Below are 72089 nucleotides of genomic sequence, written 5' to 3'. Positions count from 1 at the left end.
TAATCAGACCACTCCACTGCTGTTAATTGTAAAAACCATTAGTAAACTTCCAGGTGCTGTTTACTATGTAACCATTGTAATTCTGCATACAGAAATCAGTATCTCAGCAACATCATTCCGCCTGCCCCGGGGATCGGAGATTGTGCTTTTTTTCAGTTTTCAAAGACGGTTGCGGTCTCCATTTACTGGTAATGAAAGAACTAGTTCTACACCTGCAGTGTCTGAGGCTCTAATTCCTGATATTACGTAGACCTCATAAGGAGAGGTCTTTTGCAAACCATTAATGCTGCCACACTTACGATCCATTTAGAAATAATTTAAACATCCTTTTATTCCATCTTAACTGTGCCTATGTTTGTGTTCCCCTTTCCCAGCAGTGCTAGAAAAAGCTTGATAAAAAAACCAATCCATGTGCACAGGAGCACACACACACACACACACACACAATCACCTTCTCTCTTGCTCTTCCGTTCTCCTTTCCTCTCCAATAAACCCACTTTATGTATAGACTGAATTAAATTATAACTCCAACCAATATCTTTTTTTTTTTTTACACAGAGGTGGGAAATGCTGGGTTCCCCTTCTCTATTAAAAACAATAAAAATAAATAATGTTTTTACATCTTTAAATAAGGGGAAGTTTCCCCTTTTTTTCCCAGAACAGAAAGTGAGGGAAAATTTCTACAAAAAGAACCAAAACAGAAATACAGAGGTGAAAAAAATGAAATCCTGTCCATCCACTCAATCTCAAACTAAAAATGCATTGACTGAAGTTCTAATTTGATAGTAATGTTCGGTGATGGCGCCCTTGATGTGCAATAGGTGTGAATAGCTGCCCATTTAAATAAGGTGTTAATCACCTTAAATGTCAAAACTGTAGTGAATAAAGATGTGGCGCTACACCAAATAATCAATGTATTAATCGTCAAGTGACCTGTATGGATTTATGTGTGCATAACTCTTGCATTGAACTAATCCATAAATTAATAAAACAAATAACAGATGATGCTAATTCATGATACATCTTTGCAAATATAAATCCAATGTGACTGCGCCCCACACCAAATGTACTGAGTGATTCTGTGAAGGGGATATCTTCTAGTTGCTTCACCACAGGTGCTCTGAGGGTAGATGACAACTCACCAAAGGTAAGGAAGTCAAAAAACACTGTATAGAGGACCGATTGGTTTTTGGGCTCATACCATGCCCCTCCAAAGACCCCTCAGGATGTAGCTAAAGAAGTAAGGATGTACTCCACCAAAGATACAGAAATGGCTTATAGTGTAGTCATTTTATTGATGTTTGTTTAAAAGCAATATAAAAGACATTTTTCGCTCACATGTAACTGTGCCTGCCTGGCACTAAGATTGCTACAGCATGTGCGGATGTGGGCTGCATGGCGCCGGCGTGCGATCCACGTCTCCCTCTCAGTACTAGGGTCAAACATCAATAAAATGACTACACTATAAGCCCTTTCTGTATCTTTGGTGGAGTACATCCTTACTTCTTTAGCTACACCCTTAAGGGGTCTTTGGAGCAGCATGGTGTGTGCGCAGGAGCCAATTGGTCCCCTATACAGCATTTTTTCACTCCCTGTAAAAAAAAGGGGTCAAACACCTTTGGTGAATTGCCATCTACCCTCAGAGCACCTGTGGTGAAGCAACTAGAAGATATCCCCTTCACAGAATCACTCTGTACACTTGGTTTTGGGCTTAGTCACATTGGATTTATATTTGCATTTATGTGTCATGAATTAGCATTATCTGTTATTTGTTTTATTTATTTATGGATTAGTTCAATGCAAGAGTAATGCACACGTAAATCCATATAGGTCACTTGAGGATTAATACATTACTATTTGGTGTAGCACCCCATCTTTATTCACTACAGTTTTGAAGTTCTAATTTAAATGTTGATTAACAAAGATTAGTGCAAAAAAAAAAAAAAGTGTCGCTTTCTATATGCACACTTAATTAACACTTTACTTTAAGTGTTGCACACAAATGCACTAATTTGTTGCATGATAGTAGTGTGCTGTCCATCAATACACATCCAGTTCCCCCACCTTCTTGTATTTATTGTTTCTCCTTGCTGTTTGTCTGTATTAACACCACTGTGGTCATGGAGTACATTTTAGAACAATTTTTAATGTACAAAGGGATAGGACATTAAAAAAAAAAAAAATGCTGTGTGTCCATTTTAACATTATTTGGTGTGGCATTGTTGATTTGGTGCATAGAAATTGTGTTGATATTTAGACATATAAATGGTGTATTTCTCTCCCTCTATGTTTATTGCAACCTTTAATTACCAAAAAGAGAAATATTTGTTATGTGACTACAAAAGACTTTAGCCACTAATCATGTGGAATGAACTTATGATTTTAGAAGAGAGCAAGCACTAAACAAAATCATGCATTTATTGTATACATGCAGGTGCATCTCAAAAAATGTGAATATCATCAAAAATTTAATTTATTTCAGTAATTTAATTCCAAAAGTGAAACTTATATATAATATAGATTTAATACACACAGAGTGATTTATTTCGAGCATTTATTTATTTTATTCTAATGATTATGGCTTACAGCTAGTAAAAAAACAAAATTCGGTATCTCAGAAAATTAGAACATTGTGAAAAAAATTCAAGATTGTAGACTCATGGTGTCAAACTCTAATCAGCTAATTAACTCAAAACACCTGTAAAGATTTCCTTTAAATGGTCTTCCAGCCTGGTTCAGTAGGTTACACAATCATGGGGAAGACTGCTGACTTGACAGTTGTCCAGAAGACAGTCATTGACACCCCCCACAAGGAGGGTTAGTCACAAAAGGTCATTGCTAAAGAAGCTGGCTGTTCAAAGAGTGCTATATTCAAACATAATAATGGAAAGTTAAGTGGAAGGAAAAAGTGTGGTAGAAAAAAGGTGTACAAGCAACAGCTATAACGGCAGCCTTGAGAGGATTGTGAAGCAAATGCCATTCAAGGATTTGGGGGAGATTTGAGAATCTGTGAGGTATTAGCAAGAGGAAGATGAGAGTCACTAGACCCAACAATGCAGATGAGCTGAAGGCTGCTATCAAAGCAACCTGTGCTTCCATAACACCTCAGCAGTGCTACAGGCTGATCACCCCCATGCCATGATGCATTGATGCAGTGATTCATGCAAAAAGAGCTCCGACCAAGTATTAAGTGCATAATATACTGTACATGGACAAACTTTTCAGTAAGCCAACATTTCTATATTAAAAATCCTTTTTTTATTTTTTCACAATAATCCAATTTTCTGAGATACTTAATTTTGGGTTTTCACTAGCTGTAAGCCATAATCATCAAAATGAAAATAAATAAATGCTTGAAATATATCATGAATCTATATAAATGAATCTATATAATTTATGAGTTTCACTTTTTGAATTTAACTACTGAAATAAATTAACTTTTTAAAAATATTCTAGTTTTTTTATATGCACCTGTACAGTATAACAAAACACATTTATAACATGTGCCTCTGTTCTATATACAGATTGTCTTCATTGCAACCATACTGTATACATTTCACTCCAATTTTGACAATCATGGCACATGCCTAGTTCGTTGATCTATATACAGTAGGTTATATACAGTATCACTTATGATGGGCCTATATGACTTATGGGTTCACTTCATAGCTCAGAGGATAAAGTCTGTTTTAGTCACACAAGGTGGTTTTCTCTTTTTTGGTAAGTGCTACCACCAACCGTATTTATCCACACTGTATGGGTCCATGATTCACAGCATATTTCTTTTTTATTGACAATTATTTCAGTTAATGAGCAAATTGAGTTGCAGATTCCTTGTGAATCAGATTAATTCACTGCCGGGATCTTCAGGAGGGTGGAATAAAATACACAGGACTCCCCCATTAAAATATCACCTCGATGCTGATAAACACAGGGCTTAATTATCATAGAACAACGCTCAAAGAAAAGCAATAGAAAGGGAAAATGCAAAAGGCTATGTCTGCAATTTTCATGTCTAGATATTTTCCTGTTTTTATTTATTTTTTTATTTAAAATGTTAGTGCATCATTTCTTTACAGTCAGTCAGTATAGCTAATGTTTTTTGTTTTACTTTTAAGAAAGATAAAATACATGTCATAAATATTCCACATATCTTGACTATAAAATTATCTTTTACATGTAAACTATGAATAGTATCTACCTCACAAATAACATGACAATTTATAAATATGAAAATAATCAAGTTAAATTATTTAAGAGAAAAAAATATATAAAAATATGAAATGTAGTATGTTTTACCTAGTGTAGCCTTCCCTGACCGTTCTACCCCAAAGTATTCCATAAAATATTTTTAAGATCTCAGAGAACCCCTTCAACCACTTCATCAGAGGTCAGTGGAAAATGCCATTTACATTGGTGTTCAGTGGGAAGGATGCAGCCCCTACAGTAATGGTCAAAATGCCACCCTTAGAGACAGCTAAAAAAGCAATTGGTGTAATGCCACTGATTCTGCCAAGTGGCATTGGTCCTGGAATTATGCAAGCATCATCAACTGCGAAGTCAATCAGACACAGCTGAAGAAACTCCTAGCAACCTCTGGAGGAATCCTAGATAACTTTGGCTGAGAATGGTTGCACAAATGTGTGTGTCTGTGTGTGTGTGTGTGTGCGTGTGTGTGTGTGTGTGTTTGTGTGTGTGTGTGTGCGTGCGTGCATCGAGTGGGGGCAGTTTAAAGCAGTAAAAAGGAGCTTAGGAAGGGAGTTTCTGCTCTAGGATTGTGAGGAGTATCAAATCCATGGTGCACAATTTTATTGAAAATCTTAGCTTGTTAGTTTGTCATTTTGCCATTATTCAGTAATTTTGGGAAACATTTTTGAAATGTTTGAAATGAGTTTAGTTCAATAATGCTTCAGATGGATGTTTTGGAGTTTATCAGATTATACATTTAAACTTAAAATCTATGAATTTTAAGACATGTTCATATATGGTGCATGTCTTCTATTTGTGCACAATTTTGAAACCAGAATAAAGACATAAAAGTAACCAGCTTCTCTAGTTGAAATGTGCCTAAGTACCATCTAATTATTACCTTGTGCTAAGGAGGTGTTTTTTTTTTTTTTTCGTTTCAATAAATTTTTATTTAAGTAAGAAAAGAAAAATACAAGCATGTATAAACACATAGCCATAGATCCATATACACAGGATAAGAACTTTACATAAAATAACAGAAACAGTCACAGTAGGTCGTTTACGGCATATCAGGGTTATACAGAACATCAACATTATGCAATAAGATTCTTTCAATAGCTTAAGAGCCAGCGATGGGTACTTTGTTACCGAATATAGACATCTAAACTGGCTATACAGTAAATGACTCAACTGTCGCGGGGCAGTTGAATGATAGTATAACATATAATCCAAAAAAAAAACCAAATATAGGAACTACCGCTCTTACCTATTTCCTCTGGGCGGGTCTACCTGAGTGCACTTAAATGCCCAAAGCCCTCACCCCTAACGGGTGCAAACTGTGAGGGATTGGACCAGACTTACACCACACAGTTGTATAAGTGTCGCCACTACCTATACAAGAGACCTCGGGCCGAGGAGTTATGACGTGGAGTTTAAGTAGGGTTTGGGGGAGGGGAAGATAAGGGGAAGTAGTGGAAGGGGGGGGGGGCACTTCCAATATGCTTAGGTAAAATTCACATTTACATGTATATTATCACATTTATCAGAGTAGCTATAATATGTTAGAGGAATGATTTAACCAAACCTGCCATTGTTTCAGAAAGGTGGCCGCTCTGCAGTTCTTAAACGCCAACAATTTTTCCATCTCACATTGAGTGGACACCCTGTTTTTAATTGCTGTCAAGTGGGGAGAGGATGCTTCTCGCCACTTAGCAGCAATTGTAATTCTTGTTGCAAATAGAATATGAGCCAGAACTTTTCTGGAGCTAGGAGGGAGGTCCTCTAGACCCAGGCTGAAAAGTGCGAGGGCCGGGGAAGGGGGGAGGTTGGTTCCCAACAATGAAGATGCCCAAATGAAGACCTCTTTCCATAATGGTTGAACCACTGGGCAGCTCCAGAAGACATGTAGCAGATTTCCTCTTTCCTGACATTCACGCCAGCAAAGGGGAGAGCACTTTGGGTCAATGGCATTAAGTCTAGTAGGTGTCATATAGTACCTATGTAGAAGTTTCTGTGAGTTGTCCCAGTGGTCCACACATGCCGAGGATGCATAATTGGTTTTAAAAGCCCTCAGCCATTGTGCAACCGAGAAAGATTGTTGTAAGGCATCCTCCCATCTCAGAATGGTAGGGGATTTACGGAAAGGGTGGTGGTAATTGTAAAAGCGATAGCAGACCGAGATCCCCTTCGCCTGGGAATTGCCTTTATTTAAGAGATAGTGCCATAGTATTTTCGGGAACAGGGTATTCAGGGATTTGTGGGAGCGATCAAAAGCAGCTATCTGATATTCGGTCAGCCGGTCACTAGCAGAGTCGGGGTGGGTAGGGTTGCCAGGAAATCGGAAGCCACGCTTCCTCCAGTTGAGGGTCGACACACCTGGAATCAGGAGATCATAGGCTGCTAGAGGGGTGGGAATATGCACACATACTTCTTCAGTAAAATCAGTTTTTATAATTCTTGTCCATGCCAGAATGGTGGCTTGAACCGTAGGGAAGGCAGGAATGTTCACATTGTGGCGTTTGGTGGCCGCACACAGCAAGGCGTATAGATCATGACCTGGGGTGAATTTACGTTCTATTTGGTTCCATAAATTATCCTCTTGTGCCGTTAACCAGTATCGCGTCTGCGATAGTAAAGTTGCATTGTAATAGGCTTGGGCGTTTGGAAGACCTACTCCACCAAATCTACGGGGTTTGTATAATGTAGACATGGCTATTCTAGGAGGTTTGCCGTTCCAAATGAACTTTCTTAATGACGAGGCTAGTTTATTAAAAAAGATTTGTGGCACAGGGATCGGAAGGGTCCTGAAATAGTACAAAAGCTTTGGGAGAACCTGCATTCTATATGCAGCGATCCTTCCTAACCAGGAGAGGTGTACTTTTCCAATGTGGGAGAACTCTTCTCCTATTTTAGACAAAAGGGGTAGGAAATTGCATTCATATAGTCTAGATACCGGAGATGTAAGTTGGATACCCAAATACGTGATGGAAGGTGCTTCCCAATTACATGGAAAAACTGATTTTAGCTTAGATACTTCGGAAGCCGGGATTGAGATCGGAAGAGCAAAACATTTGCTTGTGTTGACTTTATAGTAAGATACATTTCCAAACCATCGAATAAGGGATTGAAGCTCATTTAGAGATGCAAGGGGAGATGTCATAGTGATAATTATGTCATCTGCAAATAGTCCTAGTTTATGTTCCGTCTGACCTATTTTAATGCCTTGGAGGTTGGGGTTGCTCCTAATTGCTTCCGCCAGTGGTTCAATTACTAGGGAAAAAATTATCGGGGATAACGGGCAGCCTTGGCGAGTGCCGTTTGAAAGATCAAAAGAGTCAGATAGGATTCCATCCGTTAATACTTTCGCCGAAGGGGAATACAATGCTATGATTGCAGAGTGGATGAAGCCTCTGAATCCGAAAGTAGTCAAGGTTTTGTCAAGAAATCCCCAATGGACCCTGTCAAAGGCTTTCTCAGCGTCCAGGGCTAAGAAAACCGTTGGAGTTCCTGACCCTTCAGCAGCAGTCAGTAGATTTATCATACGTCGAGTACCGTCAGGGGCCTGCCGGCCCTTCACGAACCCGACTTGATCTAGACCCAAAAGATATGATGTGCAGTATAGGAGTCTATTTGCCAATATTTTTGCATAAATTTTTAGATCAACATTGAGTAAAGAAATAGGCCTAAAGTTTAGGGGGGAGTCTGTCGATTTCCCTGGTTTGGGTATAGTGACTACTGTCGCCTGTAACATTTCTTTTGGAAATTTGCCTATTTTGGGAGCGTCATTGAATAGTCGAACTAAGTGCGGGGTGAGGATGGGGGCCAGTAATTGGTAGTATTCCGAGGAGAATCCATCAGTGCCCGGAGATTTATGTAGAGGAAGAGATCTTATGACCTCTAGAACTTCTTCTGGGGAAATAGGGGCGTTCAGTGTTTGTAAAGAGTCTTCGTCGATGGAGGGAAGTTTCAGGGCATGTAGAAAGGAGTCAATGTCATTAGGTGTTGGCTTGTATGTGTCAGGGTCGTCTCTTAGATTGTATAAGGAGCTGTAGTAGTCTTTAAAGACGTTAGCCACTTCTTTCGGATTACAAAAGGTTGCGCCCGTCTTGTGATGTTTAATGAGTGAGATGTGTGATTTTACACGTTGCTTTTTAAGTTGAGAAGCTAAGAGTTTGCCTGCTCTATTGCTTTGTGAGTACCAAGACATTTTTAATCTCTTAAAGTAGGTGTCGTAATCACATAGAAGGGTATTTTTTAAGTCATTTCTAAGGTCTGTGAGTCGTTTCAGGATATCTGTTTGTGGAGATGCATCTTTTTTGTGTTGCTGTTCCAGCTGAGCTATTTGGGATTGTAGGTGGGTTATGTGAGCAGTTTTCCTCTTCCGATCTCTAGCCTTCTGTTGGATTAATAAACCCCTAGCCACCGCTTTATGCGCGCACCATGTGATTTCAGGAGACGTAGACCCATTATCATTAAGATTGAAATACTCCGCAACTTTCACTTTAAGTTCCTCACTATATTCCGGATGGGCCAGGACAAAGGTGTCGTTGCGCCACACCGGAGCACAGTTTCTGACCGGACCATCCACCACATCTATCGTGACCGGGGCATGATCCGACCACGTGATGGAGTGGATGTCCGCTCTAGGAATCTTTTGTAAAAGAAATTTGTCAGTCAAAAACATATCAATCCTGGAATAGCTATTATGTACTGTAGAATAAAAGGAGTAGTCCCTTTCAGAGGTGCGGAGAGAACGCCAGGGATCATATAGCCTCTCCTCAACACAGAGGGGGCCCATGTTAGGTCTACGCCTCCGTCCCGCTGAAGAGCAGTCCATGTCTACATTCATGACAGCGTTGAAGTCCCCACAAAATATCAAATTTCCCTTAGCCAGTTTCCTCGCCCATGTGATGGTTTTCCGCACAAATTTCAAGGGATGTTTGTTTGGAGCGTAGATATTTACTATAGTGTAGAGTTTACCATTCACCTCAGCAATCAATAGCAGGGTTCTACCTATAGAGTCTTCTTCCGAGGCAATCAGCTTAAAAGAAACAGTATCTCTAATTGCTATCAAAACCCCGTTTCTTTTAGCAGTATGATTCACAGAAAAAACATGCGGGAATTTCCGATGGGAGCAGTTCGGGGCTTTGCCCTTCGCAAAGTGGGTTTCCTGGACACAAATGATGTCGCATTTGTGTTCCAAAGCCGTTTTCCATAGAGATTTACGCTTGAAGGGGCTGTTGAGTCCTCTAACATTTAGTGACATTAGTCTAATGGACATGGCGGTGGAAGAAGATGCTGGCATAAATAACATTGGAAGTGCCGGGGAGGGTGAGGGAAGGGGAAGCCATCAAGGGGGTAAGGAGACCAAGACCAGGTCCAGTGTGAAAAACCGTATTCAAGGAAGTTGTTCTAGACCTGGGGGGTTCAGTGAAGAAAGACTGCAAGAGCCCAAAAAGGGGCCAAACCAAAAGAAAAATAAAAGGAAACAAAAAAGGAAAAGTTCCAACAAGTATGCGGGTCATCCCGCACCGGTTCCAAGGGAGGGAACAAAACCAGTGAACCGCACAGCGGGCGTGCAGTGGCCCTGCCAGAACATAGGTGTGGTCCAGTGGGCGACTCCGGAAGCAAGACGTAAAAGCCAGTAGAAGTCACCGGAGGGTGAATATGGGTGGTTATGTACCCCATATAAGGGGTTCTCATTTAGCCGCAGTATGGGAAGTGGTTGGTCTGCTTGAAGGGCTACGCTGAGGTAGAGGTGGCGGGTCGTCTTCGCGGGGAAGGTAGCCCCATTGTCGGAGGAGTTCCAACCCCTTAGGGAGGGAGGAGATGGTGTGCGATACATTATTGACAGTCACTGTGATCTTGGCTGGGAAGCCCCATTTATAAAGGACTTTATGATTTCTGAGAATTTTTGTGATAGGCACCAAGGTGTGTCTGGCCGCCAGGGTAGCTTGAGACAGATCCGTGAATAGGGAGATGCCAGCGAACGGGTCTGGGAGAGCTGGGTGTTGTCTTGAGAAACGCATAAGCTGGTCTTTTACGTGGTAAAAATGTATGCGAGCTATCACATCTCTAGGGACCACTTCTGGTATGTAGGACGGTTTGGGCAGTCTATGCGCTCTGTCAATGATGAGGTCCGATGGAGTCAGGGAGGGAAGTGCAGTTTGCATAAGGTGTTGCAAGTAAGAAGATAGCTCCGCAGGCTTAACAGATTCCGGGACCCCCCTGAATTTTACGTTGTTCCTGCGGGATCTGTACTCTATGTCCGCCACTTTCAATTTCAGTTGTTTAAGCTCCTCCTCTAACTCAAAGTGAGCGTCCACCAGATCGTTATGTGCTGCTGTAAAGTCTCCCATTTTGCGTTCTGTGTAATCCACTCTGTCCCCCAGCTTATCAATCTGTCTGTTAGTGCTTTTCATGAAGGCATTCATGTCCTGCTGAAGTGCCCCCCTGAGAGTTCTCATCATCTCCTTCATGGCTGTATCAGTGATAGCTTGGCCAGTTGTGGGGTATGAGTCTAGCTGCTGCCCATACGAGATGGTCTGCTCCATAGCCTCCCCCTCCTCAAGGAAGGAGTCCTCCTGACCTTGCTCTTCCCCATTCTCTGTCAGCTTTCTACGTTGTTTTAGAGGGCTTGTGAAAGGGGATGGACGTTCCTGCTGTGTCAGGATGTGATTATCTCCTACCTCCTCCGATGCCTGTGAGGTCCGATCGGCAGCTGTGTTCGCCGAGGTGCTGGCGCGGGACCAGGCGCCGGCGCCATCTTGGGAGGAACGGCCTGCGGCTGGAGAGAAGAATTCGGTCAGTTTCTTCGGCCGATCCTTTTGCTTTCTCTTGCCTGTTTGCGACATCTTGTCCTCCGGAGTCTCGGGAAGGGATGTGGCAGGTTGAAGGAGCTGAAAGTACGCTGTGTGCTGCTTAATTTAGCCCGCTGAGACAGAGCGATGGAATCACACGGCCATCCGCTCTGGCTGCCGGCTCCGCCCCCAGGAGGTGTTTTTAGATCTTTTTGAGGTCTGATATTCATATTTGCCACTCTTGCAATTCTGTGTTTTTCCCTTTTCCAAAATTCCAGGTTTATTATCACAAGACTATAAAAGTAAAATTGTCTAGATGTTTTAAAGAAAATTAAAGGGTGACCTCACTTTCATGGGAAAAAAAGCAATAAACAATAATAATAATAATAATATAACGTATACAATTGTGACACAAGTAATTTTGTAATTGAATTTTATAAAAAAGTACCTTTCCTTTTCAATCTGCAGCTCTGTAATTTTCTGTAAAGTGCAATGCAATATGGCTACCTGGAGGTGTTTTCTTCACAGAATGTGTACAGAATGCTCCAAGAAACATAATTTCCTGCTTGTGTGACTGGTTCACTGATTTTCCCAGAAGTCTACACTAAGATACAAGTCCGATTTTTGGCATCTCCTGCAGCAAGAATGTCATTTTTGGTAAGATACTTCCAATAGAAAATCACATCTAAAGAGATGCAGACCCTGCAACTTTCCTCATTAAAGTCCTGATTCTGCAGCAGCTGGTTGATACTTATAAAAACCACTCCCTTTAAATTCACTTAGCACAGGGGCACAGAGGAATAAACAGTGATTTTCACTCAGAATGACAAAAAGTAGGACTCTGCTACAAAGTTTGTTATAATCCTTGCAATGTACATCCCAGAGGAGAATATTTTTTCTCAACAAAAGTGGATTTCACAACCTTCTGTGGCCTGGCAATTAGCAACTGGCTCTACATAAAGATGGCATAGGCTATAACAAGATTGCCAAGACCCTGAAACTGAGCTGCAGCACAGTGGCCAAGACCATACAATGGTTTAACAGGACAGATTATACTCCGAACAGGCCTCGCCATGGTCGACCAAAGAAGTTGTGTGCACAGGCTCAGCGTCATATGCAGAGGTTGTCTTTGGGAAATAGACCTATGAGTGCTGCCAGCATTGCTGCAGAGGTTGAAGGGGTGGGGGGTCAGCCAGTTAGTGCTCAGACCATATGCCACCCACTGCATCAAATTGGTCTTAATGGCTGTCATTCCAGAAGGAAGCCTCTTCTAAAGATGATGTACAAGAAAGTCTGCAAACAGTTTGCTGAAGACAAGCAGACTAAGGACATTGATTACTGGAACCATGTCCTGTGGTCAGATGAGACCAAGATAAACTTATTTGGTTCAGATGATGTCAAGCGTGTGTGGATACAACCAGGTGAGGAGTACAAAGACAAGTGTGTCTTGTCTACAGTCAAGCATGGTGGTGGGAGTGTCATGGTCTGAGACTGTATGAGTGCTGCAGACACTGGGGAGCTACAATTCATTGAGGGAACCATGAATGCCAACGTGTACTGGGACATACTGAAGCAGAGCATGATCCCTTCCCTTCAGAGACTGGGCCGCAGGGCAGTATTCCAATATAACGACCCCAAAAACATCTCCAAGAGGACCACAGCCTTGCTAAAGAAGCTGAGGGTAAAGGTGATGGACTGGCCAAGCATGTCTCCAGACCTAAACCCTACTAAACATCTGGGGGACATTCTCAGATGGAAGGTGGAGGAGCGCAAGGTCTCTAACATCCATCAGCTCTGTGATGTCGTCATGGAGGAGTGGAAGAGGACTCTAGTGGCAACCTTGGAGATTAAATTAATTCCTTCTTAACATCCAAATGTTACCTTGGGCCCAAACATGTATATTCCATTTATGACATTTAGTAAGTCTGCTGACACATACAGTAGGTTGAGAACATTTTAAGAGCTACGAACTTGTCAAAAACATTATGGCTGATTTACTCTTACTTGCAGTATAAAGTGGAGTTCCACCCAAAAGTGGAACTTCCACTCATCTGCTTCCTCCCCCCTGAAAGGTGCTAAATGTGGACAGGTACCCTTCCCCACTTCCGGGAAACAGCGCAGCAGTGCCATCCCTCTGAAGTTAGGCCCCCCTCCTCCTTCCCACGACGCCGAGCCAATTGGAATGCACATCGTGCTTCCCACATGCACAGTAGGGAGCCAGCTGTGAAGCTGAAAGGCTTCATTGCTGGTTTCCCTTAGAACAAATGGCGGCGGCAGCACTCGGCAGCGAATCCAAAAATCGGCTGGGGTGTTGACATTGCGGGCTCCCTGGACAGGTAAGTGTCTATATAGTATTTGTAGCTGCTGACTTTTAATTTTATTTCTCTCCAGCTGGAACACTGCTTTAAACACTACTTTAACTCTATAAGTTCTTCATTGACATTAGATAGACCCACTGGGTTTGAAGCTGTGTGTGCTCAGGGTCCCTTCCAACTTTAATTTCTACTATATACAAATTATTACATGCTACCTCCCCAGTATCTATTGACACACACATCAATCCTTCAACATTTTATTTCTTTACCACAATGGAATAAATCTGGGAATCAGCAGCCAAATCTTCTCAATGTATGACATACAAGAAGAATAGATATACAATTGTAATGTTTTGGTAATGAACCCCTGAGGTGCTTCACTCTTTAAAACCAGAGATCTGTTGGAGATACGAGTCAGAAGAGGGCACACTATTTCACATTTTTGGGGCTGTACTATGATAGGCTCCTTCTGGTAGGCAGTATTAGAGTTACTTAAACAGTTTTTTGGGGTCCTGCTCCCTTTAGAACCCCTCCATTGCATGCTGGGGTTACCTCTTCCTGGCATTTTGAATTTCTTCAAATGACTAGTTATACATGTAATAATGGCAGCCAGGAGGCTTATCTCTCTTTAATGGGGTTCCTCCATGTCTCCATCTAAGGCCCTACTTCAGAACACTATTGCACTAATTGGGAGAATGGAGCGCCTTACAGCCAAACCAACCTAATTGTAATGCCATATGGAAACCATGAGATCTATTTATATTGAGTTTAGAGCCTTAGTAGATTACTACCACATGACTCATTACATACGCACCGCCCTGAATTCTGGAAAGTTTATCTCCACTATTTTCCTGGTATGAGTATTTTTATGACCATTGACATTTTTTTTAGTTATTTTTGATTCGCTTTGAACTTCATTGTCTTATGAGTGTTTTAAACTCTTAAGATATTGCACTCATTTACACTCCAACATTCCTCAAGGGTTAGATCTTTTTTGCTTTCACAACTATCTTTGTATTCTGGAAATGTTTTTTAATCTAAGTTAGATTGTAGACAACAGTAGCTGTATTTTTCTGGTTAACTAATCTTTTATACATACTCTCATATTGTACATCATTCTGGTCTTCCTAATTGTAACTGCTGACTTATGGAAATACAATGGCAATAGTATGGCACAAGAGCTCACAGTGTTTCTGTGTTGTCATTCTATGTCTTTTATTGTCAAAACTTTAATAAAAATACAGTTATTAAAAAAATGATCACAATTACAAACAAGTACTACTTTTCCCTTTTCACTCAAAGGACCTTGACGGGACTTATTGCAGGACTAAGTATTAAAAGGTATTCAGAGAAAGCATGTAAACACTTTTTAAATGCCTGCATAAATGTTTACTATAGAGAGTGGAATCTATTGCAAAGTGTTGGGGAAGAGAATGCCTGACCTCTGAAAATGATTTTTTTTCTTAGAACACAGGGCTCTAAGCTAGAAGTTTTCAGTACACTCTGTATGAATAAATATACACAGTGGGACAAGATACAGAAATACATTTCCTGCAATTTTGCCTTTCAATCCTTTCACTCAACAACATTCAATTATGTATAGGAAAGTTACTGAGGAAAAATCCCAGTTCTGTTGCAACTCTAACATTTTGTGGTGAATTATGCAATATAGGAGTTTGATTCTCTCTGGCCAAGGAGAATTATCAATCACATTCCTGCTCACCATACACCAGAAAATCCTTGTGTAGAGTGACAACACCATTGGCAAACTCGTGTTGTCAACCTGCAGAGTAAGTGTCTTGAACTAGCAATATCATCAATACTAATATAGGAATGAAAGATGACAATTACGTTTAATAGTAATGCAACTTTAAAACACTCAATTTTAAAGTATTCTTATAGCTGTACTTTAGCTGAGCTACTATGACCACCTAGGGCAGGGGTCTTCAAACGATGGCCCTCCAGTTGTTCAGGAACTACAATTCCCATCATGCCTAGTCTTTTCTGTGAATGTCAGAGTTTTACAATGCCTCATGGGATGTGTAGTTGCGCAACAGCTGGAGGGCTGCAGTTTGAGGATCCCTGATCTAGGGGAATGGAAGGTAAAGTAAATAGCAATTAAACCATTGCATACTGGATGACACTGGACAGGTAAGATAACACAATGTTTTGCAGATCCAAAAAACCTAAATGCAGCCAGCAAGTGATAATTTCAGACAACTTTAACTTTCCTGAGGGAACTTTCCAGTGTAAATAAAGGTAAGGGTTTCCTTAAATTTAGGAATCTTTACTTTGATAAAAGGTCTTCATGATCAATAAAATGGTGTTTTCCTTGTTCTCAGCTTCTGCGTTTCTGACAGCATCTTGAAAGCTTTGCGCTACAGCTAGGCTTAGCTTTATGTATTATATGTTAAGTATTTGTACCATTTTTATGCAACATAGTGTATATATTTGTGATTATTATTCATTTTGTTTGTTCAGGTTGATTCTTTGTATTTAATCACATTGTGAGTGGTTCTCAGGATCATTCATGCATTTAATACATAATCTGCATAACCTTTGTTTGCACAATTCTCTAGTTTCAGACTTTATCTACTGGTGTTCACAGTGCTCATTATTTAAACAACCTAAGCTATTGTTACATGTAAAATGTTTTGAGTGTTTTAAATAGATGTGTGCTGTATTTCTCTGAATCAAGAAGAAAATCTCTCTCTGAATGGCAGCCGCTGGTTTTCAGGAACAGACTTTGTGACCAGTTGGATACTGTGAATGGAAATCTTTCTCATATCTCAACAAGATGACAGGGCATGCCTAAATTCTTGCCCAGATTGGTAGATTTATACTCAGCTACTGCGCACAGGGTCAGTCAATGAAGTTTAATACATAGTTGACTTGATACATCTTTTCTTGTCACTTATACACCTATTTGGATGTCAATTGTCATTGTCAATAATACACCCTATTGTCATTACCTAATTTTCTTATTTTGGTGGGTTGTTATTGGAGATTCCCCATGTTTCCTGTCTGTTAAAGCCTAAACAGGAAGTGAGTGATAAATCTCCCAGATGGCAGTAAAAACCTCACAGTGAGACTTTCCTTAAACTTTTGTCCTGCCATATACTTTATAAACCTTTTCACTTTCCCTAGCCCTTTACATTTGCTTTTTTAGCTTCCTGTGCAATGGAAAGCTAGCAGTGGTATCTCTTACATGGAAGTATCCAGAAGTATGCATATTCAATGTAAATTTCTCAATAAATTGCCAAAAAACAACAAAGGCAGTGTTAGGAGCATGAAATAGGCTCCTACTGCCTCTCCCCACAGCCACCAGTAACCGAATTTTCTTTCCTCTGCCGAAGCATCAGTGGTTAGCAAGCAATGGGCTTAGAACTGATAGCAATGCCCCTGTGGTCTCACTGTGCGGAAGCAGGAGGCCTCCTCCTTGCTAGTCAGCTACTCCACATTGAGTTTCTCATTTTTCCCTCTGATTGGCTCCGATGCTGTAACACCTAATGTGATCATCTCAGACTCTTGACTCTGGGCTTGTAAAGACATTCCCTCCCTAGCTCCTGTTTCCTCACCTCCATCTCTGAATTCTTCTCTTGCTGACTGCTTCACTTGGATAATGAATTACACATTATGATTTCACCAGCCCTGATCTTTATTTGGATAACAGAGTTCTCTGGTAACCACTTGCCCTAACCCTGGCCTGGATAATAAGCTACTCTCTGATTGCCACCCACCTTGAAACTTTCTTGGATAATGGATTGCCATCCTATTGCCGCCTGCCCTAACCCTCACTTGAATAATGGATCCAACACTAACTGCTGCCTGCCCTCACCCTTGATTGAAAAATAGACTCTTCTACCTGCCAGCCAGTCCTGACCTGGCAGCAAGTTTGCAACTAAAACCTTTAAATAGTTCAAACTGATTAGTTACATGTAAACAACAAAAGGTCCTAGTCCTGAACTCTGTGGCGCCCACACTGTGTATTGTCACAAACCAATCCAGTGCAGCCATCAAAATCAGTACAATATGACCAGCCAACAGGCAACCAGGAGAGACAGTGGATGTTGGTACTATCTTGGTGGATGTTGGTACTCTCATGGCAGTTCATGAACAAGCCGGTGGATGCAATAAACAGTTTATCGACAACCAGGAAAGGTAGAAGTGGATAAATGTCAATTCAAATTGCTGATACAATATTAGGCTGGCCTAGTCTGATGAGGGATCAGTGGATGGCTGCTGGGTCCACTGGATGGAGCAGGGAGGGCCACTGATGGATGGTGTTGCTGCTCAGAAAAGCAGACAGACAGACAGACAGGAGCCAAGCCGGGACCGCTGGCGCTCCTGCGTAACGTCATCGCGACTCGGAACCAAGGGGCAGAAGTGTCATACCAAAAGCAGGAAGGGCCAGCCTGGAACGCATGGGGGGGAGTGTTGTCATGATGACGCGTTTCACGTTTATGTGCTTTATTAAGTCACGGGAGAGAAGGCAACAGTGTATTATAAAGGCCAGGAATGAGGTGGGCGTGGAGTGGGCAGAGCTAATGAGTGTCCTCAGCAGACATTAACCCATCACCACCTACTTGGCCAGATATAACAACAATAAAATAATCGTGTAGAATGTCATATACACTTGATACAAGTTAGTAATTAATTAAGTAAATAGCAACTTCATTTATTAACATATTAGATTAAGACATGTGTGTCTGATTAGTTATACTTTTTTTTTTGCTCTTGAGATTAAAAGTGTGCTGGAGACCCAATAATTTACCAAACACACACACACACACACACACACACACACACACACACACACACACACACACACACAATGCGACAGGGCCCCATATAAGGCATGCAACCACCTGCATCTTTTTTTGCCTACAAAATGCCTGTTAATGCAATTTATAATGCATATCCAGGTTTGTTCTGCTGTCAAACTGTTCCGTGTATAGCCTGTCTTTGACAGCAATCACAGATGTCTGGTTGCTGCATATTTTCTCTCTTGTACTATGAGAATAATCCATATTATTTAAACATGATTTATTAATTCCTTCCTCACAATTCATGAGATAAAGTAAGCGTTGTTTATACAATTAGTAGATTAGCATAAAATATGAGCAATATTTACTAGTTGTTACGGTCTAGAATAGATCATTGTGAGAGTGATGTTGTTCAGAGAAACCTTTTGAATGGAATCCTATTCAGTTTCACACATTTACAGTAATCTTCATTAGCAGCTATGAAAATAAATAAGTCATTAAGAAACAATGAGCATGCTTATCCACTGCATGTGAAAAGGAGTCTGATTCTGGTAATATGCAGAAGCACAGTATAAGAATAAGTAATTGAGTGCAGTGTTAATCACAAGTCACTCTGTGGCCAGGGCTTAGGCCTACATCCAAGTACTCGTCAACTGTGTGTAGTAAAATATTGATCTTTATACTAGTCCCATTACCCCAAAAATGTTCAGTTCTAATAAGTTCCAGATATGTATGTTATTACTACTTATAAAAGCCACTAGAGTTAATAAGCAGTGCCAGAACGAAAGTGCAAAGTTCAATAACCCATATTAACTGATCAGAAATCAATTTGACAACCTAATACAGAACAAAAAAAAAAAAACAATACTGGTTACTATTGGTACTGTGCTTTGAACTAAAGCAGTCCATAGATTAGTCCTTTTTTTTTTTTCTCTCTTTTTGTCTTTGGGTATAGGATAGGATTTCTATTTGTGTGTGTGTGGTTTATTTTTTATTTTTTTCCAGCCAGATAAACTATATAACCAATGGGTTGAATGATAAAAACTGACCTAATCCCCCCACCCATACATTCTAAGTGGATGGGGGAATCTCGACTGTGTCTTTGTATTCTGACAGCATGGAGACTTCATCACTGTCAGAATACAGTGATCAGCACTGGACTCTATAGCCAGCAGTGCTGATCAAGAAATGTTCCAACAGGGTGGTTGAACAGAAGTTGATCAGTGGCCATACAAGGATTGAAATTCTGCTGTTCCCTGTTGAACGGGCCAAATTTTCATCCATGTATGCCCAGCTTTAATGTTTTTTTCCTTTCACTTGGTATTAAATGAACCTAATTATATTTTACATTTATATAATCTAATCTGAATCAACAGTTTTCCCAGAAAAATCAATTAACATGTTCTCTGCTATGGTTATTTACCACTGCACATGTCTAAGCCAATGTTCCCATTTTGCTTGTACAAGGAAAATGCTCATTACATACTAGAATGTTCATACAATGGAAAGTAAAGTGTTTTTTTCAGAGAGCAGATATTTTGAGTTATTTTTGCATTATTACCTTAACCACTTGCCTACAGTGCACTTTCACCCCCTTCCTGCCCAGACTGATTTTCAGCTTTCAGCGCTCTCACATTTTGAATGACAATTACTCAGTCATGCAACATTGTGCCCATAAAAAATTTGTGTCCTTTTTTTCACACAAATTGAGCTTTCTTTTGATGGTATTTAATCACTACTGGGTTTTTTTATTTTTTGTGCTATAAATAAAAAAAGACGGAAAATATTGTGAAAAAACGCATTTTTCTTTGTTTCTGTCATAAAATTTAGCAAATGAGTAATTTTTCTTCACAAATTTTGGCCAAAATTTATACTGCTACTTATCTTTGGTAAAAATAACCCAAATAAGTGTATATTATTTGGTGTTTGTGAAAGTTATAGAGTCCACAAGCTATGGTGCTATTCATTGAAAATTGATCACACTTGAGCACACCTGATGTACTGAAGGCCTATCTCATTTCTTGAGACACTAAAAAGTCAGGAAAGTACAAATACCCCCCAAATGACCCCTTTTTGGAAAGTAGACATTCCAAGGTATTTAATAAGGGGCATGGTGAGTTTTTTGAAGTTGTAATTTTTTCCCACAACTCTTTGCAAAATGAAGATTTTTTTTTTTTTTTTTTTTACAAATTGACGTATTAACAGGTTATTTCTCTCACACAGCATATGTATACTTGCAACTACACCCCAAAACACATTCTACTACTCCTCCTGAGTATGGCGATACCACATGTGTGAGACTTTTTCACAGCCTGGCCACATGCAGAGGCCTAACATCCAAGTAGCACCGTCCGGCATTCTAGGAGCACAAATTACACATATTATTTCCTGACAACCTATCGCACTTTTGAAGGCCCTGGAGCACCAGGACAATGGAAACCCCCATAAAATGACCCCATTTTGGAAAGCAAACAGCCCAACGTATAATTTTTGAGGCATAGTGAGTCTTTTGAACTTGTCAATTTTTTCAACAAGTTTTTGGAAACTGTAGAAAGAAAATGAAAACACATTTTTTTTTACACAAAGCTGTCAATTTATGCAATATTTCTAACACATAGCATGTACATAGCAAAAATTGCACCCCAAAATACATTCTGCTATTCCTCCTGAGTATGGCGATACCACATGTGTAACACTTTTACACAGCCTAGCCACATACAGACGCCTAATATCCAAGTAGCCCTTTTCACAAAGTTGTCCATTTATCCACTTTAAGACTGGGCCTATTTTTGACACTTGGTGTTTACAAGCTAAAATATTTTTTTTTGCTAGAAAACTACTTAGAACCCCCAAACATCATATATTTTTTTTAGCAGAGACCCTAGAGAATAAAATGGAGATCATTGCAATATTTTTTATCACACCATATTTGCGCAGCAGTCTTCCAAATGCAATTTTTTTGAAAAAAATTCACTTTTTTGAACTAAAAAATAAGAAATCAGTAAATTTAGCCCAATTTTTTTCCATAATGTGAAAGATAATGTTACGCCGAGTAATTAGATACCCAACATGTCATGCTTCAAAATTGCGCATGCTCACAGAATGGCGCCAAACATTGGTACTTAAAAATCCCCATAGGCAACATTTTAAAAATTTCTGCAGGTTACCAGCTTAGAGATACAGAGGAGGTCTAGGGCTCAAATTATTGCTCTCGCTCGCGGAGATACCTCACATGTATGGTTTGAACACCGTTTACATATGTGGGCGGGACTTGCGTATGCGTTTGCTTCTGCGTGCGAGCTAACGGGGACAGGGCGCTTACTTTTTTTTTTTTTCCTATTTATTTTATTTATTATTTTTTTATTTTTACACATTTAAAAAAAAAAATGTTTTGATCATTTTTATTCCTATTACAATAGGCATGACAGGTCCTCTTTATTGTGAGATCTGGGGTCAAAAAGACCTCACACCTCACAACTACACTAAAAAAGAAAAAAAAAAATTGTTGAAAAAGGAAAGAAAAAAAAAAAAAAAAAACGGCCCTTTAAACCGGTTGCTAGGCAACGACTTTTGACGTAGCTCCGGTCCTCCAAGACCATAGAGTCGAGTGAGGGCCATCTTGCCCTCACTCGACTTCCTATCTCTGAGGATCCGGGACCGGATAGTTTTCCCCGCTGCCGGCGGGTCCGGTAAGCTGGGAAAACGTCTGGGACGCGGCGGGAGGGGGGGGGCAGCTCTTCCCCTGCACCGTAAGGGTAATTCTGCGGCGAATCCACCACTGGGACCACCCTTATCTGAAAGCTGACCGCCCTCCGTTTAAAAAAATACCGGGGTTATGGCAGCTATCTGCTGCCATAACCCCAGTATTTAGCTTTTAATGGCCAACGCATATAGTCGTTAGGCGGTCGGTAAGTGGTTGCATGTATATGGCAAACAGGTAACGATGACTGATGGGGTGACAGGTGACTGATGGGGTGACAGGTGACGATGACTGATGGGGTAACAGGTGACGATGACTGGTGGGGTGACAGGTGACAATGACTGATGGGGTGACAAGTGACGATGATTGATGAGGTGACAGATGACGATGATTGATGAGGTGACAAGTGACGATGATTGATGGGGGGACAGATGACAATCACTGATGGGGTGACAAGTGACGATGATTGATGGGGTGACAAGTGACGATCACTGATGGGATGACAAGTGACGATGATTGATAGGGTGACAGATGACGATGACTGATGGGGTGACAGGTGACTATGACTGATGGGGTGACAGGTGACGTGATTGATGGGGTGACAGGTGACGGGTGATGGTCACCGATGGGTGACAGGTGACAGGCGATGGTGCACGGCGGTACTGATGGCAGTCTCTGGTGACCGGTGAACTTTAGGCTACGTTCACATGTGAGCGTAGTGATCGTGGGCAGAATCACTGCGATTCTGCCCGCGATCCAGAAATCATTGCAAATTGCGGGGCGCCTGTGCGTTGCCCCTGATTTTCAATAGCACCCCAAACGCTGTGCGATGTTGCTGCGATTTCCGCCTGCCGAATCGCGGTAACATCACGCAAACAATGCATGACGCCCCAAAGAAACTCTTGTACCTTTTTTGGGCATCATGCGATGTTTGCGCGATGTTACCGCGATTCGGCAGGCGGAAATGGCGGCAACATCGCACAGCGTTTGGGGTGCTATTGCAAATCACGGGCAACACACAGGCGTCCCGCGATTTGCAATGATTTCCGGATCGCGGGCAGAATCGCGGTGATTCTGCCTGCAATCGCTACGCTCACATGTGAACGTTATGGGTGTCAATTTCTGGGCACTGATGAGGTGACTGTTGGGTGAAAGGTGACATTGGGGGGGGGCTGAGGACTGTGTGGGGACATTTATTTTTGTGCTTTTACATTTTACAGGTGTACAGAGCAGTAACTCACTGTTTCTAGCTCTGCTCCTCACACTGGAAACTGTATGAGGGGAGAAGAGCTAGTAACAGTGAGTTACTGCTCTGTTTACATTTTCTGATCGGCTGTGAATGGATTCACAGCCGATCACATAGTAAACAGTCACTGTCAGTGACTGTTTACTAGTGCCGGTGACAGCTGTGTTCCTACGGAACACAATGCCACCGACATGACCGCGCTGCGCGCTCCCGATCGCGCATGTGCGGTCATCTTGTGGGCGCCTCCATTGTGATCGGCTGTGTCATTGAAACACAGCCAATCACGTGGGAAACAGCCACGCCCATTGGCTGTTTCCCCCCTGCCGGTGACGGGGGGTGTCCCGGGGACACCCCGACACCGGCAGTGCAGGGCGGCGCGCACGCGATCGCGCGCCTGCCCTGCTTGAAGTGCCGCCGTCATATGATGGCGGCCCAGGATAATGGTCGCACCGCTCCGCCGTAATATGACGGCAGGCGGGCGGCATCTGGTTAAAGGATTTTTTTAATGCGATATACAATATTTTAACAAACACTCATCTTTATGGATACTCAGTGTTGATTATTGACTTGGGAACATCAAGGAGGAATTCTGTGATGATCCAGCACAGTGGTTAGGACTTCTACTCGGCAGCACTAGGGTTGTCAGTTTAAATTTAAAACATGGCACTACCTGCCTGGAGTTTGTATGTTCTCCCTTTGCCTGCATGAGTTTCCTTCCCAACTCCAAAGACATGCTGGTAAGATAAAGTGATTGTAAAGTCCCCTTTTGTTTTTTTATTAAAATAACAAACATATTATACTTACCTCCTCTATGTAATGGTTTTGCAAAAGGCAGCCCAGATCCTCCTCTTCTCAAGTCCCTAGCTGGAGCTCCCGGCCCCTCCCTCCTGTTGAGTGCACCCGAGCTGAGCTGCAGCTCCATGTATCCCTTCAGACACAGAGCTGCCATTCGGCCCCACCCTCTCTCTCTCCCTCTCTTGATTGGCTAACTGAGTTTGATTGACAGCAGCAGGAGCCAATGGCACCACTGCTGTGTCTCAGCCAATCAGGAGAGAGAGTCAAGGGTGGCTGAGGCACCTGTGGACATTGCTGGATAGAGATGGGGCTCAGGTCAATATTAGGGGGTATTGGGGCAGCTGTTACACATAGAATGCATTAGGATAAAAACCTTCTGACTTTACAACCCCTTTAATTGGCCCTATTATGTGTGTGAATGTGAGTTAAGGAACTTAAGAGTGTCAGCTCTTTTGAGGGCAGGGACTGATATGAATGCACTTTATATACTGTATAAATTGTTGATGCAATATACAGTAAGTACCTAAAATAAATACATTTTGCAACTACTAGCATTTAGGTCATTATTTTTATTGTGCAGTCTAATTGAAGTCTAATTCAGTTGGTGGTGCATTTGTAACATGTTATATGTTACACCCTAAATATGGGCGTAACATGTAACACGTTACAAAAGGTGAACTTATCCTTTAATACTGTTTTAATGCTACTTTAACTCAACAGCTAACAGGAAGGGAAATAGAGGGATTGCAAATGGAGTGTTTTCTCCATATCATGGCTGATACACATTTATTCTAATACAATATTGAATACATGGAAAAGTAAGCCATTAAAATGTGAAAGTCACATAATATTATAGACTGAATTAGGCCCATATAACATGTATAACATGTAACATATAACATGTCACAAATGCACCAGCCCCTGCACCCCCCAAGTACCTGTTTTAACAATAAGCAGGGGGGATCATTCATTCACAGTATTCTGTCAATGGAAATGGGAAAACTACAAGTACCAACAGCCTTTGCGGCTGTCAGCTTGTAGTTCCTGATTAACTACCAGGGTGCTATTTATCACTCTTGGTAGTAGAGTCCAACTGCCCGCCCATATAGGATGTAGGGGTAGACAGCTACACAGACAGTCTGCAGGACTGTGGCATTATACCCATGATCTGCTAATCATGGATGCAATCGCTTTACAGGTCCCTAACAAAAAGAAAAATGCATATTTTGTACCTACAAAAAATATGTATTTTATTTTATTTTTTTTAAAAAGTGACCCTATTCTTTAAATCCAAAAGCAAACATTTAATATATTGCAGCTTACCAATTCTTAGATGTTATGGCTGCATTTGTTTTCTTTTTTAAGCTCCCTTTCTTCTATTTTCATCTGGTGATCCAGAATGTAAGTCTGTTTTTTTTTTTTTTTAAACAAGCTCTCTTCCAGATGTATCAATTTACAGGGATGAGATAAACCATTTCCCAGCTTTTATTGATTTATGTCAAACCTTTATCCCAAAAAGAGCAAAACTATTTGCTGTAAATGATTACAAAGCTGAAGTAGGGCTTCAACACGTTAGTGTCATCCAGAGTGGGGGCACTCTAATACAGGAGGTGTGTTACTAGCCAGACCATTATTATTAATATTATTATTATATAGAATTTATAGCACCCACAGTTTATTCTGCACTTTACAACATGAGATCATCAGGTGAAAACCGATGGAAAGAAATCTAAAATAGGAAAAGTAATGCAACCACTACATTTAATGACTGGTAAGGTGCAATCTATTAAAGTTCATGTTTTGGGTTAACGATCACTTTTAAATTCAAACTTAAAAATGATCCCTTTGCAGTGGGACGGCACCTGCACTGCAAGGGTTAATTGCTTGTTTTGTCTAGGTAGACTTACATAACCAATCCTCTGCTTCTCGCTGCTTCTGGACCGGTCCCTGCAGCATCTTCTCCCCTGCAGTGCAGAGCTCTAAGGTCCTGACATCATCAAGATAGAAGCAGGGTCCAATGCCCTACATTGGATGTGATGACGTTGAGGGAAAGTCCACAGCCGGAGCTGGGGGAGTGGAGGATCAGGTAAGTAATAGTGTGAAGTCTCACTGCAAGGCATTCTTTACAAGTTTTCCAGAGTTGGGCTTTAAACCTAAAAACAAGAAATTGACATATTGCAGCTTACCAATTCTTAATTGTAAAGGCTGCATTCATTTTTTTTTTTTTTTTTGTCCACTTGAAAACCCAATCATGTGGAAGAGAAGAAAAAAAACAGCATCTGGCACATGATCAATTGTCTGAAGTGAACACAGCTTTATTTACATTGCTTGATGAATAACAGTATCAATGCCTTTAGTAAATTACCCCCATAGGTTTTGCTTAAGGGCTCTTTCACACGGGCGTTCCTTTTTTTTTTTGCCCGATCAGGTCCTTTTTTTTTTTTTTGTAACGGACACGGATGACACTTGTGTCATCCGGTCCGTATGTCCGTTTTTCATCCCATCCATTTGCGGATGAAAAACTGACATAATGCATGTCTATGTAAATACTGATGTCTGCTGATGACACCACTGACATCCGTTTTTGCTTCCGTTCCGTTTTTTGAAAGGAAGAAAAAATAGGGTTCTCCTCCGTTCAAAAAAACTGAACTGAACTGAACTGACAAAAAACGGATGTCAGAGGATGATCATCCGATGACATCCGTATTTACATAGAGATACATTATGTCCGTTTTTCATCCGCAAACGGATGGGATGAAAAACGGACATACGGAACGCCCGTGTGAAAGAGCCCTAAGGCTGGCCATACACAGTGCAAGTTGATTTCCTGCAATCACAGGTTGCAGGAAATACATTTTCACGATTTCCCCATCAATGCAGGCAGTGCTAATAAGGGCAATCCCTCCTGCTGAGCAATTGTCTTCTACCAGCACGGGAGGGGGGGTTATGGGATAAGCACAGTGATTATAATCACAAGAGATTTCAGCAGGCTGGTTATACCCAATTTAACCACTTGCCGACCGCCCGTCGCATATCTACTGCAGCAGGCTGGCTCGGCTGCGTGAATCGCTGGACCTGTATGGTGAACAGCGGGAGCGCTCCTGGGGTTGAGAATGCGCTGCCGGCACTAAGCAGCGGGGATGCCGATCAACAGGACCGGGGGCACCGATTGCCACTGGGCACCCGCTGAGAGAGCACACTGGTCAGCTGTTGTAAACACAGCAGGCCGTTGTTCTCTCTGAAATGATCACAGAGTGCCTGTGATCCTTCTATATAGGATCCCAGGTCTCTATGGTCATTTCACAATCCCTAGGCTTACAATTAACCCTTTGATCACCCCTAGGTTAACCCCTTCCCTGCCAGTGTCATTATTACAGTAACAGTGCATATTTTAGCACTAATTACTGTAGTAATGTCACTGATCTCCCCAAAAGTGTCAAAAATGCCAGTTAGTGGTCTGATCTGTCCGCCGCAATGTCGCAGTCCTGCTAAAAAAAAATGCAGATCGTCGCCATTGCTAGTAAAAAATAAATAAAAAATAAAACTGACATAAATCTTTCCCCTAGTTTGAAGACCCGATAACTTTTGCGCAAACCAATCAAAATACGTTTATTGTGATTTGTTTTTTTTACCATAAATATGTAGCAGAATACAAATTGGCCTAAAAGGATGAAAAAAATTGATTTTTTATTTTTTTTAGGGAATGTTATATAGCAGAAAGTGAAAAATATATATATTTTTTTCAGAATTGTCACATTTTTTGTTTACAGTGCAAAAAGTAAAAATCGCAAAGGTGATCAAATGCCCCCAATAGAAAGCTCTATTGGTGGGGGAAAAAAGAAGATCAATTTTATTTTGGTACAGCGTCGCACGAGCTCGCAATTGTCCAGTAAAGTAACGCAGTGCTAAATCGCAAAAAATGGCCTGGTCATTAAGGGGGCAAATCCTTCTGGTCCAGAACTGGGTAATCGATTGATTAACTTGGTATATTCAACTTGCCTATTAATGGTAAGAATCTTGGCCGGTTCAGCTGAACCAGCAAAGATTCAAACCGTGTATGGCCAGCCTTAGGACTGAAGGCAAAGCGAATGTTCACTTAGCTTTATGTATAAAGTTAAGCTATGTTCACTTCTATCATTCAAACTTGTGCAGTATAAAAGTATCAGGGTGTGACCTCAATCTACACGTCACATTTTAGGACAAAGCATATCATGCATGTCAGGACTGGCAAAGTCTGTTAAATGGCTACTGAAAACAATAAGGCCTCTTCTGCACAGCAGGGGATCGATCCGCTGATCCCCGATGAGCAGGCGGATGACAGCTCCGTCTCCGATCTGTGTGCAGAGATGGAGCTGCCAGATCCCCACTGTCCTCTATGGGGAGATCGGATGAGAATGGACCGCCTGTCCGTTCTCATCCGATCCGATCCTCCAGACGGATGGAAAATAGAGTTTCCATCCGTCTGGATTTCATGGATAGGATCGGAATCGGATAGCAGTGGGTGTCATCAGAGATATCACCGCTGACATCCGCTGCCCCATAGGGATGCATGGAGCATCCGATCCGGTCCGCCTGAAAAACTGACAGGCGGATCTGATCGGATCGCCCGTGTGAAAGGGGTCTAAGATATCAGTATTTAGTGTGTAAATGATTTCATATCTCTTTATAACTGACAGTCTTGGCACTTTTCTAATACTGAAAAACACTTTCAACGACATGCTTACGTGCCTAATATACTTTCATTATAAAATAGAAATAAAAAATAATGTAATTTGCTTTCACATCTCAAGTGAGTTTTTCTGTTGGAGAATTCATGTATTTAAACGTTGTTTTCAAGTAACGATCAGTAAGCAAATGTTTTATTCATTCTTCTAATAAGAATTACATGCTTCTGATATCAATTATGTATAATTAATACACATGGGTGAAAAGTGTATGCTAATAGGATGTCAGTTAATTAAAAAAGAAATAGCAGGTAAACAAAGGTGATTATAGTGTACCTTGGGACTATCAACAAAAATATTCTGTTAAATAATCTGCAACAAGAAGGAAGAAATTACGAAGGAAATAGTTTAATTTACCTTTAGAGATAATATATTAAGCTATGCAATTGACTGAAACACACGGATGGGAATCTAAATTGTGACTGTGAATGATCTTACAAATTTTAGTGCACAAGTCTGCCTTTCTGCATACCTACATGTGCTAAAGTACATTAATAAAACTAAACTATGGACAGGACCCCCCCCCCACCACACACACACACTTCTTTCATACAGTCTGCTGCTATTCACCCTCCCTTTTTCTAAAGTCCTAACCTAAAAAGCACTTTTACTTACCTAATTTGCTGGTCACGTGATGCATAGGGGTTGATTTACTAAAACTTGAGAGTACAAAATCTGGTGCAGCTGTGCATGGTAGCTAATCAGCTTTTTATGCCTAGTTCACACGTTCAGATAATCGGACGACTTAGGGCTCTTTCACACGGTCGCTCAGTTTTTTATCTCCGCTGCGGCACTTTTTTTTTTCACGGACACGGATGACACTTGTGTCACCCGCACCGTATTTGTCCGCATATCATCCCATCCATAATGTTAGTCTATGGGAATTGCGGATGTCAGCGGATGACACCACTGACATCCGATTTTGCATCAGTTCCATTTTTTTAACGGAGGAAAAATAGGATTCTGTTCCATTCCAAAAAACGGAACAGAACTGAAAGGACGCAAATGATGGTCATCCGCTGACATCCGCAATCCCATTGACAAGCATTATGTCCATATATCACCCACAAATGGATGGGGTGATATAAGGACATACGGAACGTCCGTGTGAAAGAGCCCTTTTCGTTCGCATTTTGCTGCATGATACTAGTATCGAATTCAACAATGCATACTAAACGTATGATTTTTTTCCCTACGATTCTGGAAAAGCTTCCTGGTTGCGTAGCTACATATTGGATAGTGCAAAATAAAAACAATGGTAGCCAGGCTTTTTCTGGGTTATTTTCATGTTTCATTGTTTCATTTTCATGCGTGGTCTTTTTCTATCGATTTTTAGCGGACGCATACTGATTAAATGATTGTCGTTCGCTAGGCTATCGTAAGACAAAAGTTTTAGTGTTTGTCCCTTCGGACGTTGTTGGACAAAATGTGCTGACCGGCTGTCGAAAGCTGTGTACTAACGATCAGATTATCGTGCGATCAATTCGAAAGCAATTTTTTTCGTACGATTATCTGATTCTGTGTACGAGGCATTAGGCTGGCCATACATGTTCAATTTTCTGTTAGATTTACCAAAAACCATATAATGTCAGGGCCAGGAAAGAATACATTGGAAAAGTGGCCCCATGGGATTGTCACCCCTAACACCCATTTGTCTTAATAATAAATGTAACTTTCAATAGAGGGCTATGATGATTGTTAAGTGCATGTCTCTCTATGGCTGCTTTGCTGGTTCTTTCTGTTTTGTGTTTCAGGTGACAAGCTGGCTGCTGTTACTAGGAATATTTACCTCAGCTGCTAAGCACTGGATTGGTGACAAATCTTTTGGCGGGAAATATCTAGCCAATGAGTGTAACCTTTTACTTATATCCTCTCCTGTTACTGGCGGAGTCAGCATTTACCTCAGGTCTGTCAGCTGGACTCACCGCTGGGAATCTCCTCAGCCTTCCTTCTGGATCTTTTGACCTGCTCTCCCACCCCCCCTCCCCCTTTATTTCCCCTCATCGCGGTCCACCTTTATGTGGGTAATGTTGCCCACTTTGTGGGTGGACAGTGGTTGGTACGCGGTTATTGGTATAAGATATTGCTGCTTGAGTCTTAGTGACTAAGCATGTTGGTCTGTTATTGGTTAACAGCAGTTCTGTTTAATATTGAAGGTCTATCTTTTTGGGTAATGTCGCCCACTTTGTGGGTGGACAGTGGTTGGTAAGCTGTTATTTGTTTGGTATAAGATATTGCTGCTTGAGTCTTAGTGACTAAGCATGTTAATGGTTAACAGCGGTTCTGTTTGATATTAAAAGTTAAAGTTAATTTCATAATTAAAATTGTTTTAAACCCAATAAAGGGGCCGAGGCCTAAACTTTTCCACAATCCTTGTTGTGTGTTTATTTATATTTTAGGTATGTTCTTATGGTATGATGGGTGTTAATGGTGTGTACAATCCCATTGGAGGTCAAAACTAAACAAGACCTTCAATTGTATTCTATAAGGCAGGCCTTTGTACTACATAGTTGAAGGTAAATCTAAAGAAAATTGTACAGAAAATTGTAAGAAAATTGTCAACCCTATGGCCAGCCTAGCTTCAACTTGTTCAATTAAGCTTTGACAAAAAACCTGGTTTCTATGCAGAGCTGCACCAGATTTTGCACTTTTTGGTTTTAGTAAACAAACCCCATTGGGTCTTTTATTTTGTTCACTGAAGAGGAGGAGGGACCTTCTTCTGGTGTCCACGTCGCTGCCTGGGTGATGTGGGCACTTTCTCTCTCAAACACTAGCAGACCTAGCAGACCAACATGTCTCAATCTTACCTCAGGTAACAAAGAATATGTATCTCTGGTTCACAAATCCTTTTGAATTGTAACTGTATGCATATCCAAAACACAAATCCAGTCCTGAAGGACACTTTTACCAACCAAAAATGTGCCATGGCAATGATCTGAAGAAGAGGTTTATGTGCTTCAAACTAGCCTTTAAAATTTCATTGGATTTTTACAGATTGAGCAAATGCTGGTTTTCCAGTATGGCCATTCAACAGAAGCTGGTCAATAAATCAGCTTCCGTTGAACAGATAGCTGTACACATGGACTGAAAGTCATCCGGTTCCTGCTGAACTATTTGATTTTTGGCAATGTGTACAGGGCTTTAAAGTTATTTGAAAATCTAGATTACCAGTAACTTCATTCACCAAACAATCTATATTTAAATGGGCCTCATATCTTTCTCCAATAATTTTTCAGGCACTACATAGACCTTTAACCACTTCAGCTCCAGAAGGTTTTACCCCCCCCCCCCCCAATGACCAGGCCATTTTTTTTGCGATTATATGCAGCCGAGCCGCCCTGCCGCAGTAAATCTGCGTAAGGCAGTCGGCAAGAGGTTAAAGTATAACTAATGGCAAAACTTTTTTTTTTTTAGTTTTGGATAGAATGTAGAGGGATTCGAGCATCTGTCAGTTTTTATTGCTGTTTGCACTCCTGTTAAGGAGATTCATCCTCTTTACTTGTCCTGTTTACCATTATCATTGAAAGTGAAAGTAAAACAAAATCCACATTTTTGAGTTGTCTCCAGAAAAGTAATAGATGGGGAATCTTCCAATAGGGACACTAGTTCTGGTGACCTTGGGTTCCCCAAGGAATTATTTTAATCGGTTCCAGACCACCCACCGCAAATATACTGCGGCAGGCTGGCCCTCCTGCGCAAACTGGTCCCACTCGGCAGCGGTGACTCTGATGCACAGGGCAGGTGGCTCCGAATGCCGCCGACCTTCGCAATTGCTCCCCGCTGAGAGAGAAGGATGGTCTGCTGTTTTAACCACTTTACCACCGGAGGATTTTGCTGTCTTACGTCCAGGCCACTTTTTGTGATTCGGCGCTGTGCAACTTTAACTGACAATTGCGCAGTCGTGCGACGCCGTACCCAAACAAAATTTACGTCCTTTTTTTAACACAAATAGAGCTTTCTTTTGGTGGTATTTGATCACCTGTGCGATTTTTACTTTTTGCGCTATAAACAAAAAAAGAGCGTTTATTTTGAAAAAATAACAATATTTTTAACATTTCTTTTATATGAAATTCCTCCCAAAAAATATGTAAAAATCAATTTTTTTTTTTAATTTTTGGCCAATTTGTTTTCTGCTACATATGTTTGGTAAAAAAATCACAATAAGCATATTTTGATTGGTTTGCACAAAAGTTATTGCGTTTACTAACTAAGGGAAAGATTTCTGTCATTTTTGGTGTTTTTTTTTTTTAACGAGTAATGTCGGCGATCTGCGATTTTTTTGCGGGACTGCGACATTGCGGCGGACAGATCGGACCCTTGACTGACATTTTTGACACTTTTGGGGGTACCAATGAGATTACTGCAGTAATCAGTGCTATAAATATGCACTGTTACTGTAAAAATGACACTGGCAGGGAAGGGGTTAATTTTATTGGAGAGGGAGGGGTTAATGTATGCCTGGTGCTTACTAACGTGTGTGGGGGGAGGTGACTGAGTGAGCCAGGGACAGATCGGATGTTCAGCTATGCTGAACACTCCGATCTGTCACTCCCTGTCACTTAGGAGATCCGCCCGCTCTGTTTACACAGGCGGGCGGATCTCCAAACTAGATTCCCCAACGATCGGGGAGGAGCGGCGGCTATCGCCGCCGCTCCTCCCCTGGCCCGACTCCCACTGTGAATGAAAACAGCGGGAGCGCCGCCTACAGGGGGAGGAGTCCAGCGACGTAGGTCTACGTCGCTGGACGATAACGAGCCACTGTGCCGCAGTAGCAGCACAGTGGCCAAGTGGTTAAACACAGCTGGCCGTTCTTCTCTCTGGAATGATCACAGAGCGCCTGTAATACTTCTATATAGGATCACATGTCTCTGTGATCATTTCACAAGCCCTGCCCCCATACAGTTAGAATCACTCCCCTAGACTCACATTTTACCCCTTGATCACCCACAGTGTTATCCCCTTCCCTGTCAGGGTCATTATTACAGTAGCAGTGCATATTTTTAGCACTGTTTACTGCAGTAATGTCACTGGTCCCCCCAAAAGTGTCAAAAATGTCAGTTAGGGGTCCGATCTGTCCGCCGCAGTGTCGCAGTCCTGGTAAAAATCGCAGATCGCCGCCATTACTAATAAAAAACAAAACAATAAAAATTACATAAATCTTTCCCTTAGTTAGTAAACGCAATAACTTTTGGGCAAACCAATCAAAATACGCTTATTGCTGTTTTCTTTTACCAAAAATATGTAGCAGAAAACAAATTGGCCTTAAATGTTAAACATGTTTGATCTTTTAATTTTATCTTGGGGAATGTTATATAGCAGAATGTGAAAAATATTGTTTTTTTTTTTCAGAATTTTCCCTCTTTTTTTGTTTATAGCGCAAAAAATAAAAATTGCAGAGGTGATCAAGTACCACCAAAAGAAAGCTCTATTTGTGGGGGAATTCCCTCTCACTTCCTGTTTGGCTATGGGACAGGAAGTGAAGGGAAATCCCCATAATGGGACATAAATAGCTAAAAAAAAAAATCTGACAGGGATTATAATCCCTCCGTGCTCTATCCAAAAAGAAAAATAAACTTTTGCCTATAGTTCTACTTTAAACATGAAAATCTGTTTGTTTTTTTTACATTTTCTATACTTTCTTTTCATAAGTGTTGTGAACTCCAGAGTTCCATTTGTCACAGAGTGAACAGAAATAAAATGATATTGTACATGAACATGTTTTTCAACGCATATGTTATTTATGCTCAGTTCAGTTTGCTACTGAATAACCATATTGAACTCCATAGAGAACCTTCTGTAGCTGCTGAAAAAGTATGGAAGCAATGGGGTCTGCAACTTTAAATGGGATTCATTTGCTCACAGCAAAATACAATATCTCTCTCTACAATTCAACTCTAGCTATCTGCTTGCTCCTGAATTTTTTAACATTTAATTTACACCTTATTTTCAGTTCGTGTGTTTATTGGCAAGCTAAAGCTTCTGTGATATCTAGGCTTATATCTTTTTGGTCTAAAAAAATATTGCTATGATGATGTGATCTTTACTGTTCCCCACATTCTGCAGTGCATGCTTTCCCCATTTATTCTTGTTTCTTCCCGCTTTCTAATGCCTAATCAGCATAGGTTGTTCCAATAGACACAATCGCTATGTGAAAACAAAGGGGATGATTTACTAAAATTGGAGAATGCAAATCTGGGGCAGTTCTGCATTGAAGCCAATCAGCTTCCAGATTTTTTTTTTTCTTTTGCTTAACTGCTTAACTGAACAAGCTGAAGTTAGAAGCTGATGGACTACCATTCACAACTGCACCAGATGTACTCTCTCGTTTTAATAAAATCAGCTCCACTATCTTTTGGGTTCTCTTGGAGCTGTCTTGGCATTACAGTGCAGCTCAAATCCTTCCTAATCACTAATTATTATCTGTATGCTGTCAGCATTAGTAAATAGATAGGAAAGCATATCATATTTATTTCCTTTAAACAAATTTTTACATTTCTTCAGTTACTTCCTGGTTTGCAGGCTTAAACAAATGATGTCATATTTCCCAGGAGTCTTCAGTAGGGGTGCTTTCTCAGCTAAGCACACCCTCTCCTGCAAGCCTAAACTAAGGGCAGATGGATTCCTGGAAATAAATGTTACATAAATGGTCTGACAAATAAAATCGTGTAACTGCGCTAAATAACAAGGAAAAAGAGCAGCAGCTATAAGTGAGACTACACCAAAAACACAGATAACAAGGATAAAGCTGTGCTAATGTAAACTGGTATGTAATAGTGCAAACCTCCTTCGTTAAGTGAATAACAAAATGATGCCTATATGACAACAGATAGATGAAACAACAAATTCCATATAAACATAAAGGTATCACTACATCACATGCAAATTCTGAGCGGTAAAGAGTAGTGACATATAAAAAGTCCCAAAGTGAGATCCACAAGAAGGTGAAGTGGCGAAGATGTAAACAAATCTGTAGTCACCCCAGTGATCCTACGACAGTGGCACACTTATCTCCTTACCAGAACACTGGTACAAATCTGCCTGTATAGATGTCCTCACGCCACTCTTAACATGGCAAGCCTTCCTCCAGCAGGTAACCAAGAATGTGACCAGGAGAGAGTGATATACTGGTCCAGATATCACTCGAGATAAGCTGCAATGGTACCATACAAAAAAGAGGGGCCCAATAGTGTAATAACGTCACACACTTTATTGAATAAATAAAGAATAAAACTCACATGTATTCATATAAAATAAGCTCTGGATAAGCCGGCCTCTCGTGTAGCCTGTCCTCTGGGCAGCGCGGTGACGTCAGCACGCCGTACCCTATGCACTCGTCTCAACAGACTTCTGATGGGGCTATAAATGGTCTGCCCTTACTCAAGATGGCCATGTCAAGAAATGCCAGGGAGGTGTTTTTCAGCAATATAAAGCATGGAGACATGGATGGATGGGCGAGTTTGCTTTGAATATTAAAAATGAATTCAATAACATTTTTGGTTTGTGGTGCTCAGATGCAGTGTAGTTCTGCTTTAAGCATCAAAAATGGTATTGAGTAACATCCTTAAAGGGTAGCTCCACTTTAGTGGAAAAAAATAGATTGCAAATAAAAAAAAATATATATATATATATATAGCTTATACAATTGCAACACAAGTCATATTGTAATTGAATGTTATTAAAAATGACCTTTCCGAGGGCGTGGCTTCCGGCGCTGAAGATGGCCGCATAGATCTTCAGCTCCGCTCGGCCACCCGGGACATCGCTCACCTACAGCCTTCACAGCGGGTTTAAAAACCCCCACGAACGTGGCAGAACCTCCGGGCACCATGAGGAATAAAAAGAACACCTCGCAATCTCGCAAGCTGGACGGATTCCTTGTCTCCACCGCGGCGGGCAGCAGACAAGATGGCGCCGGCAGGTCCCCACAGCGCGCTTCTTCCCGGGACGGGAACCAACACCACAAGCCGTCACCGCTCAGGCAAGTAGCCAACCCGGACAGCGGGAACTCCTCCGGCGCTTCCACCCCTCCTTCTCCCTCCTCGAGAAGCCCGGCGAAGCAGCGCCCACGCTGGTGCTCTCCCCCCCCCGATCCATCCCAACGATGCGAGATGGAGCAGGCGGCATCCTCTCCACCAGAACCCGGGGGCATGAGCACACCTCCTGCAGACCCCTTCGCTGCCTTCCCAGTGGGGGACCACCCGATCTCGGGTACACTCATGAAAGGAATGCTTCACTCCCTATGGTCCTCTCTGCACTCAGATGTGATGCAGAGTCTCTCTCAAACAAGGAAAGATGTCCAGCAGCTCGAGGTGAGGGTGGACTCTGTTGAATCCTCTATGACAAAATGTACTTTGTCTCTCAACACTCTCATTACAGCCCATAATGGTCATACTGATGACATTGACTGGATCAAGGACAAGCTTGCAGACCTGGAGGACAGGTCCCGTAGAAATAACTTAAAATTAAGGGGGATCCCGGAAACTGTCCAGCCCCAACACCTGCGCAAAATGGCTACAGACCTATTCTCGGCATTGATCCCCTCCTTGTCTTCCTCTGAATTGGAGATAGACAGGATCCATAGGATCCCTAAGCCTCACTTCATAGCACAAGACCTGCCTCGTGATGTCCTTCTTCGGGTGCACTTTTTTCAGACTAAGGACAAAATCCTAATGGCCTCAAGGCAACTCCAAGTTCTTCCTGGCGACTTCCCGCAGGTGCAGATACTGCCGGACCTCTCCAGGCACACGCTCCAGAAGCGTAGGAACCTCGCCACCATAACAAAAGCCCTGAGGAACCACCAAATAGTGCACAAGTGGAAACACCCGGCTCAACTTTCCATCACCCATCAGGGCCGCACTGTCACAATTGCTTCTCTGGAGGAAGGTATGGCTCTGCTACACCGCTGGGGAATCATCCCGGAGCCTCCATCTGCCTCCTCGAGATCCTCCGGACCTCCTTCGCCACAGACCCTCTCGGATGAATGGCATGTGGTGTCCCGTAAACGTTCTAACTCTAGACACTCCTCACCCGGAGGTGAGCTCCAGCACCCGCACACACCTGCTCAACGTTAGTCCCTGGCCAAGGTTTTGGCGACCTACTGGCCCCTCTTTTTCGGTTGCAGGTAGTACCTGCCTCTAGACTCTTTTTTATTCTTTGTTTGGTTTCCCCAGCCTCCCTGCCTTCCCTTCCCTTCCTGTTTTGTTACTCCAGTCGGAATGATGGACTTGTGCTCTTTGACATGCCCGCACCCCCCTCGGCCCTCATGCAGATGACCCTATTTACGTCTCTGAAGATACCATGACCATCAAGTTCCTTTCTTTAAATGTTAATGGTCTGAATCACCCTGTCAAGCGGTTCTCCCTCTGGACTGAGCTTAGCAACAGTGGAGCTGACGTGGCATGCATCCAGGAGACTCACTTCAAGCTTAACCATCAGCCCAAGTTCTCACACAAGAACTTCCCTACTCTTTTTTTCGCCAGCGCCCCTGTGAAGAAAAGAGGCGTGATGATTGCTCTGAGAGACTCGATTTCCTTCTCACTCCGCAACCTGACCCAAGATCCTGACGGCAGATTTCTCATTCTTCAGGGTGACTTTAACGCGCTGCCTTTAACTTTAGTGGCGGTTTACGCCCCCAACACTCACCAGAAGCGTTTTCTATCCAGACTGCTAAAGGAAATCTCCAGTAATGTTTACGGTAATTTAGTGGTTTGTGGTGATATGAACTCTGTAGTCGACCCGGGGCTTGACACCTCGGTGCCTGCCCGGGGCCGACAACTTTCATTGGCCTCTCTGTTGGCCTCCGAGCAATTGTTTGATGTTTGGCGCTGCCAGCATGGTTCGGAAAGGGATTACTCGTTTTATTCCTGCAGACACAAATCGTACTCACGTATTGATATGTTCTGGACTGACCTCCCTTCGCTGGGAAAGGCCTCCTCCTCGGCCATCAGAAACATCACGTGGTCTGACCACGCGGCTGTGGAGATGGTTCTGGAGGAGTCCGGTCCTAGGGAACGGTCGTCGGTTTGGCGTTGTGATGTAAAGGTGCTTCAGGACCCAGCTGCTGGTAAGTTGATTCGGGACCAGCTCTCAGAATTCTTTGCTATCAATGTTTCCTCCGTGTCGGACCCCTGGGTGCTCTGGGGAGCGCACAAGGCGTTCGTCCGGGGAGTGTGCATCCAACAGTCAGCAAGACTCCGTAAGGCATACTGCCACAAGCTCACGGCTCTCTTAACCGAGATCCGTGACCTTGAGAAAGCGCACAAATCTTCTCCCACCCATGACTTAATCTCGCAACTCTCCCGTGCAAGAGACTCTCTAAAGGCCCATCTCATGGAACGCTTTGACCGTCATCTGAGGGTGCTCAAGCTCAAGTACTATGCGCACGCGAATAGAGCGGGCAAATCTCTAGCAGTCAGGATTAAACAACGCAGAGTGTCCATGCGTATCTCCCATCTCTCACATGGACGGACTGGAGCTAGACTGACTCATCCCAGGGACATCGCGAATGAATTCGCGGACTTCTATGGATCCCTGTACAACTTGAACCGAGACCCTGACACTCCTCAACCGACTCCGGCTCTTATACAACAATTCCTGGACAAGTTACATTTACCCTCCCTGACAGAAGACCAGAGGAAGTCCCTATCATCCCCGTTCACTTTATGTGAAGTTTCCAAAGCCATTAAATTACTCCCCAATGGAAAATCACCGGGTCCGGACGGTTTGTGCAATGAATACTACAGAATTCATTGTGACACCCTGGGTCCACACTTAGTGGACGTGTTCAATCAGGCCGCTCGCAAAGCTGCATTCCCGAGTGAAATGTTGGGTGCCTACATCTCCACTATCCCAAAACCCGGTAAGGACGCCAGCCTCCCAGCAAACTACCGACCCATTTCCCTTCTCAATAGTGACCTCAAGATCTACGCCAAGATCTTGGCGTCCCGACTCCAGCCACTCCTCCCTCTGCTTGTTAAGAATGACCAAATGGGATTTATGCCGGGTAGGCAAACATCGGATGCTACCCGGCGGATCATCAATTTGATCCACCTGGCTGAGGTCTCCAGAACGCCTTCTCTGCTCCTAACGCTGGACGCAGAGAAGGCGTTCGATAGGGTGAATTGGCTTTTTATGCGGCTCACACTGGAGAAATTTGGCTTCTCGGGTGCAATACTGTCTGCAATTCTTGCTCTGTACTCCTGCCCCTCAGCAAGGGTCCTCACTGCTGGTGTAACATCGACTCCATTTCAAATTACTAATGGCACCCGCCAGGGGTGCCCCCTGTCCCCTACGATTTTCAACCTGATGATCGAGCCCCTGGCGGAGGCCATTAGATCGGATGGCGAGGTACGGGGGTTCCGTGTGGGGTCAGTATCCCACACGGTTAGCCTCTTCGCGGACGATATCGTTATCGCCCTCACTGACCCTACTCGCTCACTTCCGGCTGTCCATAGACTGCTCTCAGAATTCAGCTCCGTCTCTTACCACAAGGTGAACACATCCAAGTCATTAGTATTGAACCTGGGAATTGATAAACGGGTCGCTGACCGTCTCCAGAAAGATTTCCCCTACCCCTGGACTGTAGACTCTATTCCCTATCTAGGTATACTTATAACTCCCACCGTTAAACGACTCCTCCCTGCTAATGTAGAGGTCTTACTGAAGAAGACATCAAAACAATTGGCAGCCATGTCCAAAGTGGAGCTCTCCTGGGGTGGCCGGATGGCCGCCTATAAGATGTCGATATTGCCCCAAATCCTATATCTTTTTCGTGCCCTCCCACTGGCCTTCCCTAGAAAGTACTTAGAGGCTCTTTCCAAGAATATGCGAGACTTTATCTGGGGAGGCGCAAGAGCCCGGGTGGCTGCCTCCACTCTGGCTCTACCCAAGTTCATGGGCGGGGCCAAGCTTCCTGATCTGTATCTGTACTTGTGGTCCACAAGACTGGTCCAGCTCCGTATGTGGTTCTTCAATTCTACCTCCCTCCCCTGGGTTCAACTAGAAAGCCACCTAGCCCCCACTGGGGACCTCCGTCTGCTTCTCCTCGGGGACTTATGGATCCCATGGACGTTATCTCGGCTGCCCCCCACGTCCCGGTCTTCGATCCTTGCATGGCGCAGACTGGCTCTAGCCGGCGTGAGGCAGACGGAAGGACACTCCTTAGACTCCCGGTCGCTCCCGGTTTCCATCCTGTCCGCTCACATTCCCTCCCTCCAACTGACACACATGGCCAGGTTGGGTCTGACTTCTATCTCGCATTTCTACGACTGCGATTCTTTGCGCTCCACTGCCTCACTGATGGAGGACTATAGGCTCCCTTCCACGCTGCTTTTCTCGGTCCACCGCATACACAGCTTCTTGGCTGGGCACCCTCCGACGACTGGTCATTTACCTGCTAAGCCCTGGGCGTTCTACCAAACTGATTCACGCACAACCAAAGGCATCTCTATTTTTTATGACAGTCTCCTTGACGTAACAGATATCCCAAAATCTGTGCCCATGATTAGGTGGGAGAAGGATTTAGCGCTCACTTTCACCACGACACAATGGTCTAGAGCTTTAACGTCTACCTATCGTTATTCACACTGCACCTCCCACTGGGAACTCATGTTAAAAATTGTAAATCGGTGGTATTATACGCCTTACAGGCTCTCAAAACTGTTCCCCGCCACCCCAGCACACTGTTGGCGTGAATGCGGTGGCATTGGAACCCTGATTCACGTGCTTTGGGAGTGCCCCTCACTCACAAGCTACTGGAAAAAAACCTTCAGTTGCATAGCGGACTGTACGGGGATTCTACGTCCTCCGAAGAAGGAACTGGCGCTGTTGAACTTGGGTATTGATGATTACCCAATTCAATTTCGACAGATGATATTACATATTCTGCTAGCGGCTAGAATACTTATTCTGCGCAGATGGAAGTCTCTGGAGATCCCGGCTTTCTCTGAGTTAATAACGGTAGTGAATGATAATTATCGCCTGGAAAAGGCACTAGCAACTAATGACATGATGCTTCATAGATTTACTGAAGCGTGGCAACACTGGAAATATCATAAGCACTGACCATGGTGCTGGGCGGGGCGGTGGGGTCGGTCTCCTCCCTGACGCTTATGTTCCCACTGGGATGTCGGGGAGGGGGCTGTCATCCTCTCCGTGCTTGCCTGGACCGGTGGTCTTTACTCCTATCTGCCGATGCTTTAGGCTTACTCGCCACTCAGCTGGGTCCTAGCACATAGGTTAACACGTATGGTAGCACATATGATAGCTTGACTTGCACATAATGATTACTGCATGTACCTTGACAGTATTGGTCTATGTTCTTACTGCTGATTTTATAGTTTTGGAACCTACACCTGGTCCTGTTTGGAGTAACCCCCCCTCCCCCCCTCCCCTCCCCCTCCTCCCTCCCTCCCTCCCCCCTTTTCTTGTACTCACGTTATGTACTACATGCCTTGTTTCAACTATTTTCATGAGAATGTTTGTACTTGTTGTTTCTCTTGTGAAATTTAATAAAAATTATTATTTTAAAAAAAAAAAATGACCTTTCCTTTTCAATCTGCAGCTGCTGTAATTTTCTGAAGATGCAATGCAATATGGCTACCTGGAGGTGTTCTGTACACAGAATGTGTACTGACCACACCCTAGAAACATAATTTCCTGCTTGTGTGATTGACCCACCAATTTTCCCAGAAGTCTGCCTAAGATACAAGTCAGATTTTAGGCATCGCCTGCAACAAAAATTTCATTTTTGGGATAGATAATCCCAATAGGAACATGTCTAAAGGGATACAGGCCCAGTGGATTTCCTCATTAGTGCTCTGCAGATGCACAGCTGATTGATAATCATGAAACCATTCCCACTAGACCTACTCAGCACAGAGGAAAAAACAGGGATTTCTTCATAAAAGCAAAAGGTATCTGCAACAAGGGTTGTTATAATTCTTGTAATGTACAGAGATCATGCAGGGGGGAATATTGTTTTCTCAACAAAAGTGGAGTTACGCTTTAATGTTTACAAGAGATAAAGGGAAGTCATCCATGTCTTTGTCTCAAACAGCTCAGTGCAACTTGCTCCCCACCTTCAGACCATTTATTCTATGTTTATATTAGAAATTAGTATTCTATTTAGTCCATGCTCGGAGAAGATAAGCTTTTACTCTTAACTTTGAGAATTAAGTTTTCTACAGTGCCTACAGCTACAGAGGTTGGGGCTTTGTTTTAAAACTAATTTAAAGCATGTTAAGAATATGTAAATGTTGAAATGTCCATAGCCTGACCACGGTTACACTCTAACTACCCAAACATTCAAGTCACTATAGAATGGTCTGGATATGATCAGTAATGTCCCACAGGTCTGCAGTAATTAACTTTCTTTGGTTTTCCTATTGGGTCTATGCAGATTTATTCCATTCATTATAATTTCTGCTCTGTAACAACTATAAGGCCCTGTTCACACCTGAGCAATTTTCAGCTTGTAAAACGCTCAGCTCTGAAGCTCCGAAACTCCCAAAAAGCAAAATTCCATTAATTTCAATGGCCCCTGTTCACATATGAGCGTTCTGTCATCTGAAGCAAACTGCCTCTGAAGCTCAAAAAAGTACTTGAGCTTCTTTTTGGGCATTTTTAGCCCCATAGACTTCGATAGAAATACCTCACTCGAGCAGAAATACCCTTTTAAAATGCTTGTAAAATGATCAATTAGCAGCTCTCCACCCCTAATTTCCTCTTCCTCTTCTCCCACTAGTGCTGTAAAACACTTATAATACACTTCTAAAACACTTTAAAAAATCTTGTAAAAAGCTGCAAAGACAGCTTAAAAAAAGTCCAAAAAAACTTCAGTAAATGGATACGGTCAGCTGTGAATGGAGCCTTATTACACTTGTTACAACGGACTTGACTTACCAAAAAGGCACTGACTGTACTTGATGGTATAGCCTGTTTACTTTGCAATATGAATACTTTGTAAATGAGGTGAAGGTATATTCACTTTGGATACCCAATAAAATAGTGAAATGATTTCAGTGGGGAAAAAAAAAATGCAAAATAAAAATACAATTTTTAAAATGATGTGAATCTTTCTTAGGGGGAATTCACACTAGAACAAACAACTACCAGAGTTCTTTACCCATCTGGCAGCTGTCTGTTCCGACTGCGGTAGGGAGCAGTGTGGTGCACTATTCAGCACAATACAAAGCTCCCTTTTTTTTCTTTTTTTATCTTTATTTGAAGTAACAAAAGTGTACAAATGTACACTTTATTCATGTCTCTCTGCAGCAACACGATATGCTGCTCTGTTGTACAGTGTCACGCAGTTCTGTACAGAACACTGTGATAAAATGCAGCATGCCTGTATTTTATTACAGCATGCTGCAGTGCATTGTGTGTGTAAATAGGACACACAGAAAATATTTGTTTTCTGTGTGTCCTGGCGGTAACAGTACAGTAAAACGCATGTTATCGCACCATGTGTGAATTCAGCCTTACAATTTTTGAGCAGACATTTGTAATTTGTAGTAAAATTTTACTTGACATGTGGATCAGCTGAGTGGGCGAGTGCCCCTGGACATGCACTGGATGAGAGCTGGAGTTTCAGGAACAGAAACAAGTTTGGAGCAGTATAACCACTATTGATTCAACAAAATGTATCTTTTAAATGTGCTTTATTTAATGATTGTCATATGTTTATGTATCCTATTTATTTTCACATTTGTTTAGTTAAATATTATGTTGTTTAAGGTTTTGTGTGTTTATGGGATCTAGAAAGAAATTTCATTTTACAGCCACTAACAGGCATATTTCCTTATTTTACACATGGCAGAAGCATTTTCTTTTTGTCTTTTTACATATTGTTGAATTCCACATAAATCTTTATTAGCAAAAACTGGCTGTCAAAGATAAAATAAAAACAAATATAAAACTCAACATAATCGCCTTCTTTATGTCATAGCAATTGATGTGATAAAACAGCCGATTTGTCTCAGTGCAGGAAACTTTGTTTTATGGCAACTATAAAGCTGATGGTGAAATGGTGATTTATACATTAACAGAAAAATATTATACACCATATGGCACCAAATAAATATATTTTTCATTCAGTTTCCACAAACATAGGTTGTGCATGCAGTGGATGTGTAAGTAAAAAATAAATAAATACAGGTGGTCCCCGGGTTACTAACAAGTTAGGGACAGTAGGTTTGTTCTTAAGTTGAATTTGTTTTTAAGTCGGAACAGGTATATTTTTTAAGTGTAGCCTCAGCCAAAATAATAATTTCTAGGTTTTTTAGATAGCATAGGGAAGGGTTAACATCCCTGCATTAATTGGTTTTGCTGTCTCTACCCATGTTAAGAAGATTTCACCTCACTTTCTGTCCCTATGACAACTGCATTTTTAAAATTTCGGGTTGTTGAGGAAACAAGGATTAGTGATAAAGCTTCAGTGGAGACACCTTTTTCCCATGAGAACTCTTACAGGAGTAAATTTCCCTTCCCAGGGGTAGATTTCTCCTCACTTCCTGTTGTCTCCCTCCGTTTATAAGTAGGAGTCATTTGTAAGTCGGATGTTTGTAACCCGAGGACTGCCTGTAATAGGATTTTGGGCATCCACACAGCAGCTCTCCCTTGCCCCCAAGACTTAAAATATGTCTGTGAGGTGTATATGGTAAGGAACTGCCAATCTGGTGCTCTAGGCACTTTCACCTTCCTTGTAAAATACCCTAGTGCCCTAATACCTTAGGATTTTTAGAAAGAAAAGTTAGGTCATGGCTTGTATGGTCTTTGTATAGGCAGGAGAGAGAATAAAAATTGCATCTAAGTGCAGACAGTTTACAGGTTTATAAATAAAATTTGAGGGGCAACTCACATGGAGATGGGATATGGCATGTCAGCACTGGATGTACGTGATGTGAACTGTCCGCTGCTGCTGCATGGAGGAGGCCAGGCAGAAGTCCTCAGGTGGAAAGCTGAGCAGAGGGGATGAAGCTGGACCGTGGTGTAAACAGCAGCATGTGCAGATAACATCACCAGAGGTGGGGAGGTCGCAACACGTTTCAAAGTCTGTGCGATGCCGGTCCTGGGCATGCACACTCCTTCGTCAGGCTCTCCTGTGAAGGAGTGTGCATTACTTCCTCCTGTCCTATGAACTTTATAATTATATGGACTTCTTATAAACTTCTTATGAACTATTTATACAGAAACACCCTCACACAGGGTCTGATTACCCGTTGGCGCCTTCTATCCTTGTCGTGTTTATGGTCTCTGTATAAGCCCATCTTTTTCCACCGCATGCACCTTCCTATACCAGTGGTGTGAGGTGTGGCCTTACTAGTCAATAGGAAGATGTAGGAGGCAACAAGGAGTTTGGCTGCACAGTGAGCACTAAACCTTTTGTAACAGAGCAACCCAAGATTCCCAGATTACTATGGTCCTTTGCACCTGCCCACAACTAGCACACAGCAAGGACATGGGTCAGCTTACCATCAGCATATCACCCCATGAGTTTTCTTTAAGAAGCCTAATCAAATGGTTTGTTGATCTTGATGAAGCTAGAATTTTTGTCCTCCAAAAATGCACTTTGTGGTGAGTTTCTAGCTAATGGATTGACTGGAAACAATAATGTTTCCCTGTGATTTTCTGCGGCTCTCAGTTGTGATATGTGGAAGATTATTCTATAACTTTCCTGGCACAAAAAAAGAAAGAAAAAACTATTTTAAAGAGTGTGTTTATTAGCAGCATGTCTTCATTTTTCCATGGATAACCACATCACTGCTGCATTGTTGTGTGAACGAGGTACATAGAAAACAAATGTTCTTGTGCAGAAAAACACAGGTCGTGTCTAAGGCAAATAAGACTTTGCACTATTTTCTCCTTAGTTTGTAAAAATCAAAATCCTACACAGATTAAGTTATACATTTTGCAGGCCATTCCTTACGTATTGTCTGCATTATTTCATATTTATGCTTTGTTTATATTTTTGTTCCACTTTACCATTACCTTTTTGTAAAAATGTTTTAACATGAATGTTTGCACACCTTCACACAAACCTTCAGTACTCTAATAATTTGTTTTCAAATGATTATAGTTAAAGCTGAATTCTAGGAATTCAGCTCCTTTGTAAAAAATAAAGGCACACTAAGAGTTAATGTGTGAATAGAAAATTAGTGCTGCGCTATGGTGAATATTATATAATAATATTTTATATTATATTAACTCAAAAGTGCTGCTGTGAAAAAATAAAAATGATTTTAAACGTGTTAATGGGAAGAACAGCGCAAAATTGGTTATAATCAACAATGTGGTAATAAACCACTAAAGTGCTGTGAATAAATAAATGAATGTGTAAAAGTGGTAAGAATATATTATATAAAAATATGAAAAAGCCCTATTAAACCACTTACATAAATAACAGTTAATATCACCCTGTGTGGTGATTAAATTAAATTCATAAAATATATATGACCACTTGCAATAATAATTATATCCCCATGCAAATGATAAAATCAAGTTCATAAGATCAAAAAGTCCATGTGAATAATAGATATCAATCAAAAAAAGTCCGACAAATATTTAAAAACAAAACAAAGTGCTTCAGCAGATAGCCAGTGAAAGGTATTCCACCAAGAAAAAAAGTGCTCAGGTGCTGGAAATTGTGCATTAGCATGCTGCCATAGTGTGGTGAATTGGGTGACTTTTCCTCTCCCCCAGGATATCAAACTTACCGGACAAAATGGACCCCTAGACCATATAGTGTAAGAGTCACACAGGCTGTGATAACGCCCTGGAGGAGGGTGAAATGCGTCAACGCAATTTCCGGTCCCACGCTCGCTGTGACGTCAGATCCGGTAACGGTGGAACGCAAGCCGGGACCACGAGATCCCGCAGCACACCGCGATTGTCTCAGACAACTTTACCTGTTTGACTGTACAAGGCTTGATTTTATACATGAAAATGTGAGTGTTCTAACCTTTTATTTCAAATAAACACGTTTATGTTAAGCAATATTATGCTATTGCGACCTTTTCTTTCCTACTGCATATGGTTCCATTATGCTGAGTCCCCTAAGGAGTTCCCCAGTGGTCCCAGACTAGCCATAAGGATAATTGCCGGATTCTCTGCCGGACTAAGCCTGTATGACCCTTACACTATATGGTCTAGGGGTCCATTTTGTCCGGTAAGTTTGATATCCTGGGGGAGAGGAAAAGTCACCCAATTCACCACACTATGGCAGCATGCTAATGCACAATTTCCAGCACCTGAGCACTTTTTTTCTTGGTGGAATACCTTTCACTGGCTACCTGCTGAAGCACTTTGTTTTGTTTTTAAATATTTGTCTGACTTTTTTTGATTGATATCTATTATTCACATGGACTTTTTGATTTTATTAACTTGATTTTATCATTTGCATGGGGATATAATTATTATTGCAAGTGGTCATATATATTTTATGAATTTCATTTAATCACCACACAGGGTGATATTAACTGTTATTTATGTAAGTGGTTTAATAGGGCTTTTTCATATTTTTATATAATATATTCTTACCACTTTTACACATTCATTTATTTATTCACAGCACTTTAGTGGTTTATTACCACATTGTTGATTATAACCAATTTTGCGCTGTTCTTCCCATTAACACACTATGAGTTAAGTCCAAGGAGACACATGACTCCTTCTGGACTCATCTCTATTATTTTCATCTGGCAAGTTCATGGCTCTGCTGAGGATACACTTGGGACTGTGAGAGGAGAAAAGCACACAGAGCAGTTATACAAGCCCCATTCCCTCTACAGCCTTTGTATTTCATAAATGTGTTCACATAGTGCAAAATAGTGCTTCTGTGATTGGGCAGGAAGAGGGAAGGTAGGGGCAAAGTAACTGCAGCAACTCTGCTGTTGATACTGAGACCAGAGGTTCCAGTGTCAGACTCCCACAACTACAGCAATAGCTATCTTCCAGAAGTTCCTCTAAATCTGTCAGATATAAATATTAGAGATAAGTCCAGGAGGTATCCTGCACCTCTTAAGACCTAACTAAGTGTGCCTTCACTTTTTCTTTCTCCAAAAAGTGTTTAAAATGCTTTATTGAATTCCCTCAAATAAATTCTCTCCAGAAATCCAGAGCCTGTATGACTAAAGTTTCAAGATAACTCATCTATTTCATGTAACTTTTCAACACACTGGTTATGCATTATTACTGGTAAACAGTCACATTGTCAGCCTGGTTATATCTATTGGATGAATGTCATTTATGTTTATGTACAGTATCTTGGCATTGATACTCTTACTGGGTTTGTATGGGAAATTAACCACTGTTATTGTGTAGCAAATACTATGCTAGAAACATTGATTTGTATTCTTTGTGTTATGAAATCCAATTAAATTTAAAATGTGAAAGGAAAGAATCTCTGGGGTGCTGCTGAAAGAAATATGAAAAGTTGGATTGGTATTCTACAAAATTTCCAGCTGGAATCAGATTTGTGGCTAGGAGCATGCTCTCTGTCTATCCTTTCCTCCATTTTTTTAAAATAATATCTAAATAATATCTTTATTAATTTCCAGTACATTAAATACAAAAACATTAAAAATATGAGCCTTAACTTTTTCATGATAATCCCATCCCATCCCTCCTCCTCCCACCTCCCCCTCCCCCTCCCCCTCCCCTCTCTCCTCTATCTTTTATATCTGCAGCCTTCCCCTCCTCCCTCTGCCTCTCCATTTTCAATATTCCAATTATTTCCGCATATTTCCCTGTTTTTTTAACTCTGTCCAACTTTCCCATATTTCAATAAATCCGTCAATCTTTTTCTCCTCACTACACCACATTTGTTCCATTTTGTATGTGTATTCCACATTTTTAATCCTGTCCCCTATCTTGGGGGTCTCTAGTTCTTGCCAATATCGTGGTATTAAAGGCTGAAGTCATTAAGTGTGGTACCACTATGTTCTTATACGGTTTTATTGGACTATTTATGTCTTGTAATAGACATACCCATGGGTCTTCTAGTACCTCAATGTTACTCTTTTAAGTAATTCCTTCCAAAATGTCTTTATTTTTGGGCACTCCCACCATATATGGGCCATAGCTGCGACTTCTTTACAACCTCTCCAACAGTATGGTGACTTCCCAGTTTGATATTTATGTGCTTTACCTGGTGTTATATACCATCTATCTTGTTAGACATTTAAAGTTCATTTCTATGATATTTATATCTACTCCAGAGCTATGTATCATTTTCATAATGTTCCCTAATTGTTGTTTGCTCACCCATGTTTCTATTTCATTTTCCCATTTTTCTATATATGGCGGCACTTTCGGTTCGGCAATTGCCCAGGTATCTTATAAATCAGGGAGATGCCATGTTCTGTGTTTGTTAATGTACACAGCTACTCAAATGGTTATAATAAGTCCTCTCTGGTTCTTATAGGTTGTGGTAATGTTGTGACAAAGTGCCCCAACTATTGTAGAAATATCTCCATTCATCTATCTCCAAAGTTTCTTTTTCATCATATCTTTCAATTGGGCATTTTAATCTTTTATCCATTCACCAAAAAGTGTCCCTTTCCCCAGTGGGAAATAATTTGTTTCCCTTAATGGTATTAATGGTGAATTATATTTCCATTAGGCTTTTTAATGAATTAAATCCCATATTCCTAAAATATTTAATGTCAAAAGATGTGTATTTGTGTCTAACATTCTATAGCGTGGTGGTATCCATATGATTTTACCTAAATGTTTATTACAATTTTCACCCATCATTTTTCACTCCCTTTTTTTGTCCATTCTATTATTTTTGCCAACTGCCAATAATACTGCGGTCAATTGTTTTGTTTTAAATCTGGTACTGCTAGCCCCCCTTGCGGCTTATTTTTACTTAATACCGAGAACTGTACTCTCTGTTTTTTTATTTTGCTATATATATTTTATTATCATTGCTTTTAGTGTTTGAAATATGTCTGTGGTAGAAAGATCGGTAACATTTGAAATTTATACATAATTTTTGGTATTATCACCATTTTTACCATATTTACCTGCCCTATCCAAGAAAGGGATCTGTTTGTTATTCTTTTTATTTCTGTTTATTTCAATTAGTAATGGTATATAATTTGTTTGGTAGATCTTCCCCAGGGATGGTGTTAATCTAGATATTTTAGTTTTATTTTCCTCCATGTAAAAGGGAATTCACCTTGTTAATCCTGTTCCTCCTGTTTACTCAGGTTTATTTTTAAAATCTCTGACTTTGATTGGTTAAATCTTAGGTTTGATAATTCTCCTTAGTTTTTTGATTTGTAGCTCGAGCAAAGGGTTGCATCTTTCCCTTCTTCGGGTATAACTGTTATAGATGCTAGTAGTGCTTCCCTTCTCATCTCGAAGATTATTCCTAGCCCATTCATGCGTTAAAATAATTATGATGTTAGTTGTTCTTTAAATCTTTTTAAATAGTGGATTGCAAACCGATCTGGGCCTGGGCTCTTCACTGTTGCTGTGTCTTTAAGAGCTACATTGATCTCCTCTTCTGTTATGGGTTCCTTTATGGCTGATAATTTTCCCTCTGATATCTTGGGTAACCTAGTTTTCTTTAAGTATTCTTTTATTCTTTCAGCTCTTTTTAATTCAGTTCCCTGTTTCCCATTTGTTTCACTGAATATAATGCGCTGTACTATTTTTTTAATATTCCAGTTATTTTTGAGGTACCATATCCCCTACTTTATTTTTTAATTTCTCTATAAAGTTTACTGATTTTTTTCTTCCTTAGGACTCTTGCTATGTGTTTTCCTGATTTATTTCCCCATTGATACCTTTCTTTGGCCAGTCTGTTATAAACCCGTCTAGTCTCTTGTTCCAATAGCTCATTTAATTCATGTTTTTTTATCACCAAGGTATGCTGCACTTCTAGATCTACTTTTTTAATTCAAGTTCATAGTTTTCTTTTATTAATGTTTCTCCTTTCTTAGTTCTTTCTTTTTTTTTGCGCTCCCATAGCTATCAGAATGCCCCTAATATAGGCCTTATGGGCCTCCCATATTGTGGCCTCTGATATATCGCTAGTGTCATTTAACTCAAAATATTGTTTTAGTTCTTCTTTTTTTTTTTTCTCTATCTATTTATCTTGTAACAATTCTTAATTTAATCTCCATGTGTTTGTCCTATTTTGAGTTCCCGGTAACCTCATCTTCATTTGCACTGGAGTATGGTCTGATAGTGAAATTTTTTCTATATTTGTTTTGACCACCAGGTCCAATAATCTATGTTCAACCATCATGTAATCAACCCTTGAGTATGCCCCATGCACTGGGGAGTGAAATGTATAATCTTGTGTTTTAGGGTGTTGAGCCCTCCATACGTCTATCATTTGATATTGATATAATTTCTTCTTTATTGTCCTAAGTTGCTGGTTCTTTATCCCCTGTGCATGGGACATACTATCTATTTTCGGATCCATGCAGAAGTTAAAATCTCCTGCCATGATCAAACTTCCCTCTTTAGAGTCCATCAACTTCCCCGTGACCTCTTTTAGATAACCTGTTGGGTTCCTGTTGGGGCAATAAACATTTGCCAGTGTACATTCTGAAGCATTATTTTTTTTATTTATTCTTTACCTATTTATCTTGTAACAATTCCTCATTTGATCTCCATGTGTCTGTCCTATTTTGATTTCCCAGTAACCTCATCTACATTATCACTGGGGCATGGTCTGATAGTGATATTATTTCTATATTTGTATTGACCACCAGGTCCAATAATCTATGTTCAACCATCATGTAATCAACCCTTAAGTAAGTCCCATGCACTGGGGAGTGAAATGTATAATCTTTTTTTTTAAGTTGTTGAGCCCTCCATACGTTTATCATTTGACATTGATATCATTTCTTCTTGCTTATCCTAAGTTGCTGGTTCTTTATCCCCTGTGCATGAGACGTACTATCTATTTTCAGATCCATGCAGAAGTTAAAATCTCCTGCTATGATCAAACTTCCCTCTTTGGAGTCCATCGACTTCCTCATGACCTCTTTCAGGACCTGTTGGGGCAATAAACATTTGCCTGTGTACATTCTGAAGCACATTCTGAAGCATGTAATCTTCCCTTTATGAACAGGAACCGACCTTCGGGATCCACCATCCTGTCTTTAAAAGTAAACTGTACCTTTTTGGCCAGCTCTATGGCCACCCCTTTGCTCTTTTTGTTGTAGAGTCCCTATAGTATCAGGTTGGGTAGTCCCTGGAATATCATTTAACATTTGTATCGTGGGAAATATGTGTCTCTTGGAGAAATGCTATCCCTGCCGAGTAATGTTTGATTTATTTTAATATTCTGTGTCTTTTCCCTGGTGTGTTTAGTCCTCAGACATTATAAGTTAGGACGTTTATTGTTGTCATCTCATGGCTCCATGTACTCCTCTCCTCCCCTCTTTCCATTGCTCTATCTTCCTTGCACATAAACTCAGTTGTATATAAGATATACGGAGAGAGAGGGGGCTTGTGGACAAAGAGTCCAAAGAGCCAGGATAGAAGGTTTAGAAAGATGGTTCCAGACTATATATTGAAAGTGCCTTTACTTTTCACAAATGAGCTGAATTCCTGGAGTTTAGCTTTAAAGTAGGTTCATAGAATATAATAGGTTTAATTCTCCAGCTAAGGGGATATCGCTAACTCTAAAATAGTCTAAAGCAGATTTGGGGGGTTAAGGACAATAAGGCTTAGGAGGAAATAGCTAGATGATGCTGGATGTCCTCCTGCCAGGAAATAAGGGTGGGCTCTATCTAATTTGTTGCTGCTTGTAATATATGCTTTGAGGAGTTCACAATGTGCAGGGAAATCAGAGTAAGCAATTTCAGTACAGGAAATGAGCCTGTACAACTGTGCTAGACTGAAAGTAAGGCTTCAGTCTTCAGCTTTAATAAGCCTTTGACGCTGTTGCATTTCTTCTTAAAATATGATTTGTAAGATGAAAGGCAGGAGGATGAGGAGCAAGGACAATATAAGAGTAAATCTGTACAAAATGACATCTACACTATTCATGAATATGTTATTTTGAAATTTGATATGTATTATTTAGTACATTTTATAGGGTAACCAATAGGTTCTTATATTCCTCAAAAGAGCTGTGTGTGTTAATATACCATTTTATTTTTCCTGAATGAATACTTTCAGCTGTAGAGATTTAAGCAGTCAATAGCACGTCATTCATCATTTTTTCCCGGTTTCCCCAACCTTTTTTGTGTTTTAATTCCAGGATATTAAAAATCAACAGTTGATTGACTAAAGAAAATGCTTTATCCAAAAAATCAGATCATGATAAGACATAACCATAAAATGTAAAACAATGTTCCATCCATCTTGTATTCTCTAAAGCAAAAACCGGGCTAAGTTTTATTATATTTCGCCAGTTGACTCAGGGTAATATACCATCTGTGTAGGCTCCTTGAGGCCTTTTGTTATATTAATACTTTTCTAGATACATGAAAATGCTCAAGCCATATCTTTTCCCTAGCTCCAATGTTTATTTTTTATCACAGGCCTTTTCCTAAGCACATGTTTTTACAGATTTTGCCTGGTAGTAAAAATCCACTAATATGAAATAAATAAAGACCTTTCCTTTTGGCTGTATATAACTAAGTTTTATGTGAAATATTTATTTTTATTCTTGAATTTGCCAATCTGCAATTGTATCATATTTTAGCATATCCAAGACCTTAAAAGAAGATTGGACTTCTGCGCTTGGGGACTAAAGAATCCTTCTTTATATGAGTCTTCGAGTTAATGGTTGCTTACCAAGGAGTGGGGATAAACCTTTACTTTGTCTATGATATTATTACATCATATGTAATTATATCATAATTATTTTACACAACCAAAAAAGACTGATAGGGTCTGAAGAATTGCAGTTTATCAATTCAGCTGCAGCTTATTGTTAAATCATTAGGTTAAAGCCAGAGATGTATAGTAACTAAGTAGAACTACTTCACTACTGTACTTAAGTACCGAAAGGCGGTATCTGTACTTTCCTAGAGTAGAATTTTTTTCTCCCACTTCCACTTTTACTTCACTACATTTTTTCGATGATTTCAATACTTCTACTCCGATATTTTTTTTTTGTGCTGCATAGTTACTCGTTACTATTATACAAATTACCACTGCCAGAACAGTAGATGGCAGGTTTCATGAAGCTCAAAACATGTGTATTATCAGCGCATACGAAAATAAATGCTACTGTATGCATAAATAAAAGCTGCATTTGAAATAATAAAAAACAATATGATGTTCAAACTTTTGACTTCTTTCTTTAATAACTACATAACACAGTACTTGTACTTTTACTTTCAGTACTTGAGTAGCAATTTTTTTTTCAAAACTACTTGTTCTTTTACTTTCATTACTTGAGTAGCACATTTTTTTAAAAAACTACTTGCAATACTTAAGTACAAAAAATGTTGAATATTTTAGTACTTCTACTCAAGTCACTTTTTGATCGAGCACTTCCACTTCTACTCAAGTCACTTTTTGATCGAGCACTTGTACTTTTACTCAAAAAAACAAAATAGGGGGGTCAAGTGGGACTTTGGATGAGTACGGCTAGACACCGGGGCTAAACACTGTTTATAAATTGAGATAAATGAACAAAAATGTATATAGCATATCCATGTATTACATGTAAATATAGAAATAAAATGTCGAATTTTCATTGGTAAATACACAATTTTATTGTGAAAGCAATTACTCCGTAGGTACCAATTATACATGATGCAAAAAACAAAACTTTATATAAACCCAAAAGGGGGACCAATGGAGAGCTGCCACAAAATCGAATATCTAATTGATCAATAAAAACTCTAACATGATACGTCTAATTAATGATAAAAGACATTAATCCATACAATGGGTCATAAATAGAAATGAATACATGGATGACAAATAAATGCATTAGGACAGTTGTAATCAAGGACTAGAAAAAACATTGAATAAAAATAAAAATTGGATAATATTGTATGGATGATTTTCGGCTCCTGTTTGAGATGCCTTGAATCGAATTATCTGAATATGTGTCTGCTCTACGCGTTTTGTGGATCTCTGTCCACTCGTCAGGAGCATTTGTAAATCTAGGAATAAAAATGTAGGTTAAAGAATTATAACCATGAGAAAAAATATATATGAAATAAATCGGAATGGACACTAACTTATGAGTGTCCAAAATCAAAGAGCAATCCATGTTGGAATAGGAGGACCCAAGGTGATCCAGGGGAAGCCTGACCCGGGGCTGAGGCATGGTGAACGCCAGCACACAGGGACAACCAAGATGAGCGGACCAAAAACGATGTAATTGTGCAATGGCACAAAGGGAACCAGCACAATCTAAAAATAAATAAATAGAAAAAAATATATATAAATAAATATAAATAAATTGGAGGGGGAAAACTCTCAAAGTATTGATGATTAATAGAACATATAAAATCAGTTAACTGGACCCAAGATGTGTGCCTATGATTCGCCACTCAGAGAGTCAATATTGCCAAAAAAGACCTCTGGTATCTAAATTGATGTTCATGGCACAAATAAACGAAGTGTGAGCCTAATAGAGAGCGTGAAGAAAATTGGTTGGGGTGAGAAGCCAGTACCGACATCCATGTGCCGATACCGTGTGCTCAGGAAAAATGGTTAAACACCAAGATGGAGAGTGCAAAGAAATGGGAATGTGGGGAGAGGTGCAAAGGGTGAATAGAAAGCCGGAAGGATGGATTATTCACACCGAGTATTGAAAGTGAATAGGAAGGTTATGGCCGCTCAAGACAAGGGAAATACCAAGCACGAGAGGCTGAAAGACTTACTGCAGAACATGCAGACATGAAAGGATATGAAGTAGGAAGTGAGTGTGGTATGAAAAGTAAAGGGAAAAGAATGAATGAAAAATGGGGAATGAAAAATACCAAGAATAGTGTGAGCCATTAATAATAGGCAGGTCCGTCCGCATCAAAGGTCCAGGGTAGCTGGAATGGAACCACGCCAACGCCATGCTGAACGCCAGTAATGAAGGCCGCTGAGGCACCTCCCATATCCGGTCTGTCAGACCGGACATAGGTAGGAGCAAGCCGCCCACTGACGTCACACCCGATGGAAAAAAGTCGTCATGGCAACGCAAAGCCGTGAAGCGTTGCGCTCCCTGCAACTATGGCATGGTGCCGATGGGAAGGCATCACGATCCGCCCCCTGAAGCTCGGATGCCAAAGCAGAGACGAGCCCAGGGGGAGGCGGCTGGCCACCCATCGCAGCCCCGGGCAGGAGACCTGAACCCGCTCGGGTCGATCAAATTCAAACTGGAAAAAGGGCTCAATTAGAATGTATTAAAGACAATTGGAAGGAAAAAAGATTAGGATTGTTCCGAAGATATATGATTGCTCGGAACAGCACAGAAAATAATGACAAAAAATATTGAAGGGCTAATATAATCTAGAAACAATGTATTGTAAAAAAATATACAGAAAATTATTATTATTAATATATAATGTAATTTCTACAAGAACTTCACATGGCAGATCTACGAAAACGGGTGTCTTCCACCCCAAAATTTGAACAAAGGAAGTAGATCTGCCACTGTATGTTCTTTATAGAGTGTCTAGCTAATCTCCATCCCTGAACATATAAAACAAAATAGGGGGGGGAAAGTGGGACTTTGGATGAGTACGGCTAGACACCGGGGCTAAACACTGTTTATAAATTGAGATAAATGAACAAAAATGTATATAGCATATCCATGTATTACATGTAAATATAGAAATAAAATGTCAAATTTTCATTGGTAAATACACGATTTTATTGTGAAAGCAATTACTCCGTAGGTACCAATTATACATGATGCAAAAAACAAAACTTTATATAAACCCAAAAGGGGGACCAATGGAGAGCTGCCACAAAATCGAATATCTAATTGATCAATAAAAACTCTAACATGATACGTCTAATTAATGATAAAAGACATTAATCCATACAATGGGTCATAAATAGAAATGAATACATGGATGACAAATAAATGCATTAGGACAGTTGTAATCAAGGACTAGAAAAAACATTGAATAAAAATAAAAATTGGATAATATTGTATAGATGATTTTCGGCTCCTGTTTGAGAAGCCTTGAATAGAATTATCTGAATATGTGTGTGCTCTACGCGTTTCGTGGATCTCTGTCCACTCGTCAGGAGCATTTGTAAATCTAGGAATAAAAATGTAGGTTAAAGAATTATAACCATGAGAAAAAATATATATGAAATAAATCGGAATGGACACTAACTTGTGAGTGTCCAAAATCAAAGAGCAATCCATGTTGGAATAGGAGGACCCAAGGTGATCCAGGGGAAGCCTGACCCGGGGCTGAGGCATGGTGAACGCCAGCACACAGGGACAACCGAGATGAGCGGACCAAAAACGATGTAATTGTGGAGAACGGTTGTAACAGATTATAGCAGATAAGGCTCGAAAATTTGTAGGGCAATGGCACAAAGGGAACCAGCACAATCTAAAAATAAATAAATAGAAAAAATATATATAAATAAATATAAATACATTGGAGGGGGAAAACTCTCAAAGTATTGATGATTAATAGAACATATAAAATCAGTTAACTGGACCCAAGATGTGTGCCTATAATTCGCCACTCAGAGAGTCAATTTTGCCAAAAAAGACCTCTGGTATCTAAATTGATGTTCATGGCACAAATAAACGAAGTGTGAGCCTAATAGAGAGCGTGAAGAAAATTGGTTGGGGTGAGAAGCCAGTACCGACATCCATGTGCCGATACCGTGTGCTCAGGAAAAATGGTTAAACACCAAGATGGAGAGTGCAAAGAAATGGGAAGGTGGGGAGAGGTGCAAAGGGTGAATAGAAAGCCGGAAGGATGGATTATTCACACTGAGTATTGAAAGTGAATAGGAAGGTTATGGCCGCTCAAGACAAGGGAAATACCAAGCACGAGAGGCTGAAAGACTTACTGCAGAACATGCAGACATGAAAGGATATGAAGTAGGAAGTGAGTGTGATATAAAAAGTAAAGGGAAAAGAATGAATGAAAAATGGGGAATGAAAAATACCAAGAATAGTGTGAGCCATTAATAATAGGCAGGTCCGTCCGCATCAAAGGTCCAGGGTAGCTGGAATGGAACCACGCCAACGCCATGCTGAACGCCAGTAATGAAGGCCGCTGAGGCACCTCCCATATCCGGTCTGTCAGACCGGACATAGGTAGGAGCAAGCCGCCCACTGACGTCACACCCGATGGAAAAAAGTCGTCATGGCAACGCGACGCCGTGAAGCGTCGCGCTCCCTGCAACTATGGCATGGCGCCGATGGGAAGGCATCACAATCCGCCCCCTGAAGCTCGGATGCCAAAGCAGAGACGAGCCCAGGGGGAGGCGGCTGGCCACCCATCGCAGCCCCGGGCAGGAGACCTGAACCCGCTCGGGTCGATCAAATTCAAACTGGAAAAAGGGCTCAATTAGAATGTATTAAAGACAATTGGAAGGAAAAAAGATTAGGATTGTTCAGAAGATATATGATTGCTCGGAACAGCACAGAAAATAATGACAAAAAATATTGAAGGGCTAATATAATCTAGAAAAAATGTATTGTAAAAAAATATACAGAAAATTATTATTATTAATTGTATTTTTACTCAAGTATGGGTTTCGAGTACTTTATACAACTCTGGTTAAAGCTCAACTCCTTCCACCCCTTCTTCCTGCCCACATCCTCACCTCTGTAGCACTTTTGAATGAAACGTCGGGTGAAACAGTTCTATTCTTACTTAAATTTGCCACTCATGTTCCTCATTTCCCATTTGCCATTTCTAGGTACTAGAGAGAGGTAATGCAGTGCTGAAGGCGTGCCAGTGCCAACTGTTTCCCTCTCACTGGTGTCATCACCAAAGTCTCCTTTGAATTCTTAGAAGACATAGCCACTAAATAGCCAATAGCAGATGTCCACATCACACAGGCAGTGACTTGAAGAAGGAAACCGCCTCCTATGCCCCGAAAAAAAGAATGGAGACTTGGAATAAGGGGCATTTAAACTGTTACTAAATTCACATCAGTACAATCACATCAGTACAATCACAACAGTACAATTAGGCTATATATGCAGTCAAGCATGCTTGTTATACTCACTGTGGAACCTAAGCGGTTAATCCTGTGCATTGTGTAAAATAGCTGTCTGATCCTGTCTTTTTTGTTCCCCCATTCTTCCACAGTCTCCAGTCCATCTCCTGATAGAACATAGCCTTGAGGGCATGCTCAGTTAGGTGTGTATTGCTAGAGAGTTTTTATTTTTTGGGAGAGTTCATGTGATCAGCACAGGGCCGTCCAGAAAGAAGGTTAGGGGTCATGCAGCCTCATAGGACAATTAGAGGAGAATGAAAGCTCCTGTTACAAGCTTAACCAGTGCTCAACCGGACACTGACAGAAGTCACAAGACTGCTATATACTGCTAATGAGCAAAGGTACTTATCAAATTATATTTACTAAAATAATTGCATTTCTATGTTCTGTGTACTGTGGGAGACCAGATACAGTGAATGCAGGCTCCTGGGTTTAATAGCACTTTAAGTAGGTTATATTTCATTTTTTATTATGCCACCAGATAGCTAAAATGGGATGGGATAAAGGGTGCATGATGAGGAAGAGGCAGCCTGGTGAGTAGCCTTAAATTATTATTTTACCAACAGAAGATTGAGGACTTGAAGAGTAAATCCACTTTTGTTGAGAAAAAAAAACATTCTCCTCTGGGTGATCTCTGTGCATTACAAGGATTTTAACAAACTTTGTTGCAGATTCCTACCTTTTGTTATTCTGAAGTAATCAATGTTTGTTCCTCTGTGCCTCTGTGCTGAGTGAGTCTAATGGGAGTGGTTTCATAATTATCTATCAGCTGTGGCAGCTGCAGGGCTCCAATGAGGAAAGCTGCTGGGCCTGCATCCCTTTCGACATGTTCCTATTAGGAGTATCTCACCAAAAATGACATTTTTGTTGCAGGGGATGCCAGAAATCTGACTTTTATCTTAGGCAGACTACTGGGAAAATTGGTGAGCCAATCACACAAGCAGGAAATGATGTTTCTGGGGTGTGGTCAGTACACATTCTGAGTACAGAACACCTCCCGGTAGCCATATTGCATTGCATTTTCAGAAAATTACAAAAGCTGCAGATTTTAAAGGAAAGGTTATTTTTAATAACATTCAATCACAATATGATTTGTGTCGCAATTGTATACGCTATATTGTTTTTTCTTTATTTGCTATTTTTTTCCCCACAAAAGTGGAGTTAATCTTTAAAGAATATCTATAACCAAAAACTGTTTTCTTACTTCAGGATAGAGTGTTTTCTTACTTCAGATTAGAGTTTTAAAGCCCTTGTTAGGTTTTTATTTTTGCCTATGTCTCTGCTGGAGAGATCTACCCTCTCTGGTTTTCCTGGTGACCCAAGTCACCTAAACAAGACAAGAGGGGAAATCTTCCAATGGTGGCTTCTGTTTCACTGAAAACTGATTCTCCCTAACTGGGAAATAGACAATGACAGGGCTCTAAAACGTCCACATCTATTCAAAACATACATTGGTCAAAGTTCCACTTTAAGGATTTTAATTGCTTCTTGATGTCCCAGCTATACTCTAAATAGCTGCATTTTTTAAAACTTAAAAAAGAAAATGAAAAAAGCTGAAGAAGTAAAAAAAGAAGCCATTATAAATAGCTCCATTCTTATCATGTATTTCAAGTAAATTGAAGTATTGTGTATCTTATCTTCATAATCAGCATATAAAGGGGTTTTTGGTATGTTTAGTGCCTGATCTATTCTCTGAGTCTTCACCACACAAATAACTGCTGCATGCGAAAACAAGGAGTGTTAGAACACAGGATTGTTGTGCCAAGAAAAGAGTATGTTAACACTCTCCTTGCTGCAACTGAAGCTTATTATAAGGATTCATGCGCACTGGATGTTTTTACAGCTGATCCTAGGGGCATCAGGCGTTTTTTTTTTTTTTTCCAGCTTAAAAACACCTCATTATGGTATTCTATGTGTCCATGCACATATAGGCTATTAGAAGCTGTGAGTGGCATAAGCATTTTTCAAGCTTCAAAAAAAAAAACCCAGGGCCAGTGCGTTCTACAGCATTACAACTGTAAAAACGCCTGACATGGCTAAACGCGTGTTAACGCTGTATACAGCATTAAGCCGTGTCAAGTGTTTTTAAGCTGTAGTAATTGGATTTGGGAGTGGAAAATAGAGGAGGGCAGAGAAACGCTGCTAATTGCTAGCGCTGCTAAACGCTAACACTACAAACGCTAACACAGCTAAACATGGCTAAACATGCATTAATGCCAAGGCAAAACGCTTCTAAAAGCGTGTTTTTACAGCCGGTTTTTCCTGGCATCAGTACTGACTTTGAAGCTCTTTTTTTTAACGCCCTGTGTGCGTGACGCCTAAGAGTTAGAGCCTCTTCTTCACCATTTTCCATACCTTCTGCTTAGAATAAACAATTTGAAACTACTGAGAGTCACCTGCAGGCACTGTTACATACGTTCATAAGCACCACATGAACTTCCAAGCCTGGATTAAATTATGCAAATACTGACATTAGCTCATAAGATTGAGCTCTCACCTGCCAAACCCCCCCCCCCAATTCAAAAAAGTCTTCATTAAAATTCCATAATAGGGTATTGTTTGTTAGTACCACAACCTTATACACATCAAGCATTCCTTCTAGGGACAAGCTCAAAGTTTGGTCTGATGAATGCCCAGATATTCTTTCAGTGGGAGTAGACCACCATGTATAGTAGCAGTATTACTTCTGCTATTACACAAGACAGCTTCCCGATGTCACTGGTTGTTAAGGATACCGGCTGGTGCAGGCATCGCTGAGTCCTTAACAACCAGTGATGTCACCAGCCCTATTCACTTACATGACTGGTTATACCTTAATATGTAAGCAAAGGGGCAGGGATTGTTCAATAAAAAAAAATGGCATGGGGCCCTCCTCCTTATATGGCCACTAAAGTCTGGTATAGATTTTCAGGGGGTTCCCCATGCAAAAAAAACAAACAAAAGAAAAACATATGTGTGTGGGAAATTCAAACCTTCGGGACTGATATACATTTTATGGGGACCCCACACAAAGAAATATGCATGAGGATCCCCCTTAAAATCAATACCAGACACTTAATCAAAGCATATGTGATATTTGTGATGGCGCCAAATCTAGACCAAAACAAAAACTGCTTCCTCTTTGTATGTGAGACCACACACATAAATAAATGTTTTTAATGAAAATCAAAAAGGCGCTGTTTTGATAATTAATTGTGTTAAATGTGAATTATTAATACCTTTTTTTGCAAAAATGTGCTATATACAAATATATCTTGTGCAGACATACATCAATAACAATACATAAGTGCAAATAATCAAAAATGGTGCAATAAAGATGTGGCACCCTTTTAGGTAGGTGCTAGGCAAATTATAAAGGAGGCCCTGTCTGCTTATCAGAGGGGTCTAATTGTTCAGCTAGGCTGTCATGTGTTCCAGGTGTGTCTGTTGAACTTGGGGAGTCTCCCCACTGTGTCCAAAGAGGGCTCTTATTGGACAGCGGAGGAAACCTTGCCAATAGCACACCAGGGCTTGTATCTATCCCAGAGGGCAGAATCTGCCGCAATGCATTCTCGGAGGGGGTACAAGTCTGAGGGGAGCATGTGACAGGTTGTCTTTGGCAGGAAGCAGAGTCCCAGGAGGAGGGTGATGGCTGTCTCTCCTCCTGTCAGTGCTAGTGAAGGTGTCCTCGGCAGTCGGCCTGCAGGGACAGAAGGTTGAGCTGAGCTGCAGAGAGGGATCCAGTGTGCTGTGGACCGTGTGGAACTGCTGGGCAGGAGTTTTCGGGAAAGCAGTGTCGTGAGTACTGGAAACTACCCAGGGGTCTGCCTAGGATAGGGGAACACTCCAGGAGGTTTGAGGGATCCAGAGCCAGCTAACCTGTAGAGAAGGCTTAGAAAGGGGATGCCAGTGTCTGAGCCTTGAAGATAAGTGTAAGAAAGGGGGGCGCTGGTGTGGGCCCTGTAGTGTTATAGCAGTGCAGCAGATCAACAAGTAGCTTCCTCAGTCAGGAGGGCTAAAGAGAGCAGTACAGAGGGCTTAGTGCCACAAAGAAGTGTCAGAAGTCAGCTCAGAGTTAACCGACAGCAAGTCAGCGTTAACCAGCGCCAACCGGCGTTGATCGGCATCCAGCCAGCATCAAGTCAGCGTCAATAGGCATTTTTCAGTTGTCCCATTCAAATTGTGCATAGTTGAGCCAGAGGAGTGTCCCACTCATCCCTTCGCCCATCCAAGTTCTCAATAAACCTAAAATACCCAAAGTTACTGGACTGTTTCTTGTCTCAGTACTCACACTTGGAGAACATGCTTAAATGTGCTGTTGTTACTAGCAGTAACTCTAGCGGACCCACATCAAGCAAAATGGCTGGGAATCCTGCTACAAATAGAAATAAATAAATATTAAACAAATAGGTATATCAACACGTGTACAATAAATATTTACCATAAAAGTGTTAAAGTGCTATGTGCATGCTTGGAGAATACAAAAAGTCCAATAATAAAAACATGTAATAGGGGTCTGAAAAGTCCAATGATTGTGTGATGAAAATAGCTGTATGGACACCCAAACAATAAAGGAAAGTAGTAGACCCCTTTTCACCCTGTGGGTAAAGATAAACGGTATATGCTCACCAGAAAACTTAAGGCCCCAAGGACCTATATCGCTTTATACATAAACAGGTGCTTGCCCTATACCCGGTATTATTTCCCGCAATCCGAGGACAAAGACAAATAGGAACACAAAAATATATATACAGTGTAATTCCGATTTATTGAAGTCAATAAGGAAATAAAAGATTGCGCTTACATTACAAAGTGCTCACCCGGCACTGATAAGATTCACCACAAGAATAAGAATGTAACATCCCCTCCGTATCACAGCTGATCCTGTCACTTTCCTCCGAGCAGTTCCGTGGCTGTGGCCAGCGTGCCTTCCACAGGAGCCGGAAGTGACGTTGCTGGATAACCGGAAGTTTCAAAAGGTAAACAGACCACAAGGCATTTTGTGAAAATCACATCTGAAGGAAGTCTCCTGAAAAGAACACAGGGTACAGGGTGAGCAGCTGTTTATATATAAAGCGATATAGGTCCTTGGGGCCTGAAGTTTTCTGGTGAGCATATACCGTTTATCTTTACTGATTGGGTGAAAAGTGGTCTACTACTTTCCTATGTGGTGTGGTTGTCCTGACAGCTATTTTCATCACACAGTCATCAGACTTTTCAGACCCCTATTGCATGTTTTTATTATTGGATTTTTATATTCTCCAAGTAAGCACATAGCACTTTAACACTTTTATGGTGTATATATTTTTTATACCTATATTGTATATATTTTTTATACCTATTTGTTTAATATTTATTTATTTCTATTTATTGCACCCTTTTTGATGAATTGCACTTATGTATTGTTATTGATGTATGTGTGCACAAGATATATTTGTATATAGCACATTTTTGCAAAAAAAAAAAGCTACTCATTTAACACAATTGTAGCACTACTCCCTTGGGAGCTGCTGATTACGGGTTCCCCTGGGTTACCATTAGCAGCAACATGACAGTTTGAGATTTTTCCCAAGTGTTTTCGCTTAGTCAGGAAACAGTCCAGTAGCTTTGGTTTTTGTGTTTTTATTTGGAACTTGGATAGGAGAAGGGAATGAGTGGGATACTCCACCTTTATACAACTATGCACAATTGGCTGAGTAACGCTAGTCACGGCTAGGCGGATGCTTCACTTTACCCTTAGCTATGAAGTATAAGTGATTGAGCTTTCTGAGATAATCTGTGCAGTATTTCTGAACAAATTCAGGGCCCTTCCTGGCCCCCCCCCCTTTGTTCCTATTCTTCAGGGTCAACTACATGGCACCCCCTTTACTGATAAACTTCCTGTGTGAGCTAGCTCCTTGATCCCCTGACTTCTCTGGAGTGGTCCCCTCTCTTAGGCAGACCCTTAGGCAGAACTCCTGGTACTCACGATATTGTTTTTCCCAACAGTCTCTGCCAGCAGCTCCACTTGTCAGCACTCTGGATCCTCTGCAGCTCAGCTCCCCACACCTGGTTCACTAGGCCGACTGCCTGAACTACCTTCCTCACACCTACAGGAGGAGAGACAGCCATTCACCTCCTCCTGGGACTTTGCTCCCTCCAAAATACACCCTGCCTCATGCGCTCCCCGCTTTTATCATCAATCCCATGATGCACCTCTCCAGGTGCCAACCCACTGGGACAGCACAAATGCTTGTGTATCATTGGGCAGGTTTCCTCCACTGTCCAACAGGCCTCCCTATTGGATACAGTGGGGACACTCCCTCAGACCAAATGAATACACACTGAGCACAGAGAGCAGACCTAACTAAAGATCAGGCTCCCCTAATAAGCAGCAGAAGCATTCGATGCATTTACCTAGCACCTATCTAGGAGGGTGCTACACAATTAATTATCAAAGCAGCGCTTTTTTGATTAGCATTAAAAACTTAATCGAAGCATGTAGCCTGGCTGGCCCGGAAAAGGAAGGGGATGGGCATGTGCTCCCCCCCCCCCCATACCATACCAGGCCACATGCCTTCAACATAGCAGGGATATTTATGTTGTTTAGGAAAAGGGCTTCTTCCCCACAAGCCTGGCCAGTGGCTGGGGGGGGTCTGCAGGGGACTTATAAGAATCTGGAAGCTCCCTTTAACAATAAGAGGGCAACCAGATACCCCCTCCCCATGTGAATAAGTATGAGATACAGTGATACAGTGCCCCTATTAATTAAAAAAGTTGTAAACTAAAAATAAAGATACTCAAATGTTTGACAAGTCCTTTATAAAAAAAAAAAAAAATGAAATCTCTAAAAAAATCCCACTTTGTGGGCATGTTGCCGGGTATGGTCCGGAGGGGGGGGGGGGTCATGTTTTCCACACCCCCCCCCATTTCCTGGGCAGCCAGGATGCATGCTCTGATTAAGGGTCTGGTATAGTTTAGGGGAACCCAAAACATTTTTGCAGTTTGTTTTGTGTGAGGTCCCCCTAAAATCCTTTTCATACCTAAAAGGTCTGGTATGGATTTCATGGGGGACCTCGCACTTTTTTTTTCTTTTTTTAAGGAATATCTCATTAATTTTTATTTTTTTACCAAACTCGAAGACGTTGATTCACTAAAACTGGAAAGTCCAAATCTGGTGCAGCTGTGTATGGTAGCCAATCAGCTTCTAACTTCTGATTGGTTTCTATGCAGAGATTTTGCACTCTCCAGTTTTAGTAAATCAACCTCAAAGGATCGGGGGGGACACCATGCATTTTGTTTTCATTCTTTCTGTAGAATGTACTACAGCAAAAGTGTCTTTACAAAGGAAAAAATGATACAATTTCACTTGCTGACAAATTACAAGCTGACTTCTTATACCACGTCCTCAAACAGTTAAAAACAGTGGGATTTTACATCACTGGAGATTTAAACATCATTCATATACGGGAACAACTTAAAACAAACATTTTATTAAACATTTTCTATTCATTATCAAGTCACTGGATGTGACTCAGCTAGGGCACCGTGAATAAGCTGTTAGCACTTCTGGCTTGCAGCACTGTGGTCCCCCGTTTGAATCACAGCCAGGACCCTGTTTGCATGAAATTTCTATGCTCTCCTCTGTGCTTACAAAGGGTTTCCTCTGGGTACTCCAGTTTCCTCCCACTCCCCAAAGTTATGCTCATAGGTTAATTTGCTCTTGTATAAATTGGTCCTAGTTTGCATGTAAGATAGGGTAAGATAGGGACCTTAGACTGAGGATAGGGACTAATGTGAATGTACAGTACATAATGTGCTGTGCAAATTGTCAAGGGAATATAAATACCTGTAATAAACAAACCTGACAGCCACTATACAAAACAGATATATCCTTTACTAAGCCTTTTTTATACAATTTTCAACACAGCATAAGCTTTCCATCTATTTAATCAACAGTTAGTTGTCTGCCCATGAACCCTCTCAAACATTCCATGTCCTACATATCAATTTGAACGCATGAAAGGTTCTTTTGATGTTCTCAAATTAATCTTTTACACAGTAACACAAAAAAGGAGGAACTAAAGGAATGACATATATCCTTCATGTCCCTTCCTATACAATGCATTATACATTTAAGGTACAAGTGATCAGTGGAGTCATAAAGCAAATGAACTGCTAGATTAATGTTAATGTGATAATGCCAACAAAAGCCAAATTATTCTCTTTAATGCAATCTCATTTGAAAAAAACCCATTGTAAGCATCATTTTCCCCTGAACACTTTGAGAATGTGTGTGCCAGACCTAGTGGGAAGGATCTTACACCAGCTGCCAAGCATGACATTTCTGTACAGACTGCTGATCTCTCAGTGGGTGACTTGTGTGCACTGGCGTTGTATCTTCCTGTCTCTCAATAGAAGCATACCTGCATGGGGCACACATCCCAGAGCGGGCTCTTTGAATGCAGATTGTCTTCTTCTCCCAGCTGGGCTTCCCTAACCCACCAGTTGAGAGTCCTTAAATTCTAGTTTTCAGTGTTAACATCTGTTCTCTCAAGCACTTCTGTCCATCCCTCTCATTATGCGTTGACAGCTCAAAGACAGGCAAAGCGGTGCAAAAGCCATCATCAAAGCTTCAGAGCTGGAATTGTTCACAGAACTGGTTATTGACACAGGCACTAAAGAACAGTGATTTCATCATATAAAATGAAAATAGCTTACACTGTACGCTGTCAGTATATTCCCATCCTTTTTAAGCATGAGCTCAGTGTTCCATATTCTCTGCTCTTTTTTATTTGCTGCGCATTCATTTCCATTTTCAATCATATATAAAGGATTTCACCCCAAAACACTATTAAATCAGATATGGCCACAGCATCACCTCCATGTCATTTCTAAAAAATGGTTATACTTTCTGTACAACAAAAACTATAAATAAATAGAGTACTGATCACACAAGTCATAGGTGGAGGACTGCAAGCTATTTCTCAACCATTTTCAGGCCTACTTCAGAGATTTGTTGCTTACAAGTTAAAATCAGTATTTTGTGCTAGAAAATTTACTTAGAACCCCCAAACATTATATATATATATATATATATATATATATATATATATATATATATATATATATATATATATATATATATATTTGAACACACCTTCTCATTAATTTTCTTTATTTTCATGACTATGAAAATTGTAGAGTCACACTTCAAAAGGTAGTCACCTGAAATGGTCTTCCAACAGTCTTGAAGGAGTTCCCAGAGATGCTTAGCACTTGTTGGCCCTTTTGCCTTCACTCTGCGGTCAAGCTCACCCCAAACCATCTCGATTGGGTTCAGGTCCGGTGACTGTGGAGGCCAGGTCATCCGGCGCAGCACCCCATCACTCTCCTTCTTGGTCAAATAGCCCTTACACAGCCTGAAGGTGTGTTTGGGGTCATTGTCCTGTTGAAAAATAAATGATGGTCCAACTAAATGCAAACCGGATGGAATAGCATGCCACTGCAAGATGCCGTGGTAGCCATGCTTGTTCAGTATGCCTTCAATTTTGAATAAATCCCCAACAGTTTCACCAGCAAAGCACCCCCACACCATCACACCTCCTCCTCCATGCTGGGAACCAAGCATGTAGAGTCCATCCGTTCACCTTTTCTGCGTCGCACAAAGAGACGGTGGTTGGAACCAAAGATCTCAAATGTGGACTCATCAGACCAAAGCACAGATTTCCACTGGTCTAATGTCCATTCCTTGTGTTCTTTAGCCCAAACAAGTCTCTTCTGCTTGTTGCCTTTCTTTAGCAGTGGTTTCCTAGCAGATATTCTACCATGAAGGCCTGATTCACACAGTCTCCTCTTAACAGTTGTTCTAGAGATGTGTCTGCTGCTAGAACTCCGTGTGCCATTGACCTGGTCTCTAATCTGAGCTGCAGTTAACCTGTGATTTCTGAGGCTGGTGACTCGGATGAACTTATCCTCCGCAGCAGAGGTGACTCTTGGTCTTCCTTTCCTTGGGCGGTCCACATGTGAGCCAGTTTCTTTGTAGCGCTTGATGGTTTTTGTGATTGCACTTGGGGACACTTTCAAAGTTTTTCCAATTTTTCGGACTGACTGACCTTCATTTCTTAAAGTAATGATGGCCACTCGTTTTCCAGTACTTAGCTGCTTTTTTCTTGCCATAATACAAATTTTAACAGTCTATTCAGTAGGACAATCAGCTGTGTATCCACCTGACTTCTGCACAACACAACTGATGGTCCCAACCCCATTTATAAGGCAAGAAATCACACTTATTAAACCTGACAGGGCACACCTGTGAAGTGAAAACCATTTCAGGTGACTACCTCTTGAAGTGTGACTCTACAATTTCATAGTCATAAAAATAAAGAAAACTCTTTGAATGAGAAGGTGTGTCCAAATTTTTGGTCTGTACTATATATATATATATATATATATATATATATATATATATATATATATTTAGCAGAGACCCTAGAGAATAAAATGGCAGTCGTTGCAATATTTTATGTCACACTGTATTTGCGCAGCTGTCTTTCAAAAGCAAATTTTTTGGAAAACATACACTTCAATGAATTAAAAGAAAAAAATACGAAACAGTAAAGCTAGCCCAATTTTTTTGTATAATGTGGAAAATGATGTTACGCCAAGTAAATAGATATCTAGCATGTCAAGCTTTTAAATTGTGCACACTCGTGGAATGGCAACAAACTATGGTACTTAAAAATCTCCATAGGTGACGTTTTAAAATGTTTAAATGGTTACCTGTTTAGAGTTACAGAGGAGGCACTAGAATTATTGCTCTCACTCTAACAATCGCGGCGATACCTCACATGTGTGGTTTGAGCACTATTTACATTTGCAGGTGCAACTTACATATGCATTTGCTTTTATGCACGGAGGGATAAGGCATTTTATTTATTTTTATTATTTTCACACTGTCTCTTTAAAAAAAAAAAAAAATTATTATCACTTTTATTGCTGTCACAAGGAATGTAAACATCCATTGTGACAGTAATAGGCAGTGACAGGTACTCTTTATGAAGGAATCTGGGGTCTAAAAGACCCCAAACCCCTCCTCTGCACTTGAAAGTATTCAAATCTCCAAAATCTGTGTTTTTTAATACGGAAGTAACGTTGTGATATCACTTCTAGGTTATTGCTTCAAAGACCCGATTAAAGCTGATTCTGGCCTTGTTCGGGTCTCTGGCCAGCCGGAGGAACGGGAGAATGGGGCGGAAGGAGTTGGGAGTGGGGGACTTCCTCTCCTGCTGCAGCTTAGCCACATCGTTTGTTATTACAAGAAAGCCAACTGTCAGCTCTAAAAAATGGTACTGAGGTGAGGCCTGCAGCTGCAGGCTTCACCCCGGTACAACCACTTGAGCAAAATAACGTACAGGTATATGATTTTGCAGCAAGTAGTAAAAAAAAAATCCTGCAGGGTAAAGGCATATTGTGCTAGTATTCATCACAATACTTACCTTAGAATGATGCCCTCCAGCAGCATGCTATCACCGCTGACAGGGACCCATGTTCACCCGGTCTTTCTTACGGGTTTGCGTGCTACGGCAGCCTGACTGGGGAGTCATGGGCATGGCACACAGCTCTGAAGGAATGGTACAGGTATGCCGTTCCTTGAGAGCGCATGCACTGGTGAGTGGTGACGTCACTGGCTGCAATATCTCCTAAACACCGCAAGTTTGGAAGATATTTACTGTACTTTCAGATAAGGGCTTACCTGTAGGTCCAAGCCTAAAAATGATATTTACTACCACTTTAAATCCAAGCTGTATCCATCCACTTGTGTGATTCTTACATAAACTGGGGGATTACATCACTTTATCTGTTAGCGTTAAGACAGAACTACACTGCATCTAAACACCACAGACCAAAAACGCTTTTTGATTCATTTTTTATATTCAAAGCAAAGTCACCCATCCATCCATGAGTCCATGCTTTATTTTGTGAAACCCCCACTCCCCAGCATTTCTGGCTGAAGGCATCTTGAGTAAGGGTAGATTATTTGTGTAGCATTTATTCCTGGAATTCATGTGCCCCTATCTCAGACATTCAGGCAGGAGGGTGTGCTTAGCTGAGAAAACCCCTCCTCCCCTACTGAAGACACCAGGGACATAATTTGCCTAGGCTTGGAAACCAGGAAGTAACTGGAAAAAATTTAAGTTTAAAACAAATAAATATTATATACTTTCCTATTTATTTACTAATGTTAGCAGCATAAGGCCCCTTTCACATGGGCTTTCTGATCAGGTCCGCCTGTGAGTTTTTAAAACTCCCCTGATCGGATGCTCCATGCACTCCTATGGAGCTGCTGATGTCAGCAGTGAAATGTCCACTGACAACTGCTGCTATCCGATCCCATCCTGGCTGTGAAATCCAGATGGATGGAAACCCTATTTTGGGGCTAACTGTGGGGGGGGGTGCTTTA

This window comes from Pelophylax lessonae, assembly GCF_965119305.1.
Source record: "Pelophylax lessonae genome assembly, chromosome: 3".
Taxonomy (NCBI): Eukaryota; Metazoa; Chordata; class Amphibia; order Anura; family Ranidae; genus Pelophylax; species Pelophylax lessonae.
This window is presented reverse-complemented; position numbering follows the sequence as displayed.